General features: G+C 37.8%; 1 protein-coding gene across 1 annotated transcript; it reads left to right on the plus strand.

Moving 5' to 3' along the window:
* The first annotated feature begins 45888 nt into the window (after window positions 1–45888).
* Window positions 45889–56762, plus strand: LOC104098310 (1-aminocyclopropane-1-carboxylate oxidase homolog 11-like). The gene is made up of 3 exons (XM_009605007.3): window positions 45889–46495; window positions 46706–47075; window positions 56278–56762. The coding sequence occupies exons 1-3, from the start codon at window positions 46032–46034 to the stop codon at window positions 56536–56538; spliced, it is 1095 nt and encodes a 364-aa protein (XP_009603302.1). The 5' UTR covers window positions 45889–46031; the 3' UTR covers window positions 56539–56762.
* Window positions 56763–72089: the final 15327 nt, after the last annotated feature.

Here is a 72089-nt window from a genome sequence, read left to right on the forward strand (position 1 = left end):
GCGGTGCCCAGTAAGTATCAAGACTAACCTCGGTGGAGTAGTGTTACAACCCAAAATCCTAACCTATCGTGATGGCGCCTATCTCAGTACTAGGCAAGCCGACAACATCAATAACCCACGATTTTCCTTAAATAAAAAGAACGTAACGTTTAATACAATAATAAAAATCTAGCAATTTCTGATACAACACTCCCAAAACCTGGTGTCATTGTGTACATGAGCATCTAATATGAGTACAAGTCTGGAAAATACTGTCTATAATAGTCTGAGACCAAATACAGTAAACAAGGATATAGAGATAGAGAGACAAGGTCTGCGAAACACGACAACTACCTCAAAATCTCATGAACATCAACTGTGCGAAATGATCAACACCCGCTATGTTCAGGAACACCTAGATTTGCACACAAAGTGCAGGGTGTAGTATGAGTACAACCAACTCAGCAAGTAACAATAATAACTAAGGAACTGAAGATAATGACGAGCTACACAGTCATAGTTCACTTTTAGTAGTTCCAGCAAAGAATAGACATGCTTTCAAATTCGGCAGTATAAGTCAAATCAATTTTATACAGTTCAATTTCAAGTAATCCGGATATAAATTCTTTTAGAGATTTTACAACAATGATAAATAGCAACCAAGTGCAACAACAAATGCAAAGCAAGTACAGCCTCTCAGGCAATAGTCACTCAACTTATCACAACAGCTCAACCACTCGGCTCTCAGCCCTCAGCACTCACACTCAATGGGTACCCGCGCTCACTGGGAGTGTGTACAGACTCCGAAGAGGCTCCTACAGCCCAAGCGCCATAATCTGCACGGACAACTCACGTGCTATAATATCCTACACGGACAACTCACGTGCCATAATATCCTTACTTCACCGACAGGCCCTCGGCCTTACTCAATCCTCAACCTCTCAAGTCTCTCGGGCTCTCAGAATTCACAAAGATCAGCCCAAACAAAGATAACATAGTATATCAACAAATATCCAGAAAGATTGAGGTATAATACGCAAGAAAAATCATGACTGAGTACAAGACAACAATTAGCAAATAATTCAATAAGTACGCGACCTCTACAGGTCTCAACAGTACTATAACATAGCCTAAGCATGATTTCTAACATGATTTATAGTCAAATTTCTTCAACACATAGAGATCATATATCTAACAATAAATTATTCAACTTTATAGTTTCTCGGGACGGACCAAGTCACAATCCCCTCGGTGCACGCACACACGCCCGTCACCTAGCATGTGCGTCACCTCCAAAATAATCACATGATACCAAAATTCGGGGTTTCATACCCTCAGGACCAGATTTATAATTGTTATTTACCTCAACCCGTGTAATTATTTATTTCGCTATGCCCTTGCCACGAGAATTGGTCTCATAAAGCCTCGTATCCATCCATAATTAATTCGATTCAGTCAATACAAATTATTGTAATTAATTCCATAAGAAAATACTAATTTTTCCAATAAAATCCGAAATTAACTCAAAAATTGCCCGTAGTGCCCACGTCTCGGAACCAGACAAAGGTTATAGAATATAAACGCCCATCCAACCATGAGTCCAACCATATAAATTTTACCAAAATCCGACATCAACTCGACCCTCAAATCTTCAATTAAAGTCTATGAAGATTTCTACCATTTTCAACCCAATCCTTACCCATTTGAACTTAACAATTCTTCCACAACCTTATTGGTATATATACATAATACTCTTACACCCAAGAATCATACTATTAATCACCCATCTTTACTCCAATCCCGAAATTGAAGTATTAGGGAAATAAATTCTTACCTCTTTGAAGCCCTAGCAAGATCCTTGTGAAATCTTCAAACCTTGAACAAGAATTGATAGATAAATGACTAAGTATTCACTTTCTCTTTCTAAAATGCTCTCACCTCTCTCTAAAATATCAAATTTTGGCTCAAAAAGGAGCTTCAACGACTATAAATCAAAGTTGGGTCGGGTCAAAAATTAGAAAGAATGGAAGCTCCGACGCAGTTATGCGATCGCATAATAGGTATGCGGTCCGCATACCGGCCGCATAATTTGGCCTCCAAAGCTGGGCATTGCTGACCCGGTCTGCGGTTATTATGCGGTCTGCATACTTGTTCTGCGGTCGCATAATGCACCGCAAAATAGGTCTGCGGTCGCATAGTGCACCGCAGATTTTTTTCAAATCTTGCCCCTCTCCTGATCCACTTTACGACCATTATGCGGTCCGCAGAGTGATTCTGCGACCGCATAGTGGTTGCATAAATGACCTTTTTTTTTCCATCAAAACTTTCCTTTACACATCGGTGCATTGTTCAACCCAAAAAGTCCGAACCGCGGTGAGCTTGCGAGCCGCGAGAAATTTCTATAATCTTTGTACTAATTGATCTACCTCGGCACCACCAAACCTTAATTTCCTTAGCAAAATTTCTCCAGGGTCGTTACACATAAGTCAACATCCGGTCAACCTTTTTAACTTAAATTCTAAACCTTGGAACTAAGTGCTCCAAATCATTTCAAAACCTCACCGGACCCAAACCAATTACCCCGGCAAGCCCAATAACAACTGTAATTCACAATTTGAGCAGTAAATGGGGAAACGGGGCTATAATACTCAAAACGATCGGTCGGGTCATTACATTCTCCCCCTCTTAAACAAACGTTCGTCCTCGAACGGGTTTAGAATAATACCTGGAGTCTCAAATAAGTGTGGGTATTTACTCTGCATCTCCTGCTCAATCTCCCAAGTAGCTTCTCCGACTGGCTGGCCTCTCCACTGCACCTTCACTGATACTATGTTCTTGGACCTCAATTTTCGAACCTGCCGGTCTAAAATAGTTACCGGCTCCACATCATAAGTCAATTTACTGTCCAGCTGCACTGTACTGAAATTCAGAGTATGAGACGGATCCCCGACGTACTTCCGGAGCATGGATACATGGAACACTGGATGAACACCTGATATACTAGGTGGCAAGGCAAGTTCATGAGCCACATCTCTAATTTTCTTAAGTACCTCAAAAGGCCCAATATACCGAGGGCTCAACTTTCCCTTCTTCCCGAACCTCAACACACCCTTCATTGGTGAAATTTTGAGCAGAACCTTCTCCCCAACCATGTAAGCAACATCACAAACCTTCCTATTGGCATAACTCTTCTGTCTAGACTGCGCCGTACGAAGCCGCTCCTGAATCACTTTAACCTTCTCCAAAGCATCCTGAACCAAGTCAGTACCCAATAGCCTAGCCTCACCCGGCTCAAACCAACCAACCGGAGATCGACACCATCTCCCATATAATGCCTCATACGGAGCCATCTGTATACTCGATTGCTAGCTGTTATTGTAAGAAAACTCCGCAAGTGGCAGAAATTTATCCCAAGAACCTCCAAAATCAATGACACAAGTACGTAGCATATCCTCCAATATTTGAATAGTGCGCTCGGACTGCCCGTCTGTCTGAGGGTGAAATGTTGTACTCAACTGAACTTGTGTGCCTAATTCTCGCTGCACTGCTCTCCAAAACTGTGAAATAAATTGCATGCCCCGATCTGAAATGATGGACACTGGTACACCGTGAAGGCGAATAATCTCGCTGATATAAATCTCAGCCAACTACTCCGAAGGATAATTAGTACCAACTGGAATAAAATGTGCGGATTTGGTCAACCAATCTACAATCACCCAAACCGTATCAAACTTCCTCAATGTCCGTGGAAGCCCAACTACGAAGTCCATGGTAATACGCCCCCATTTCCACTCCGAAATTTCAAGTCTTTGAAGTAATCCTCCCGGTCTCTGATGCTCGTACTTTACCTGTTGAATATTTAAACACCGAGCTACAAACCCAACTATATCTTTCTTCATTCGTCTCCACCAATAGTGTTGCCTCAAATCCTGATACATTTTCACGGCGCCTGGATGAATAGAGTACCGCGAACCGTGAGCTTCCTGGAGAATCAGCTCGCGCAAACCATCTACATTAGGCATACATAGCCTGCCCTACATCAATAATACACCGTCATCTGCAATAGTGACTTCCTTGGCATCACCGTGCTGAACCGTGTCCTTAAGGACAAGCAGATAGGGATCATCATACTGGCGCTCTCTGATGCGATCATATAAAGAAGACCGAGAAACTACACAGGCCAAAACTCGATTCGGCTCGGAAACATCCAATATAACAAACTGATTAGCCAAGGCCTGAACATCCAAGGTTAAAGGCCTCTCTGTTACCGGTAAGTATGCTAAGCTGCCCAAACTCTCCGCCTTACGACTCAAGGCATCGGCCACCACATTGGCCTGTCCGGGATGATAGAGAATGGTGATATCATAATCCTTAAGCAACTCTAACCATCTTCACTGCCGCAAATTAAGATCCTTTTGTTTAAACAAATGTTATAGACTCCGATGATCTGTATATGCCTCACACTGGACACCGTACAAATAATGCCGCCAGATTTTTAAGGCATGAACAATAGCTGCTAACTCAAGATCGTGGACTGGATAATTCTTCTCATGTACCTTTAACTGTCTGGACGCATAGGCAATCACCCTACCGTCTTGCATAAGTACTGCGCCGAGACCAATACGCGACACGTCACAATATACAATATACGACCCTGAACCTGGAGGCAACACTAATACTGGAGCTGTAATCAAAGCTGTCTTGAGCTTCTGAAAGCTCTCTTCACATTCATCCGACCACCTGAACGGAGCACCTTTCTGGGTTAATTTAGTCATAGGCGATGCAATAGACGAGAAACCCTCCACGAAACGACGATAATAACCGGCCAAGCCAAGAAAACTCCGAATCTCAGTAACTGAAAATGGTCTGGGTCAATTCTGAACTGCCTCTATTTTCTTCGGATCCACCTTAATTCCTTCACTGGACACTATATGTCCCAAGAATGCCACCGAACTAAGCCAGAACTCACACTTAGAGAATTTGGCATAAAGCTTCTCCTCTCGCAACCTCTGCAATACAATACCCAAGTGCTGTGCATGCTCCTCATGGCTACGTGAGTATACCAGGATATCATCAATAAATACCACGACAAATGAGTCAAGATACGACTGGAATACACTATTCATCAAATGCATAAATGTTGTTGGGGCATTGGTTAGCCCAAAAGACATCACAAGAAATTCATAGTGGCCATAACGAGTTCTGAATGCCGTCTTCAGAATATCTGAATCCCGAATCTTCAACTGGTGATACCCAGACCTCAAATCAATTTTGGAGAACACCCTCGCTCCCTGAAGCTGGTCAAATAAATTATCAATACGTGGCAATGGATATTTATTTTTGATTGTAACTTTGTTCAACTGCCTATAATCGATGCACATCCGCATAGTACCATCTTTCTTTTTCACAAACAGAACCGGTGTACCCCAAGGTGACACACTAGGCCTAATAAAACCCTTTTCAAAGAGTTCCTGAAGTTGCTCTTTCAATTCTTTTAACTCAGCTGGTTCCATACGATACAGAGGATTAGAAATGGGCCGAGTGTCGTGCACCAAGTCAATACCGAAATCAATATCCCTATCGGGTGGCATAACCGGCAGGTCTACAGGAAATATATCTGGAAAATCTCGCACGACCGGTACTGAATCAATAATAGGAGTATCTGCATCAACATCTCTCACAAAGTCCAAATATGACAAACATCAATTTCCAACCATACGTTAGGCCTTCAAATAAGAAATTACCCTGCTAGGAACAAACTCTAGAGAACCCCTCCACTCAACCTTTGGCAACCCCGGCATCGTCAATGTCACGGTTTTTACGTGATAGTCCAGAATGGCATGACATGGAGACAACCAATCCATACCCAGGATTACATTGAAATCAACCATACCGAGTAATAAAAGATCAACCCTAGTCTCCAGTTCCCTAATAGGTACCACGCATGACCGATACATATGTTCCATAGTAATAATATCACCCACCGGTGTAGATACACTAACATGTGAAACTAAGGACTCACAGGGAATATCCAGATAATGAGCAAAATACGATGATACATATGAATAAGTAGAACCAGGGTAAAATAATATAGAAGCCTCCCTATGGCACACTGAAACAATACCTGTGATCACTGCATCTGAAGCAACAACATCTGGCCTGACAAGAAAAGCATAGAATCGGGCCTGACCACCACCTGATCGGCCTCCCCCTCTTGGGCAACCCCTAGCTGCCTGACCCCCACCCCGAGCTGGTTGGGCGGGTGGTGTAACTGCTGGTGCTGGTGCCGTTGGTCGAGAACTCTGCTGTGGAGCCCTACTCAACAGCCTAAGACAATCTCTCTTGAAATGACCCAATTCTCCGCACTCAAAACAACCCCTCCTCTGACGGAACTGCTGCTCCTGATAACCCGAAGAATTACCTGTAGAAGCCTGAGCGGACGAGGCCTGATGAAAACTCTGCGCTGGTAGTGCATTGAATGAAGACTGGACTGAGTGAGCATTGTAAAACCCGTGGCTAGCTGATGCACCAAGATGAACTAGACGACCCGCCTGAGCGTTTCTGTAAGAACGGCCCCTACCACGGTAAAACTGACCCCCTGAAGGAACACCGCTGAAATCACCAGAACCATGAGGCCTCTTAGCCTCTCTTTCAACCCGCTCCTGGCTGCGAACCATCTCAATCTGACAAGCAATGTCAACAACCTCGTCGAAAGTAGCACCAGACACTCTCTCTCTAGTTATGAGTAATCGCAGCTGAAAAGTGAGGCCATCTATGAACCTCCTGATCCTTTCCTTATCTGTGGGAATCAACCAGATAGCATGATGGGCCAATTCTGAAAATCTCATCTCATACTGCGTCATAGACATATCACCCTGACGAAGCTGCTCAAACTGCCTGCGCAGCTCCTCTCTGCAGGACTGAGGTACGAACTTCTCCAGGAATAGACCGGAGAACTGCTGCCAGGTAAGGGGTGCTGCACCGACCGACCTACACCTCTCGTAAGACTCTCACAATCTGAAGGCAGCCCCAGAAAACTGAAAAGTAGTAAACGAGACCCCACTAATCTCCAAAATACCCGATGTCCGAAGTATCTGCTGACACTAGGCCGATGTCCGATGCAGCCAATACTCTGCACCTGCGGTCCTTCCCCTGACTGCCCAACCCCGCATCTGTGACTCCTAGGCCGCTTCTGCGGCTCCGCACCTGCGGCCAAAACCTCGCAGGTGCGGTTGCACCAGATATTAGCTCCCTCAATTCTTCCTCAAATTCCATTTTCGATCCGTTAACCACCCGAAATCCACTCGAGGCCCCCGGGACCTCTACCTATCATACCAACCAATCCCATAACATATTACGAACTTGCTCGAGGCCTCAAATCGCATCGAACGGCATCGAAATCACGAATCGTATCCCAATTCAAGCTTAAAGAACTTTAGAACATCAAACTTCTACATTCAATGCCGGAACCTATCAAATAACGTCCGATTGACCTCAAATTTTGCACACAAGTCACATTCAACATTACGGAGCTACTTCAACTTCCGGAATAAGAATCCGACTCCGATATCAAAAAGTCCACTCCCGGTTAAATTTCTTAAGAACCTTCAAATTTCTAACTTTCACCAAATGACCCCAAAATGACCTACAAACCTTCAAATCCACATCCGGACGTGCTTCCAATACCTGAATCACCATACAGAGCTATTCCCAGTCTCGGAATCCCAAACGGACATTGATAAAATTGAAATGCACTTCAACTCAAATGTAAGAAATCCTTTTTAAAATGCCAACTTCCATAATAGGTGCCGAAATATTCTCGGGTAATCCAAAATTCGACTCGGACATACGTTCAAGTCCAAAATCATCATATGAACCTGTTGGAACCTTCAAATCCCGATTCCGAGGTCATTTACTCAAAACTCCAACCTTCAATTCTTCCTAACTTAAAGCTTCCGAAATGAGAATTCTCTTTCCAAATCAACTCTGAACTTCCGAAATTTCAATTCCGACCACGCGTACAAGTCATAATACCTGAAGTGAAGCTACTCGTGGCCTCAAACTGTTGAACGACATGCTAGGGCTCAAAACGACCGATCGAGTCGTTACATTATAGGTTATTTTGGTAAAACATGATAGAAATAGAGTTCCAGTTAAATATTACCTCTAGATTTGAGTGCCTAAAGATCCGCTAACTAATTATCTACTTCTCTTGATTTGCGTGCCCAAAGATGCGCCAACTAATTACTCTCTCCGGTCTATTTTAATTGATATTTTTGGTGGTTTCACACTTATTAAAAAATTTATCTTTTAGCATTAATTAACAATAAAAAAGACTATATTAACCTTAATTTGTTTATTGAAAATATAACAAAAACTATTTACTTCAAGGGCAACTTTGAAAAAAGAAATTAATTTCAAGGACCAAAAACTCAATTAAAACGGAGTGGAGGGAGTATCTACTTGATTTGGAAAAGCACATTAACTATCAGAATTTTTAATTAGTTCTATTTTGTCTTTAGATTGTGTCAGATTTTTTAGTGAGTTAGTTTGGATTATATATTTTGTTGTTCTTCTTTTTTGTGTAAGGAACTGTTTATTCAACTCCATACATATTTACTAACTATTTCTTATATATATATATATATATAGTTATATAGTTAATAAGTAGTTTTAAAATATTACGCAATTTAAAATTTATTACTTTGTACATATTTTTTCAAATTTGACACAAGTTATGTCCTGTCTCGCACGAATATAGAGACTAGTAATTCAAAATATATAAAAAGACAGTGAAAAAGTGCATCATTGTATTTCGATCTTCTCAGTTCTCATGGTAAGATATATATGTCGTGTTAATATTTAAATTTCTAGGAGCCTATAGGTTTGCAATTGCTTTTACATCCTCTTCTGTTTTCTTCCTTATTAAATGTTCAGGTGATTTAGTTGAAAGATCAAATCTCCAGAACTTGAAGCGAAATAGCGAAATTGGACACTGTTCGAGGTTGGAGTTTAAATCCAGTTATCCAGCATAAATGGCAAAAGGAAGATGGCGAAGGAGATATAGAGGAGAAACAAGCAAGCCATCAGTACGTGTACCAATACTTTTGCATTTTCAAATTAATTTTGCTGGCAATCTGTATGTCACGACCCAAAAATCTCATCACAGGCGTCGTGATGACACTTAATCTCTAAGACTAAGCGAGCTGATCATAATAACAATTCAAGCCATTTTTTTAAAATAGATAATCGAAACCAACAACGGAGATATTCCAATAACCTCCCAAGACTGGTAATACTGAGTCACGAACTCTAACTGAATATATGAAATTATTTTGAGGGTCGAATATACAATACTGTTCGAATAAGAAATTAACAGTACAATAGAATGGAAAGACTTTAAGGGACTGCGACGACCAAGCAGTCCTACTTTGAATTCTTGCGATCATACTCAAATATCTGTCCGAATCTGGTATCTCCAATACCTGGCTCTGCATAAAAATGTACAGAAGTGTAGTATGAGTACACCATATTCGGTACCCAGTAAGTATCAAGACTAACCTCGGTGGAGTAGTGACGAGGTACAGTCAAGACACTCACTAGTCAAATAACCTGTGCAATATAGCATACAAAATAATAGAAAACAATGATAGCAACAATAATCAACTTGTGACATAAACAACAAAGCAACAGGAACACCATAAATATTGCTCAAATGAATAATAAACACAGGTACAACCAATTAATCAAGTCCTTCAAAATGTACATCTTTTATCTATAAGTTTTTCAATAAAAGTCTCTAGAATATAATCATTTCCAATAAATATATTTCGAATATACTTCCTTCAAATAAATATCTTTCCATTATAATTCTTTCAAATAAATATCTTTCGAATATAATTCTTTCAAATAAATATCTTATGAAGTAAATATCTTTCAAGTAAATATCTTTCGAATATAATTCTTTCAAATAAAAGTCACCATGTGACACCTCATTTAACTGTCCTGGTGTGAGAAATATATTCAACATATCACATCAAATGGCACGACAATACCTTCGTGTACTTGTCTCATTCTCACCCAATATATATATATATATATATATATATATATATATATATAGAGAGAGAGAGAGAGAGAGAGAGAGATAGATCAAATCAATTGGCACAGCAACACCCTTCGCGCATTTATCTCTTTCTCACCGTGCATACATATAACAGTACCAACTAGGTAGGAGAAATGCCAATAACAATAAAAGAAATAAAGTGAGAGGTACACATGAAGTAACAACGACTACAAGTCACATAGAAAACATACACAATAACATCTCAAGATAAGGGCATGAATGTTTACACAACGAAAAGATATCACAATATAATGTATGTCTCGTGTCCTCACCTGCACGAAAATACCCTTCGTACCATGAACATATGATAATATAAAAATAATGGCACAGCATCACCCTTCGTGCTTTTACTCTCATCCCCACATGATAATATAATTGAAATGGCACGGCATTACCCTTCGTGCTTTACACTCTCAAATGGTAAGGCATCACCCTTCGTGATTTACACTCTCAAATGGCACGACATCACCCTTCGTGCTTTACACTCTCCCTCACATAATAATATATATGAAATGGCACGGTATCACCCTTCGTGCTTTACACTCTTCCTTACCAAGCACATGTATATCATCATCAAGCAAGGTAGGAATCATAAATAACATCAAAAGGAGTGCTTAAATGACAACACAATTCAACAATTCATATCACAATTTGCCCACTGACCACAACCAAATTCCAAAGATGTAGCCAAATCAATAAATTTTTCAACAAATAGCCCAAGGCTCCACACAACGTATATAAAATCTCAAAAATAATAACAGAGATGGAAAAGTAACTCAGCATAGGATAACACCTTCTTTAATCTAACTTTTTTGATAAATATATTAACGCCTCAGTTTAAACTTATTTAATTAATTATAGATGGAAAGTCCATAATGTGATTATTTTCAAGAAATATCAAATCAAAAAACACACGAAATTCACATAAAAATTCAAGTGGCAATCATACCAAATTATCATATAACATACAGACCCGACAGACAAGGAATGAGGCATGACAAATCAAGGATTTACTAAGTTCCAACAATTTTCTAATTTAATACATAAGTGTATCTACGAATTTCAACCGATATAATTTACACATATAAACCAAGTAGGTACTCGTCACCTCGCGTACAAGGTTTTCAATTACAAAATTTTCACTTAAGACTCAATGCCTAAGAGAAAATTTTCCCACACAAGGTTAGGTAAGTTACGTACCTTTTTGAAGTTATGCTGATATTCCAAAATCACCTTCTTGCTTGAATTGACCTCCGTATATCTCAAATCTATCCAAATTAATTGTATAACTTCATTAAAATTTATCAAAAATAATTTCGGATAATAAAACGTTGACTTAAAATTTTATTCTAAGAAGTCAACCAAAGTCAACGCGGGACCCGCCTCTTGGAACCCGACATAATTTTTACGAAATCCAAACACCCATTCCGATACGAGTTCAACCATACCAATTTTATCGAAGTCCAATAACAAATCGTCATCTATATCTTGAATTTCCGTTTTTGAAAGGTTTTTACAAAAATCCCAATTTCCTCCATTAAACTTGACTAAAATGATGAATATAACTATAGATTCATGAAATATAATCACTTTCGGATATAGAACACTTACCCCAGTCGAACTCATGAAAAAGTCCTTAAAATCGCCCAAGAACCGAGCTACATAAATTTTAATCAAAAATAAAGAAATGACTGATTTTCAATCCTTAAGTTTTTGTCTGATTTCCGCTTCTGCGGACAAGTTATTGCATCTGCGGACTCGCTTTTGTGACCGCAAGTGCGCACCTGTGAAATGCACTGCCCAGTCGACCCTCGCATCTGCGGAAGAATTTCTGCTTCTGTGAGAATCGCAGGGGCGAGGCCAATGTCCGCTTCTGCGCAAAGAGCTGCTTCTGCGACCATTGCGTCGCTTCTGCAAAGCCACAGAAGCGTGGAGTTTTCCGCTTCTGCAATGCCTCTCCATCCCTTCCCAAGTCCTTTTCAGGTCGCTTCTGCGAGGAGTTTCTCGCTTCTGCGATGAAGCTTCCGCATAAGCGATCACGCTAGCAGTCAAATTTCCAGCAGCTTCAACATTCCAAATTCGATCTGAATCTCGTCCGAAACTCATCCGAGCTACCCGGGACCTTGTTCGAATTTACCAATAAGTCCCGTAACATAACTAGGACCTACTCGGGGTTTCAAATTACATCAAACAATACCGAAATTATAAATCGCACCTCAAATCAAATTATGAGTTTACAAATCTTCCAACTTCTATAATTTGCGCCCAAACATATCAAATAAATCCGGAATGACTTCAAATTTTGCACGCGAGTCATAAATAAAGTAATGGAGCTATTTCAATTTCCAAAATCAAAATCCGTCCTCGTTATAAAAAATTCAACCTTCGGTCGAACTTTCCAAAAATCTTCTATTTCCAATTTTCGCCAAAATGCGTCGAATTGTCCTACGAACTTTCAAATCCAAATCCGGACACATGCCTAAGTCCGAAATCACCATACGAAGCTATTGACATCATCAAAATTCTATTCCGGAGCTGTTTGCTCAAAAGTCAACTCTCTGGTCAACTCTTTCCATTTAAGCTTTAAAAATGAGAATTGTTCTTTAAATTAAATTCCGTTCTTCCGAGAACCAAACTCAACCACTCACGCGAGTCATAATACATATTACGAAGCTGCTCGAGACCTTAAGTCGTTGAACGAGGTGTTAATTCTTAAAATGACAAGTCGGGTCGTTACACTGTACCCCTCAGTTTCAATTTTGTTTCGTGCATAGTTTGACTCGACACTATGTTTAAGAAGCAAATGAAAAATTCTAAAACTTGCGATAATCTATAATATTTTGAAACTTGCGATTTTAAATAGTATGTCAAAACTTTTTTTTTGTGTAACTATAAAAAGGTTATCTCATTAATGAGTTATAATAATATTCAATTTGAAATAATTAATAAGGAACTAGTATCAAACAAAATGGAACAGAGGAATACTAATTTTACATAATATTTTAATTTGAGACATTACTGGTGTCATGTGTAAATGGTTGTAATTAGGGGTGCTTATCGGGCGGATCAGGCGAATAATTACGCTTAACGGTTTGGCTTATCGGTTATCGAATTATAAATATAATTATCCGCTAGCCATCCAATAAGACAACGGGCGGATTGGTATTGGATTAACGATTATCGGGCGGTTATCAAGTAGTTTATCGATTAAACCAAATTGATTTTTTTTGAAAAATTATTCAATCAATACCAAACAGTTTCAAATTAATACCAAATTTTTAATACCATCTAAGATCTAACAATATTTGTGAATTGAAGAGTCTTCTTCCAAGTTCCAATCTAGTTCATATTCAATACTACTCATACACTTATGAATCAATCAAACTTTTCGTAACATTCGTTCTTCACAAGAAATCCATATTGTAAAACCAAAAATTCAGAAAATTAGGCTTTAATTTGTTAGATGCATGCAAAAAAAGATAGGGGTAAATTCTTAACGGGTTAACGGTTTACCCGATAAAAAAATTGAGTAATCCGCCCCCAAATCGTTAAGCCATTTATTATAAAATCTCAATCTGTTCACCATCCATTACCCCGATAATCTGATACCAATAAGCCAATAAGTCATCGGTTCGGTTAATGGTTTCGGTTCGATTTTGAACAGCCCTAGTTGTAATGGACTAGAAACAAAAATGCAGAACAATTGTTGAAATGTGGATTTTTATTGATTAATTGGGAAGAGAAATGAATTTTTCTATCAATACTCAAGCGACTATGATGAGCGCAAAACACAGCACAAAATTAATATTCGCTAGTCAAAGATAGTATCGTAAAATATCGTCTCCACGGATTTAAACAATGCTCAAGTAAGTTCTGACTTATTTGCTATCCAGATTGATCAACACTTGATTTGAAGTGATTACTACTACAATCAATTATAAATTAAGATTACTAATAAGTAGACTTGATCACAGAGAACGAGAGTTGAACTAAAATAGTTTGTAAACTATATGAGAAATAAGGGTTGCGACATGATAGGGGTTGGATAGCTATTCGGGATCTAACTCTGGTTGAGTTCACTTCTAAGGTTCTAATGATTCTCACGAATTCACTCGATAATTAGCTTAAACGTAATGTCATGACTCCTCTTTCGATTAAAGCTTAACTCTACAGAATAAACCAATATAAAGCACTATGAAGATATGCAAGAACATGTTAATGGACTAGTCTTAGGAAAATGTCTCTCGAATATTCTCTTAAATTGATTTAATCAATAATTTAGAAAGCTCTCTTGATTACTTAGACGAATCACCAAATTAAACCAACCCAAATAATGCAAAGATAACCATCAAAATATTCTTCTTCCGATTAAATAAACCGGTGAATAAAGTTAAAACATTTCAAAGCTCCAAACGACACCAAATTTTGCAGACAAGTTCTAAATGCCATAACGGATCTATTCCAAATCCCAAAATCAAATTCCGAGCTCGATAGCTAAAAGTCAACCTACGGTCAAACTTTTCAACTTAAAATTGCCAAATTTCGGTAAATCAACAAAAATCAACCTACAGACTTCCAAAATCAACTTCGGGCATACGCCCAAGTTTGAAATCACGATACGAAGCTATCAGAGTCATAAAAATACAATTCCGGGGTCGTTTTCACAAAAGTCAAAGTTTGGTGAACATTTTCAAATTTAAACTTCTAAGTCAAGAATCAAGGGCCCAAATCAACCCGAAAGCTTCCCAGAACGGAACTAATCAATCTCGCAAGTCATAAAGGCGTGTGAAGCAATAAAAGGGGTAACGGGGCGCAATTAAACAAAATGACCGATCGGGTCATTACAAGTTCACTTCTAAAGTTCTAATGATTCTCATAAATTCACTCAAAAATTAGCTTAAACGTAAGGTCAAGATTCCTCTTTCGATTAAATTTGAACTCTACAGAATAAATCGATATAAAGCAATGTGAAGATATGCAAGAACATGTTAATGGATTAGTGTTAGGAAAATATCTCTCAAATATTCTCCTAAATTGGTTTAATCAACAATTCAGAAAGCTCTCTCGATTACATAGACGGATCACCAAATTAAAATAACCCAAATAATGCAAAGATAACCACCAAAATATTTCTCTTTCGATTAAATAAACCAGTGAATAAAGTTGCAACAATTCAAAGCTCCATCAAATCCTATAGTAAACTACTCCATAACAATGAAAAAGTCATCTTAGATAGGTTTACAGACATAGGCAATATCAACGTTAATAATTCGATACAAACTCTTGTATTGCACCTATTGTTGGTTGAAATCTTGTGTCTTCTTGCCTTAGTCGCTCCTCAAATTTTTAGTAGGTCAAAACCCCTCTCAAAATTGTAATGTTGGTGTATTTATACCATGTAGAAGCGGGTACGGACGAAACTACCCTTTTCAAGTCGAAGTGAAAAATACTCCAGCGAAATTGTACAAGCGTGGCGCAACATGCGTTGCACCAGTGGAGAAGTTCAGAGAGCAGATTTTTGTCAGGCATGCTTCATTGCAATGATGCCCTGCGCCTCACGACGTCCTATGCGGCGCGGTAGTGCAAAATTCTCATAGTGAAATTTTCTTCACACTTTGTGATATCCAGACTTGGTCCTCCACCGTCAAACGCGATCCCGGTTTAATTTCTTGGACTTTTACTCAGACCTGAAAACTCCAAATTATTCAATTTAGCTCCAGAATATCTTCTCAAAACACGTAATAAGTGCAAATTATCATCATTTAAACTCAAACACGAATAAAGTACAGTAATTAGAGTACAAAATACAACTAAAATACGGGTTTCTAACTTATCATCAGACTACTTAAGTAAGCATTCACTTCAATGTAGTTTGAGCCTGGGTCAGATTCTCCTTTAGTAACTGCATCATATAGTATGTCGTTGTCGAATCATCTCTTCAAGTTCTGGTAATGCTTGCAGATATTTGTGGGTTCAGCAGAAAGTTGGAGAAGAGTATAATCAATCATACAGGGCTCGAAAAGGAGTACATTGTAGAGAAGTATGATGGTTGGTATTATACCACCACTCGCCAAGGGCAGCTACTTTGCGCAATTCTTAGGTCTCTAGAAAGGTCATAGCTCTCATATATGTTTCAAAACATCTATTCAGCCTTTTAGGTTGACTATCTATTCGTGGATGGTAAGATGTATTAGGGTTTAGTGTGGTTCCCAACCCTTTGAACAAGGACTTGCCATAAAATACTTGTAATCATAATGTCTCTGTCAGTCATTATTGATTGGCAACCCATGCAACTCGTATATTTCTTTCAAGAAATATATCAACTATACTCACTGCAATACAAGGGTGAGAGACAACAATGGAATAGCCATATTAATTAGTGAATCTATCCACCATAACTCATATACAATCCGCAGGTTGTGACGTGGGCAATCCTTCTATGAAACTCATAGCAATAACTTGCCAAGCTTGAGAAGCTATCTGTAAGAGCTGTTGTAAATCAGGATAAGGAATTGCTTCACTCTTAGTCTTCTAACAAACTTCACATTCTGACACACCCTTGCATATGACCCTCATTTTGGGACAATAGAATGACGGTTGGACCATTCTATCACAAACAACCTTGGTAAAATCAGCTAAAGCTAGCACAGGTACTCTTCTCATGGCCTCCTTGAGCTTAATGAGACCTATGTAGCATCCTCACTCCAGTGGAAAACCCCTTCCTTTACTAATTCAGTGAGTAATTTCCTTATCAATCCCTAATAGTTGGTAAACCTTATGTAGTAACCAGTGAGTCTCAAGAAATTCTTAAGATCTTATATTTTTCAGGAACAGGCCATGAAACCTTTGCTCCAATTGTTGGTCCATCAGTAGCTACGCCTGCACCAGAAATTAAATGATCTAGGCAACCCATTTCCTTTGACAGAAAGAGTACTTGGACCTTTTGGCATGCAACCCTTCCTTCATAAATAGTTCCAATACTACCTCTATATGATGCAAGTTCTGCCCCAATAGAAGGCTTATACATCAAAATGTCATCAAAGAAAACTAGCACAAATTTATTCGACTGATTTTTGAAAACATGTTCATTAGTCTTTGAAATGTAGCTTGAGCATTAGTTAATCCAAAGGCACCTTGAAGCCATAATGTCCTTAGTCGTCCTGAAGCTGGTCTTATAGTTGCCTTCTCTCATATTGATTTGATGATAACTAGCTCTAAGGTCCAGCTTAGAATATATAGAAGACCCTGATACTATTGTATGGGATACTTGTCTTTCACAATTATCTTGTTCAATTCTCTATAGTTAATATAGAACCTCCATTTTCTATCTTTTTTCGTTGCTAGAATTACGAGGGATGCGTAAGGAGAATGACTGGCTTGAATAATCCCGTAATGCAAACTGTTGGTGATACAACAGCAAACAAACATGTTGGTGAGATAGTGAGATTATCCTTGTGTACTTTAATCTAAGCCACGGTGGGATTATTTGGTAGGACTGGAATTTTGTAATCCTTTTCCACAGCTTCCTAGAGATCCAAAGCATCCAAATACGTATCCAATTATACTTCCCATATTTCATAGTTATCTCCATCAAAGATCGGCGAAGCAATTAGTGAGAAACTCACTCCAGCATCCATAACATCTCCAACTTGATCACAAATTGCGTAAGAAGAAAGCTTTGATACCAATTATAAGTTTAAACGCGTAAATGATAGCACAACACAATGAAGACAAGGTTTTTACTTTATGACACAAAAGAGCCAGGGGAATAGGAAGAACTAAATTGAGAAGATGACTTAAAGAAAATATGCAGAGAGTTCTATTAATTCTGAAGAAAGGTCGATACTTAAAAATATTATGAAAATAATTGAAATAAATCATGGTACTACTTTCAAGTCATGGAACTGACCATGGTAACTACCTCCTAATAAATTTGAAAATACAAACTACATGAAAGTACATAATGATATTGAGTCCTAAAGCAATGAACTAACACTCATCCTTATAATAGGAGCTATAAATTCCAAGTCGTCGCCTTAGGAACTCGAACTTGCTGACAGGAAGGGATTTTGTAAATACATCTGCTAGTTGGTCTTTCAGATTTGCAGTTAACAAGAATCACTTCTCCTTATTTTTTTTTGCATATCACTTAAGAAAAAGAGCTTAATTTTAAAAGTGTTTAGTCTTCCCGTGGAACACCGGATTATGCAAAATAGCTATTGCAGCTTGATTATCAACATGAATCTCAGTATTAACTTTTTGATCCTTATGAATATCACAAAACGAAAAAATTTCAGTCGGCTTTTACTACAGTTGTTGTTGCAATGAGCTCATCCTCTGCATTGGATTGTGCCACAGTATACTGCTTCTTAAAACACCAAGAAAAAATCTCTGATACTAGCTGAAGCAGTATTTGGATGTACTCTTCATATTGTCAACGAATCCATCCCAATCATTGTATGAGATTCCATAAAACTTGAGATTCTAACACTTCTTAAATTTGACTCTATAATGGACAATACCTTTAATGTATCTTGTAATTCTTTTTTATGCTTTCACATTCATTTTTGTAACACAATGCATAAATCAAGACGAAAGACTTACAACAAATAAAATATTCGGCCTTGTAGCAGTGAGATACATCAAGTATCTAACCAAGCTTCTAAAATATCCTTCATCAACTTTATCAGTTCAATTCTCTTTGCTTAATATTTTCTTCGGATTAATAGGTTTACTTGTTGCCTTGCAATTCTTCATGTGGAATTTTTAAGTATCTCCCTTGCAAACTTCTTCTGACAAATAAAAATTTCATCAAATCCTAGCTTGATTTCTTCTAAGCAGACATACGTTTTCTTCTTATCCTTGCTCAATGAAACCATCCACCTGCTCTATATAAATGTCTTCCTGCAGCATACCATTTAAAAATATTGATTTAACAACAAGTTGAAACACCTTCCAGCTTTTTTGTGTTGCTATTGCTAAAAACGGTCTAATGGTACCCCCAATAGGGCTATTGGAGCAAAGGTATCTGAGTAACCAAACACAAAAAATATGGGCATATCCCTTCACAACAAGCCTAGCCTTGTGTTTGTTGATAGAACTATCAAAATTAAGCTTGGTACATTGAACTACATAGTTTACATGGTTCTCAACACGTTCCTTCTATATCACACATATGAATCAAGCTTAAATTATTTTGTAAGTCACATTCTATCACACAATCTTATATCATTTGTTGGTCATCGAAACTTACAAAACTCATAACTCAACAATCTTGTTAATAGGAACATGTCTAATAGAATCTTTAAGGCAGGAGATTAGGTCTACCTGAAATTGCAACCGTCTAGGCAATTTTTCGTTGTTGTGATACCCTTTTACAAGCTTACAACAACTATGCGTCAATCCCAAACAAGTTAGGGTCGGCTATATAAATCCTCAATTTCCATTTAAGTTCAACTCATATTATCACCATACTAAATAAAATAAAATAAAAGTATATATATATATATATATATAGAGAGAGAGAGAGAGAGAGAGAGAGAATAGTAATAACAATTATTCTAAAAGCACTCTAACAAATCTAAAATATATTCTCAACTAGTAGATATCATATATATGGATCTTTTTCTTCCGATGTATCCTATATTTAGCTAAGTCTGCATTTATTCATGGATTTGTAAGTCATTCAAGACAACTTTCTTCCATGTGATTTTAGGTTCATCTATTTTTTTTTAATACTTTCACTCATCGTAGTTTTGATCATGTCCAATCATACTTTCGAAATGAAAGTAGTACGGTCGACTGCAATAATAAATCCAACAAAGGTTGGGGTCGATACAAGCAGGAGTGTGGTGTGTGCTAGAATGTCAAAAAGTGTATAAATTCAATGAACTTAAAGTAATATCCAGATAAAAAGTTTAAGTAATTACTTATAAAATTATGACTGCGGAATCTAATCAAACACTTAGAATGAGAAAATAACTAGAAAATAGTAATCAATAAGAGAAAGCACTAGGGTTGTTCCTCCTTCATGTATGTTATGCTATGCTCGATTCCAATCAATCAAACATGTGTTATGGCAACAATTCAATAATACAAACTTAGTACTTTCTAACACTAAGAGGTTTCTGCTCACAAATTCATTTCCAAACTATTTAGAATTCTATGCAATACAATTGTTAATGTCCAAGTAAGAATCTCTGTATTCCTAATTTGATTTTAGTAATTGAGATAAGATTAATTCCTTAATCCATCCAATTTCTTGTAATTGCTTTATATCTAAACTCGATTCCATATTTTCAAGTTAGAACTAAGTATGTAATAGGCATTAATATAGTATTTGCAACCACAAATTATACAAAAAATTATGGAGTGATTAGATAACATAATATGTAAACAATAATAAATTTATATTAATAACCCATAGTCATAACAACGCTCCAGATTCACAACCCTAACTAATGAGTTTAGCTAGACATGACAATAAAATAAATAATCGAAATATGTCTGAATTCTGTCATTAATGCTAATGGAGAAGAAGAAGATTGAGAAAACACTATGATGTCACCGCCCACCCTAAAGAAAACCCAGTGTCATCTTCTCATCTGCCTAAAGCTACTTAAAAAGACCTAAAACTTCTATTTATACTAAGTCCCGCAAGTGGAAAAATTTGCTCTCATGATCATCTGCGTAGCTACGCATGAAGTGGTGCGCAGCTACGCATAACAACTGTGTAGGTTAGTAGCGTAGCTACGCAGGCTTGCATATCTATTTCCAGTATGCCTCTCAATCTTCACTTCCCAAGCGCTCAAGTCGTGTAGGCCTTACATAGCTGCACAGAGTCTCCAGCTACAACCTTTAGTTTTTCAACACTTTAAGTATCATTTGTAATTCTCATGCATGTTTATGGAGGCTTTTCTTCCCTCTAGGCTCTTCCATCACTTCATATCTGAAACTACACCATTCAAACCATAATTAATCAACGTCTTCTAATAAATGAGGCACAATATGTCAGGCCCCAAACTAGGGTGGGACGTGATGGTGATCAACCTACCTTATCCGTCGAGCAAGCTTTGTTCTAACTAACTGAAAGGTACTATTGCATAGGTTGCGCTTATTAAAGTCTAAATATTCTTAAATTATATAAATCTGAAAATAGTTTAATACATTTGAGGAATAGGAATTTAAAGATCTAAACCTATTACGACAACCATAAGCCTCTATCTGAAGAATATCAGTATATAAGTCTTCGGAGAATTCCCCTGGAATAACATAAATGTCTACTAAAAGTTAAAGGTGCGAAAAAGGACATTGACACTGCTAGAAAGAATCAACGGCTCACCACTTAGTCTACCGAATTCGTCTCTATCCACGTGCTTCGTTACCTATAAACTCAACGCCTTCCACACGACGTGGTAGGCCCAAACGTGCTAAGTATTACCAAAGGATCCAAAAAGTCTCATTGAGAACCCCTAAGCAGATGACAAGACTAGCATGGACTAAATATATAAGCATAATAAAATACAACAAATAGAGCAAGCAATTCATATGACAAATACTAATTAATCTGAAAGCTAAAATTGATTCTGAACATTTAATTAGAACTTATAGCTAATAGTTAAAACTAAAAATTGGGTCTGTATGTGATAACTTAGATTAAAACTTAAAGCTAAGTCAAATTCATATATATAACTGAAAAACTAAGTTTTTTTTTAAACTAAAAAACTAAGTTAAATTTAAAGAAATAACTTTTTTGATTGCTCCTGTCATCTTTTCTTTTGCATTCATGGATTTAGTTTTTTAAATACCTTGTATAATTATTATTTGCTATCAGTGCTTCTTCAATCTTTTCTTAGCCGAGGTTTTATCGGAAACAGTCTCTCTGCCCTTCCAGGGTAGGGGTAAGGCTTATGTACATCCTACCCTCCTCAAACCCTACTTGTGAGATTATACTGGGCTGTTATTGTTACGACATATTATGACTATAAACTGTATGAATTGATGAAGTTTAAGGGTAAAAGTAACCATAATCCCTAAATAACTAAGTGAGACTTTGATGGAGGAATTGGATTGAATGGATAGTTTGGAGTAACATGTTTACCCGTTTAAATTGTAAATTTCGAGGAGTTGACTATGCAAGGATGTTGAGGGAAGACTCAAACCATTGTTTCAAGGTGAGTTGAGGTTTCTTCCCTAGTGAAGGGATAGATTAGCGTGCACATACTATATATTTCTTGTTTGCTTTCTTTACTTCTTATAATGAATTATATATATACAAGTTAAAACCATTAAGACAAAGAAAGATTAAATAGTATGACTTGTTGCAACTATTTTTTTATGTGCAATTGTTTGAATATGTAAAGTTACATGTATTGCTTAGACCTTCAGTTCAGATTTAGAACAAAAAAATACTAGATTCTTGATGTGTTGTGATTGCTTATTTATGTGCACTTGCTTGTACTGCTCAGACTTTCAATTCAGATTCAAAAAAAGGAAAATTGGTCTAGTGACACTTTATCCATTAGGGCATAGTGTGCGTGAGTTGGTCTAGTGGACACTTTATCCACGAGGACCTAATGTATTCATATTTAGAAAGGGAGAAGTAGTCAACCTCCCCGGGTGTGAGTGCCACGGTGGTCATGGCTAGCTACCCCACACTTGCAGGTGCTAATGTGTTCAGATTCAAATTCAGAAAGGGGAAAGTAGCCAACCTCCCCGAGTGTGAGTGCCGCCAAAGTCTAGGATAGGACATCTATCCCACATTTGCAGGTACCATTATTTTTGGGGAGATAGGTCGATACTCCCCCGTGCGTATTCCAATATGCTCACATATGCAGGGCCGCTATGTGCAAAATTAAGTTTTATAGAGCGGTGGTTAGACCGACCATGTTGTATGGTACAAAGTGATGGCCGGTTAAGAACTCTCATATCCACAAGATGAAAGTAGCAAAAATAATGATGTTGAGGTGGATGTGTGGGCACACTAGGATGGATAAGATTAGGAATACAGATATTCGGGATAAGGTGGGCGTGACTCCGATGGATGATAAGATTCGAGAAGCGAGACTTAGATAGTTCGGGCACGTGCGGAGGAAAAGCCCTTATGTTCTGGTGAGGAGGTGTGAACAGTTGGCTTTGACGGGTACGAGAAGAGGTAGAGGGCGGCCTAAAAATTATTGGAAAGAGGTTATCTGGCAGGACTATCACGACCCAAAACCCACTATAGGTCGTGATGGCACCCAGTGTCGCCGTTAGGCAAGCCAACACTGATCTACCAGCTTAAGTATTTATTTTATTAATTTTGAAATCACGAATCTTGTTAGATAGAGACATACAATGCGTCAACATTTGTAAATACGTAAAATTTAAATAAATATAAAGTAAAATGTGTCAATGTAAAACAAACCATAAACAAATTCTAGAACACCTCCCAAAATCTGATGTCATCAGTACATGAGCATTTACTAGGAAGTACGATAACAATACAACATCTGTCTAGAATACAAGATAGACAGGATACAGTAAATAAATAAGGTGGAGACTCTGCAGGCTGCGACACGTAGCAAGAAGTGCAGCTCCCCATAAAGTCTCCTCAATAGTTGCGCCTATGCGCCGTGATGACAATCAAATGAATCTGTCAGACCCTGCACATTTAGTGCAGAAGTGTAGCATGAGTACGTAAATCAACGCATACCCAGTAAGTAACTAGCCTAACCCCAAAGAGGTAGTGACGAGGGGTCGACACCGACACTTACTAGTGGTCCAGTAAATCAAATATAATAAAGTAGACAAGTATGAAACATAGTACGTGAACAATGAGTATAGATATATGCAAATAATACAGTCTACAACTTGATTATCGGATACTTTCTCAAATGGAATACGTAATGGTCAATACCAAATCAACAGTCACATCTCAAGTCAGGAAATTCATAAGTACGTGGACTCCTTATCAAGTATTTCGTACGATTATACCGAGGCGAGCGGCCCGATCCTATAAGAGTGTTTCATATAAATGCCAAGGCGAATGACCCGATCCCATGCGAGTGTTTCATAGAAATGCCGAGGCGAACAGAACGATCCCATAAAAGTGTTTACATGAAATAACGAGGCGAACGACCTGATCCCATAAGAGTAAGATACATGATACTGCGTAGACGAACGACCCGATTCCATAAAAATGTGTTACAATATCCTATCGAGGTGAATAGCCCGATCCAATAAGAGTGTGTAACAATATCCTGACGAGGAGAACAACCCGATCCCATAAGAGTATGTTACAATATCCTGCCGAGGTGAACGACACGATCCCATAAGAGTGTGATACATAATCCTGCCTAGGCGAATGACCCGATCCCATTAGAATAAGAAGCTTTAACAGGTCCTTGACCCCACTCATGAATATACACGTGAGTTATGAAATTTAAGAAAACTTTTCGATGAAAACGCACAACGCGGGAGAAATTCGTAAGGGAAGCATAATTTTTTGTGGCTAAACCAGTAGCTCGTCGAATATCTAAAATAGAGAGTCTATTAGTCTACGCGAGTCTAGTCTCACGCCATAATGCATATTAAAGTAATTAAACAAGCAAGGATAACTCAAATAGTTCAATTAAAACATGGCGTGAATCTAAGTTTACCCGGACATAATCAGGAATTCTAACATATGCACGGACAAACGTCACCTTATACGTACGTAGCTCCCATAATATGTAGTATATAACAAGAATAACACCTAAGGGGTAAATTCCCCCTCACAAGGTTAGACATGAGACTTACCTTGCCCCAAAGTTTCATAATCGGCTCCAACGCCTCTCTAACACCTCAAACCAATGGCCATCGATCCAAAACTAGTCAAAATTTCCTTTACACGTTCGCAACCACTGGGCCGTATTCGTGAAGCTTTTAGATCCTACTGCTTCGCGTTTGCAGTGTAAGTATCGCATTCTTGAAGGCTTAACGGCTCCAGGACCCAACTTCCCTTCTTTCTTCACATTCACGACCTCTAAGTCACGTTTGCGTAGGCTACCTCGGCCTCTTCTCTGCGTTCAGGACCCCTGTGTCGCGTTCACGATGAGCAAATCCCAGCAACCCAAAAATCCTTCTTCACGAATGCGTGAAACCCTTCACGTTCGGGAAGAACAAAGCTAGACACCAACACCGGCATTTGCAAAACACAAAAAAGGGTCTGAAACCACTCCGAATCGGGAGCCTGTCCAATTACGCCAACTAGTCCCAAACCATAACATGAACCTGCTCGAGGCCTCAAATAACACCCAACAATATCCAAACGGCGAATCGACGATCAAGATCCTTCTTTTAACTTTCAACAATTCAAATTTCGATAAACGCGCCCAAACTTTACGCATAAGTCATAAATCATGATACGAGCCTATCCCAAGGCTCGGAATCCTAAACGGACATTGATAACACCAAAGTCCTCTTCAAACTAAACTTAGAAAATTATAAAAACCTTTAAATTGTAAACTTTTCACAATAAGCGCCGAAATGCTCCCGGACCACCTGATACTCAAGCCGAACATACGCCCAAGTCCGAAATCATTATACGAACCTATTGGAACCTTCAAATTTTGATTCCGAGGTCGTTTACTCAAGAGTCAAATTTTCCAATTTGAAGCTTCTGAAATGAGAATTTTCCTTCTGAATCAACTCTGAACTTCCTGAAATTCAATTCCGACCACACGTGCAAGTCATAATATATGAAGTTAGGCTACTCAAGGCCCAAAACCGCCGAACGACATGCTAGATCTCAAAAAGACCGATCGGGTCGTTACATTCTCCCCCACTTAAACATATGTTAGTCCTCGAACGTGCCAAAAACCATTCCGGAGTTGACCAAAATCGTTGTTTAACACCTCGTGCACCTACCCGTACCACCACAACCCACCTGAGCACATTAGCTCGATCCAAACTGAAGATGCTCCCTTTTACCTTGGAGCCTTAGGACCATATTCCAACATCCGAAATTCTCCACGAGACCTGATTCCAACATACGAACACCATAACAATCTTATCCCACTCTTCCAAATATGATCATGCACCTTTGTTGAGATCACACAATGCCCCACACAATTCGTATGTCCATAATAATATCCTCCGACTACAATAACTGCTAATTCATGAACCGGATGCCCGTAGTATACCTCATAACACATATAAGCCTGGTCTCAACCCTCACAATAATGCAACGATAAAAGAGATGTGAAGGAATTCATAACCACCCTTCAGATCAGTAACTCATGAAAACCTCCGCTTGACAGGAGACATTACCTAATTTTGAAATAGATAGTGACATTTTCTCTTTAATATACCTTACATAAATTCGATCGTACTAATTTCAGGTCCAATAGCCTCGTCTCACCGAGTACAAGCTGCTTAAGCAATAAGCCACGTCAAACACTGACTAAAATCTCATATGACGCCATTAATGCGCCAACAAGCTATAACTCGAATATGACACATAAGGAAGAACAAATTTTGGCAAAGAACTACCCAGCCCGCGTAATAAATAACACGGCCGAACAGATACTATGAACCTTTATTAGAGAATGAGAAACAAAACACACAAAAATAATTATAGGGAATTTTACCCAACATCTCACTATTGCGGCGTGAAACCCGATCCACACATGATACTGTTGCAGCGTGCAACTCGATCCAAGCATCATACCCATGGCGGCATTCCACCCGATCTATACATAATAGTCAACAAGGAAGTACCTACCGAGCCAAACTTCTCAAATCCACGAAATGCCTGAATATCGACCACGACCACGTCAAGTGCAAAAATACAACCCTGGGAAGACGGATAGCGCCATGTGCTACAAAACTCGAGCTCGACTAAGGTGTAATAAACAAAAAGCTATGCATGACCACAACACACGTGCGAATAATCAAGTCGTCTCACAACCCACATGGCATAATAGAGTATTACCGAGAATAGCTGATGATAGGAATAACATCCAACATCCGTAAACTCCTCCATAAGCAATGCTATGTTGAATGAACACATCCGACCTGGTGTAGAGCACATATTCGCATTAGACCCACCAACGGACCTTAAGCCGATTTCGATCATCCTATATTGGGCCAATTAACCTTTCAAGGATCCACGATGACCTTATTTATGACACATACGAGCAGTAATCCAATCTGGAACAAACTCCCACAATCCACAACCAAAGGAATAGAGTGCCTCACAGTCATGACCTCTCTCATTGGCAATAGTACCACGATCTCCATATCTGCTTTCAATCTCCAACAATCAAATGACTAACCCATCACACTTATACGATCTCCATGTGGGATATACTCCCACAAGCTTCCACACCCGATAGTAAAAACATGGACATCAACCTTCCATATTTCAATACCCAACACTTCTTCCACAGCACAAACCATCCTTAGGTTGTCCGAAAATAATGCCAGCATACTCTGAACATTTGAAATCCTCCCCCGCTCCTTCGAGATCGGGGCATTCTCATCAACATCGAACTGTAACCTTGATCCTCAAATTTAAATTTCCATACTGCTGACTGCACCTATCATGCCGCTACACGAGAGTACAAGAATTGCATTATACCCCTGAACCGCCAATAGAATAAACACTTCATCGGCTAGAGCACATTTCACTCAACTCATTTCGGAAGAACAATCGCAACATGCAACCGAATTTCCATAACCACGGAAGATGCAGACCCCAAGTCGTATCCTAAACTGCCATAACTCCCCCGGGATCTATTTACACATAACAGAACCATAAGAATCAAATACCTCCAAATCAATCAAATCACGGAGGCTATCAAGCCCTCAGGAACAACCACAAGTCACTTGTGTAGTTTTACCACACCGAAGGAACCAACCTTCCCTTAACCATGCCGATTCAAACCACTACTAACTGACACAAATTTTTTCAATTCACTCTTGACTTGCCTTTGAAATAATAATTCCATTCAAACACACGATTCGCAAACAACACTCATCCCGAGTGGCACAAATCATGAGACTATGTCGTTTCAATACCTATAAGCCATTTTATATCCTCCGCATGCAGTCTATAGTAACTCCAACTAATATAGCTGCGCTGATTAGATCTACTACGAATCTGAAGTTGTTTCTCCTATTGATAACATAGAAATGTTCCAAGTATTATTCACACCCTACTACAAAACTCAGTCCTCAACCATGTCAAAATCCTTAAATACCTCACTTTAAGTTTTGAACCTACTAGAACCATTATTGAGAGTCTCACACTCTCACCTGGTTCCAAATATATAACCAAACTCTAGTGCTCTTCTATCACAAGAACACTTCCAAAGAAGAAACCGGACAAATTCTTTTCCTTACACATCACATCCACATGAAGCATAAATTCTGAGTCATCCCTAACATCTGTACAAGAATCGATAAGATGAAATGTACTACTAATACGTCAAACTCCTTTCCCAAAATACCTTTATTTCCTCTTCCTCAGTCATAACTAATCCTCCGACGTACCGCTAGCCAGAAATTGCAAAGGCACATAACCACGTGACCCAATCATAGACGGTAGGCTCCCCCCACTTAGATTTATGCTAAAACCACATAGAACCAGACCCCACAACGGCCTCTTCTTCCTAGTTACCATGATCCCACACCGTTGCTCAACCAAATTCCTTATAAGTTCTTGTTGCACTAATCCTAACACATCCTGAATTATCAACCACAATCGCACACTCGACCTCCTGACAGTCGTACCATCTTCTTCAAGTGACACAAGCTGACATCGCAAAACATGTATCCCATGTTGGATAGAAGTAGAACTTTTCATAGGAACCTCCTTAAAACCACGCAACCGCTAACCTTCCCACAAGAGATAGCCCACATGTGTAAACTCAAATCGACCTCCTCCAACGTCATTGCTATAGTTACATCCATCATGAACTCAACTAATTTCCCTGGGTCCACACTCATCCGCCAACTGTAAGAATCCCTTTATTCAACATCGCCCGAAGGTCCAATAACGTGTTTGAAACTCGAAGTCGTATTGCTTCCAAGACAATGATCGAATACTTCACTTTTTCCTACATTCCAATCGAGCCTTTTTTGTCACATTCAAAATTCCTAAGCATAGAAACCACCTCAAAGATCATCTCCCCCGAACCATCAATATAGGAAACGTCGATTCGATCCTGAAGTCGCAACACACAACCATCTCTAATAACTTCCTCTTAGCTTCCATCTCACAACATCATGCCTAGAGGCAAACAAATGAAGACCAACATGCCGATGCACCTAAATGCATTCAATCAAGGATGGTGACACCACAATATTTACAAGAATTCTACCAAATTCAAAAAATATCAAATTGCGACCGTATGCAACACTAACACCGGGCCAAAATGACAGAATGCCCCTCCACAAGGCGAGGATAATAGCCCACTCGAATACGCATGGAGAAATATCCTGCACAATATCTACAGTACCATTACAACTCCTCGATGCCCAAATGATAACAAGCGCTCAACACCGTATAAGAATGGGTAGGAAGGAAATTAAGGCATAAGCTTAAAAATGGAATAAAATCGCACGACGAGGAATAAAGAAAGGAAGTGCTCCTAACAGCCCTGAAGCCTCTCGGAGATAAGTACAACCGTCTCTGTACCGATCCGCAAGACTCTACTAGACTCGCTCATGACTCATGAAACCCAAGTGAACTTAGAGCTCTGACACCGAGTTGTCACGACCCAAAACCCACTATAGGTCGTGATGGCACCCCAACATCGTCGTTAGGCAAGCCAACAGTGATCTACTAATTATTAAGTATTTATGTTATTAATTTTGAAATCATGAATCTTATTAGATATAGACATACAATGCCTCAACATTTTAAAATACGTACAATTTAAATAAATATAAAGTAAAAGTGTGTCAATGTAAAACAAACCATAAACAAATTCTAGAACACCTCCCAAAATCTGATGTCACGAGTACATGAGCATCTACTAGGAAATACGATAACAATACAACAGCTGTCTAGAATACAAGATAGACAGGATACAGTAAATAAATAAGATGGAAACTCTGCGGGTTGCGAGCTTGCGACGCATAGCATGAAGTGCAGTTCCCCATAAAGTCTCCTCAATAGGTGCGCCTATGTGCCATGATAACCATCAAATGAACCTGTCAGACCCTACACATTTAGTGCAAAAGTGTAACATGAGTACGTAAATCAACGCGTACTCAGTAAATGTCCAATCTAACCCTGAAGAGATAGTGACAAGGGGTCGACACTAATACTTACTGTGGTCCAGTAAATCAAATATAATAAAGTAGACAAGTATGAAACATGGTAAGTGAACAATGTGTATAGATATATGCAAATAATACGATCTACCGCTGAATAATGAACATAAATCCTCGGTTATTGGATACTTCCTCAAATGGAATACGTAATGGTCAATACCAAATCAACAGTCACATCTCAAGTCAGGAAATTCATGAGTACGCGAACTCCTTATCAAGTATTTCGCACGATTCTGCCGAGGCAAGCGACCCGATCCCATAAGAGTGTTTCATAGATATGCTGAGGCGAACGGCCCGATCCCATAAGAGTGTTTCATAGAAATGTTGAGGCGAATAGACCGATCCTATAAGAGTGTTTACATGAAATACCGAGGCGAACGACCCAATCCCATAAGAATAAGATACATGATATTGCTGAGGTGAACGCCCCGATCCAATAAGAGTGTGTACCAATATCCTGTCGAGGCAAACGACTGATCCCATAAGAGTGTGTTACAATATCTTGCCGAGGCGAATGAAACGATCCCATAAGAGTGTGATACATAATCATGCCCATGCGAACGGCCCGATCTCATTAGAGTAAGAAGCTTTAACGGGTCCTTGACCCCACTCATGAATATACGTGTGAGTTATGAAATTTAAGGAAGCTTTTCGATGAAAACGCACAACGCGGGAGAAATTCGTAAGGGAAGCATAATTTTCTGTGGCTAAACCAGTAGCTCGTCGAATATCTAAAATAACGAGTCTATTAGTCTACACGAGTCTAGTCTCAGGTCATAATGTGAATTAAAGTAATTAAATAGGCAAGGATAACTCAAATAGTATAATTAAAGCATTGCATGAATCTAAGTCTACCCGGACATAATAAGGAATTCTAACAGACACATAGACACTCGTCACCTCATACGTGTGTAGCTCTCACAACATGTATGTCACGAGCCAAACCGCAGGGCCACGATGGGCACCCGGTGCCTTACACAACCAAGTACTAACGTAACATATCTTTCTTATCATACCGTCATGGGTAAGTCGCCCAAAAGGGCCATCATGAGATAACGGGAATAAAACATAAGGGAATACTAGACATATGACAACCCAAAATGATATAAAAACTCATACATGTGACATACGGGCCTATAAGGCCGACATGATCATTTGTATACTCAAAACATAGGCCGATAAGGCCATACATGTATCCAAATACGTGACATTTGTCTACAAGCCTCTAAGAGTACATAAACATCGGGACAGGGCCTCGCCATACCAATCAATAAATATTCAAGTTATACTGACAATAGGCAACTCTAGAACAAGTGGAGTGCATAAACACTTTTCGCTGAGCTGATATCCTACTAAGAGAACTCTCAACCTGTCTATCGGAACCTGCGGGCATGAAACGCAGCGTCCCCAGGCAAAAGGGACGTCGGTACAAATAAAGTACCGAGTATGTAAGGCATGAAAGAAATATAGAGTAAGGAACTCAACATGTAAGTCTGAATAACTCTGTGAATCATGAAAAATTTTTAATAACATGCATAGGTATATGCGTACATAACATCATCAAACCTCTGAGGGCATCCCATCATATCATCTCAGCCATTGTGGGTGAAATCATCAGCGTATACCAGCTGATCAGGTAGTGGTGTGTATATAACTACATAACCTTTCCCCAAAACCCATATACATATAATATACGCGTATATAATGCCATCTAGTCATGGGTCAATGTACATGTATAAATGGATGTAATGCATAATAAAGCAAGCCAATAAGATCTCTCGGAATATCATAAGACCCATGAACAGATGATATGATAGTAGGACATATGGGGAATCAAGAACATATGTAACCCTAGTACTTCTAGGAATAGAATTATTAGTAAAAGTGGCGTGCTTGTTCGTTTCGTTGTATCATATGGATCATGACAAAAGGAAAGAAAAGATAGCCTTAACATACCTTATCGCAATCTTTCCAATCACCAAGTTGAACTCGCCTCTTCGAACCTTAATCTACAACAACAATAATAATACTATCATTAAGTTACGAAAGGTACAACTATCGCACAACGAACGACAAGCTTATTTTATATTAAAACGGGCATCATCTCCCATATAATCCTTACTTCCTTCAAAATCAAGATAACACCAAACACAATAATATCAACATGTATACATTATTTTCCAACCTTATATACACCAAAAAATACTACAAAATAGCCCAATACACCCCAATCAATTCATACACAAAATGACCATGTACTAGTGTCAAACAACCCGAAAATATTACGACGAACGACCAGCCTACCACCTGCATAAATGTGGTGTTTCTACAAAACCTTAATCCTCCAAAACTCCACAAAATAGTAGTAAAACACGCATCCTAACAGCAAAACAGTCCACTACAAGTGAATAACTCGAACTCATGGCTTACGATCACCAACCCGTGAGTTCTAACTATTAGAAAACAAATTTATCAACCTTTTTGATATTTAAACACTTAAATACAGAAATTACACGTTTTATTAACTATGAAGTACCTTCCAAAATTCAAACTACAAAGAAAAAGAGAGGCGATACAGTGATACTTACGTCGTAAGGATCGTTTTTAAGTTATCGTTTCTTGATTTCGTGCCCGGGATGATAATCTTGTTTGAAGTTCTTGCAGAGAGATTAAAAGTAAAGTTAGGGGTCTTATTTGGTTGTGTGTTCTGGAAAATTGAATAAAGAAATGAGATAAGGATATAAATATCAATTTTGTTTGAAAAGTCAAAAGGTGCTACTTGGCACCCTAGCATTGGTCCTTCTTCCAAAGCTTATAACTTTTTATTCGGGTGTCGTATGAATGAACGGTTAAGAGAGTTGGAAACTACATTCCAAAACCTTAAATTTGGTATATAATATGTCCCCAAAAGACCTCATATAACATACGAAATTTATTTCTCAAAAAGTTCTATTACAAGGCAAATCCTTAGTCGATTTTTCCGCAACTTTAATCCGATTTTTCCTAAACTTCATATTTTCTATCCGAACATAATATATAGACATATTATGACTTTAAAATAATTTAAATCATGATTAACAAGTCTCATATATGTCACCTTGGGTCACACATGGTGTAACAATCTTCCCCCTTATAAACATTCGTCCTCGAATGTTAAACTCCCAGAAATCTATAAAAATTTTGCCCAAGTCTCCTCTGTAATAGTACTACTACCAACCTGTCACAGAGAAAACCCAACAATACTAAGCCACACAGGGGCACATTCATCAATAAGACCAATGGCCTCACACGACTAATAACAATAACTAATATAAGAATCAAGTACCATATACATACCTAAAGGTTGTGATATCTCAGTCTAATCCTCTTACAGAAGTGGAAACAAGTGAGGATACCTAATGTTCATTTCTTATTCAGCTTCCCAAGTCATATCCTCCACATAATTGTTAATCCAAAGTACTTTAACTGAAGCTACATCCTTAGTTCTTAATCTCCGAACTTGTCTATCTTTTCTTATATAGCAATGGGAGCTTCCTCATATGATAGCTGCTCTGTAACCTGAACATCATCAACTGGAATGACTTTAGAGGGATCTCCAATACACCTACAGAGCAAAGACACATGAAATACAGGATGTACAGACTCCATTTTGAAAGGCAAGTCTAACTCATATGCTACTTGGCCTACTCTATGTATAATCTTATAAGGTCCAATGTACAGAGGGCTAAGCTTTCCTTTCTTACCGAATTATAAGCTTAATCTTCTCAATTGCATGTTGTACCAACTCTGGTCCTACTAACTTAGTTTCCCTAATCTCGAACCATCTTATAGGAGACCTACACTTCCGTCCGTAAAGAGCTTCGTATGGAACCATCTGAATGCTGGAATGATAACTATTATTATATGCGAACTCAATAAGTGGAAGATGATCATACCATCTACCCCTGAAGTCCATCACACAAGCCCGTAGCATATCTTCCAGTGTCTGAATAGTACGTTCAGCCTGACCATCTGTCTGGAGATGAAATGATGTACTAAGACTTACCTGAGTCCCCAATCCTTTTTGGAAGGACCTCTAGAAATTAGCTGTAAAATGAGCACCAATATATGAGATAATAGATATAGGGACACCATGAAATCGTACTATCTCCCTAATGTAAAGCCTTGCATAATCCTCTGCTGAATAAGTAGTCCTGACAGGTAGAAAATGGGTTGATTTTGTAAGTCTATAGATAATAACCCATATAAAATCGAACTTATGTTGGGTATGAGGTAACCCTATGATGAAATCCATATTAATCACTTCCCATTTTCAAGTCGGAATCTCTATAGCCTGTAATAATCCACCGGGTTTCTGATGCTCAATCTTAACCTGCTGACAATTAGGGCACTGAGCAACAAACTCTACTATATCCTTCTTCATTCTGTCCCACCAGTATATTCCTTTGATATCATGATACTTCTTCGTCGCTCCTGGATGAATAGAATAACGAGAATAATGAGCTTCTCCCATAACCTACTGGAGAAACCCTGCCATATTAGGAACACATAATCGACCTCGATATATGAGGACTCCATCTCCTGTAATCTCAAATGGTGTATTATCCTTTTGAGGGGATATATCTCTGTAATGAGCTAGCACATGTTCCTCATACTGGTGTTCCTTCACTTCAGTTACTAAAGAGGATGTTGTCGTGTCCTGAATAGTAACTCCTGTATCACATGAGTCCAATAATCGAACTCCAAGACTAGCTAGATGATGAATCCCATGGGCTATCCCATACTTCTCTGTCTGTAAATGTGATAGACTACCCATAGATCTACGGCTGGGGGCGTCGGCTACTACATTCGCCTTCCCTAGATGGTATAAAATATCAACGCCATAGTCTTTCAGTAGCTCCAACCATCTCCTTTGGCGTAAATTCAATTCCTTTTGATTAAATATATATTGAAGGCTATTATGATCCGTATAAATATCAACATGAATGCCATACAAATAGTGCCTCCACATCTTTAGTGCATGAATCACCGCAACTAACTCTAAATCGTAGGTCAGATAATTCTTCTCGTGCTTTCTTAGTTGTCTTTAAACATAAGCAATTACTTTTCATGGTCATTCAGCCACTTGTTGCATGAATACATGGTTGATCTCATTGCCCACAAATACTAGAATTTTATGTAACTCATATAATCTCAAATATCATCTTTTGATTTCCCGTTCATTAGCCATGATAGGTGCCACTTTTTTATGGAGTGCATACAATGTTGTTGTGAGACTGTTGTTACAAGACCATTTCTTCCTCATGTCACTATACTTAAGTTGAAGCCTTCTTCCTTATTCCCCTACCTAGTCTTTCTTTGTAGTACTTAAGAGAGACCCTTTGACTCATGTAAAGCTGCGAGCTTAATACATCGTATACCCGAAAGAATTTTTGACGTTCTTACCCACCTATAATTATCCTTAATTAGTTACCTCCGCGCCCTTGTGCTCTTAAGGTTGATTCTGAATTGAAATTTTTGATTGTCTTCTCAGTGGCACCATTTTTTTTATTTTCGTAACACTTATACGGTACCTTTAACAATCACAACTCATATCTGAATATTTCTCAAGGATTACGATGCCATCATATTTTCGAGACTGAATTCCCTATGTTGGGTTTCACTATGTTTATCTTGCACAACCTGCTGATTTGTCTGTATCCTCTTGTTTATCCATGGCTAGTCTCTTACTGAATCAACTACTAACTACACGCTAGTCCATTCTCAAATCTATATTTTGTGTAATCTCTCTTGGGTTATATATTTTGTCTTAACTTACCCCGCACACTGGCTCCTTATGTATCCAGTGTTCATTTGCACTTATTTATCAATAACATCTAGTGATGGAACCCTTACTGCCTCTCCCTGTCGTCATGCTTACATAATGTTCTAGAGTCGTATCATATCCGTAGGATCTAAATAAATGCAATCTCATTCCTTTCACCTTTCTACCACATTCTTCCTTTACTATTCCATAGTTACCTTAACCACATAACTCCAACTTAATACCATATCACATCATCTTCCCCTTTTAGGGGAGTACTAACATTTATTGCTATGAAGATTTACCTATAAATGTCTCACCTCTTCATATTTGGCGTCTTTTCACATCTTCACGGGCTCTTACTTGCCTTGCGGTAATCCTTCTGTACCAGGGATAATTTAATTTCTTACCCACAAAGGTGACACCTAGTGTAACTGGTACACTTAGTCCTTTAAGCTTAACTCTATTCACAATGCTTGTTTTAGGGAAATGTCTTCCTGAATGACCTTTAAAGATTATTCTTCTGTTGTCCATTCAATTATCGCCGGAACGTGATCTCTGAAATTCTCACGATGTCAACTATTATCAAATCCTTTGGTCCCGAATTCATGTTCAGTTTATCTTATTCACTAGCCCATACTAATTTCTATTACTCTGGGGGTCTAACTTTTCCTTCTGTTAATCACGTATGAGTCACCAACTCATTTCTCGAAATGGGGACATGACTTTATGGCTTATAATCTTTTATTGTCTCAAGGCCTGTAACTTCTTGTCTTTTCCTTCACTTGACTATAGAATCTGTAGTTCTGTCATATTTTGATTTACCGTTATCATCCATTTATCACATCTTACTCGTAATGCTTCATTTACTTTCTTCTTATTCTCCTGCTAATATTTCTGTCTATCACCTTATTATGAAAACTTCTTCAAAACATTCTTTCTCTTTTAGCCCCCCTTGATTCAACTCACTGGCTCGTTGGGTCGCCTAACACTCTCTTTTTACTAGGGACGGGAGCCATACAAAGGTAAATATTTATCCCTTCTAGGACTCCAATGCCAATCTTCTGAAATTTCTGAACATTCTAGTATTCATATCTGATTGTACTATTCTAGAGTGCACCATCTGGGTATATCACAAGGAGAACCATTAGCACGTTTTCAATATCCCTCGGAAATGTGAGCTAATGATAACAATCCATCCATAATTTTGGGTTACTCTATCCCCAGCTGGATGCTGATATCCCATCCTTCTCTTAACTTATATTTGTTAGCTCCCATATGGCATAACTGAAATGGGTGTTGTCAAGTGAATGTATCTTTGTTATTGTTGAAAGTAACTCAGAATGCTCATATTTCTATGCGTGAATTGTAAATACAAATAATCTTCACTAACTGGGTGCCTCATAACCTTCTTCACCTAGCTTCTTTTACTTGTTGAAACTTGTATCTACCTTCTGACTCTCTCGTTGCTTTTTACCATAGGGGTAGATAGATATTCATGCCTTAGGGCTCCTTATCAAGAAGCTCACACGTCGTAGTACACACATATCTACTGAAGGCCTTACATTTACTCATCATAAGCATGGCGCAAAATCGAGTTCCTCTGACTCAACTCTTCCACAGCCACATTCAATATCTTACCAACTATCTTTCTGAATGTAGATGTCATTGTATAACAAATAAAATAGAATTTAGGAATTTGAATTTCTTACAACTGAGCTCTACCACATGATCTAGAGTAAGAAGAAAGAGTGACAGTCCCAAATGCCCTGTAGCCTCCTGCTTATAAGTGTGGTGCACAACACACCCTTAAACAAGACTTTACTAGACACGACTTGTAGACTTCTTAGGACGGAACTGCTCTGATACCACTTCTATCACGACCCAAACCGCATGGCCGTGATGGGCAACCCGGTGCCTTACATAACCAAGTACCAACGTAACATATCTTTCTTATCATACCGTCATGGGTAAGTGGCCCAGAAGGGTCGTCATGGGTAAGTGTCCCAGAAGGGTCGTCATGAGATAGCGGGAATAAAACATAAGGGAATAATAGACATAGGATGACCCAACATGATATAAAAACTCATACATGTGACACACGGGCCTATAAGGCCGACATGATTATTTTTATACTCAAAACATAGGTCAATAAGGCCATACAAGTATCTGTATACGTGACATTTGTCTACAAGCCTCTAAGAGTACATAAATGTCAGGACAGGGCCCCGCCATACCAATCAATACATATTCAAATTATACTGACCAAATAGGCAACTATGGAACAAGTGGAGTGCACAAACACCTTTCGCTGAGCTGATAGCCTATTAGGAGAACTCTCAACCTGTCTATCAGGACCTGCGGGCATGAAAAGCAGCGTCCCCAGGAAAAAGGGACGTAAGTACAAATAAAGTACTAAGTGTGTAAGGCATGAAAGAAATATGGAGTAAGGAACTCAACATGTAAGTCTGAATAGCTCTGTCAATCATGAAAAATTTATAATGCCATGCATGTGCGTATAAATGTCATATCATGCATAGGTATATGCGTACATAATATTATCAAGCCTCTAAGGGCATCCCATCATATCATCTCAACCACTGTGGGCGAAATCATCAACGTATACCAACTGATCAGGTGGTGGTGCGTATATAACGCCATAACCTTTCCACATACCCCATATACATATAATATACGGGTATATAATACTATCTGGTCATGGGTCAATGTACATGTATAAATGGATGCAATGTATAATAAAGTTAGTCAATAAGATCTCTCGGAATATCATAAGACCCATGAACAGACGATATGATAGTAGGACATATGGGGAATCAAGAACATAGGTAACCCTAGTACTTCTAGGAATAGAATCATTCGTAAAGTGGCGTGCTTGTTCGTTTCGTTGTATCATATGGATCATACCAAAAGGAAAGAAGGGATAGCCTTAACATAACTTATCACAATCTTTCCAATCACCAAGTTGAACTCGCCTCTTCGTACCTTAATATACAACAACAATAATAGTACTATCATTAAGTTATGAAAGGTACAACTATCGCACAACGAACGACAAACTTATTTATTTATTAAAACGGGCAGCATCTCCCCTATAATCCTTACTTCCTTCAAAATCAAGATAACACCAAACACAATAATATCAACATGTATACATTATTTTCCAACCTTATATACACCAAAAAATACTACAAAACAGCCCAACACACCCCAATCAATTCATACACAAAACGACCATGTACTAGTGTCAAACAACCCGAAAATGTTACGACGAACGACCAGCCCACCACCTGCATTTATGTGGTGTTTCTGCACAACCTTACTCCTCCAAAACTCCACAAAACATTAGTAAAACACGCATCCCAACAGCAACACAAAACAATCCACAAAACAGTCCACTACAAGTGAATAACTCGAACTCACGGCTTACGATCACCGTCCCATGAGTTCTAACTATTAGGAAACAAATTTATCAACCTTTTTGATATTTAAACACTTAAATACAGAAATTACACGTTTTCTTAACTATGAAGTACCTTCCAAAATTCAAACTACAAAGAAAAAGAGAGGCGATACAACGATACTTACGTCGTAAGGATCGTTTTTAAGTTATCGTTTCTTGATTTCGTGCCAGGGATGATAATCTTGTTTGAAGTTCTTGCAGAGATATTAAGAGAAAAGTTAGGGGTCTTATTTGGTTGTGTGTTCTGTAAAATTGAAGAAAGAAACGATATAAGGATATAAATATCAATTTTGTTTGAAAAGTCAAAAGGTGCTACTTGGCACCCTAGCATTGGTCCTTCTTCCAAAGCTTATAACTTTTTATCCGGGTGTCGTATGAACGAACGGTTAAGAGAGTTGGAAACTACATTCCAAAACCTTCAATTTGGTATATGATATGTCCCAAAAAGACCTCATATAACATACAAAATTTATTTCTCAAAAAGTTCTATTACAGGTAAATCCTTAGTCGGTTTTTCCGCAACTTTAATCCGATTTTTCCCAAACTTCATATTTTCTATCCGAACATAATATATAGCCATATTATGACTTTAAAATAATTTAAATCATGATTAACAAGTTTCATATTCATTACGTCACCTTGGGACGCACAATGTATAACAATGTAGCATATAACAAGAATAACACCAACAGAGTAAATTTCCCATCACAAGGTTAAACATAAGACTTGCCTCGCCCCGAAGTTCCATAACCGGCTCTAACGCCTCTCTAGCACCTCAAAACAATGCCCATCGATCCGAAACTAGTCAAAAAATCATGAAAACCAATAAAAATATACTCCAACATCATAATTAATCAATTTATAACAATTCTCAACTCCGCTCGAAGGGTCAACAAGGTCAACCCTCGGGCCCACATGCCTGGATTTCAAAACTTTTCGAAGATAAACATTACCCATAACATCACGAACTCAAATATATAATTTATTCTCAATTCCATGTCCAATTTCATGGTCAAAATTCAAAAATATCAAATTCTAGGTTTCTTTCAAAATCTCACAATTCCTACCCAATTTCCATGTTTAAATCCTTGTAGAATCCATGTAATTAACTAAAATTATGTGAAAATTACTTACTTTACCGAAGATGATGAAAATCTCCCCTTGAAGAGCTTTAAAAATCACCCCAACCAAGTAAAAATGAAAGAAAATGAGCCAAATCTCGTATAAAAATCAAGTCTGCCCAGGTCCTTCCTCTTTGCAATCGCGGAAGAACCATCGCGATCGCGAAGAACAAAATCACTGCCTCCAAAATTTCCTCTACGCGTTCACGACCACCGCGTCATGTTTGCAAAGCCTTTAGATCCTACCGCTTCACATTTGCGGTGTAAGCATCACATTCGCGAAGCCTTAACAGCTCCAGGCCCCAGGCCCCAGGTCCCCTTCCTTCTTCGCGCTCGCGCCCTCCAAGTCGCATTCGCATAGGCTATCTCAGCCTCTTCTCCGTGTTCACGACCCTAGTGTCGCGTTCGCGATGAGAAAATACCAGCAGCCAAAAAATCCTTCTTCGCAAACATGTGAGACCCTTCATCTTCGCGAAGATCAAAACCAAACACCAGCACCAGCAGTTGTAAAACAAGGAAAAGGGATCTGAAACCATGATGAATCACACCCGAGGCCCTCGGGACCCCGTCCAATCACGACAACCAGTCCCAAACCATAACACCAACCTTCTCGAGGTCTCAAATCACACCCAACAACATCCAAACGACGAATCAATGATCAAGGTCCTTCTTTTAACTTTCAACCATTCAAACTTTGAATCACACTAAACATCCCAGAACGACGCCAAACTTTACAAACAAGTCATAAATCATGATACGAGTCTATTCCAAGGCTCGAAATCCCAAATAGACATTGATAACACCAAAGTCCTCTTCAAACCAAACATAGAAAATTCTAAAAACCCAAACGGTTAGATAATCTTTTGCTCTATAGCAAAATTCCCACCGGGAAGCTAAGTTTGCTATCGAGCAAAGGTTACCCGACCGTTCATAAGTATAAACCACTAGAGGGTTGTTAGATAGTCCTTCGCTCGATAGCATGAATTTCTGAGGGGAAGTAAAGTGTATTACCGAGGTAAGGATTATCTATAAATTCATTAGTGGGATCTTCGAAGGTACTAGCGCATTCTTCGCATTTGAACACGGGGCGGGGGGGGGGGGGGGGGACGATATGAGGATACGACAACAATGACTATCACGTCGACTGGGAAGAAAAAATCAGAAACATAGTTGTATCATCGGGACCTGGGACTGCGCGCCCAGCCCCGTAGAAACAAGTTGTACAAGTTAGCCACAAGTAATTGCAATTTCATTTTTCAGCATAACGAATGCTTATGTGCTTTTTGAAAATAGAAGGAATAAAATGAAGTCATTTTGTTTTTACCTTGTTTCTTGTATGAATGATGAATTAACTTTGTTATTTGAAAGTTAAACAAGTACTTCAAATGCTAGTGCTGTAATGAACAAGAGACATCCTCTTCAAGAGCACTGTAAACATAAGAGGGCCCCCTCTTATAAAAACCCTCACGTTAAAGGGTTGATTTCGGAAGAATTCATGCCCGGAATCAAAATGCTTTCGGGAAAAATACACCTAAGGCTTCACATAATAAGACGCAAACAGTAAAACTTGCGCAAAACTCTTAAGTAAAAAGAAGAGAATGCAAAGATTAAAGCTTGCATAAATATTCAAACGAAGGAAAGACTCAAACAACACTTGAGCAAAAAGATGTTTTTATTTACAATAACATGTCAAAATGGCACAGATACAAGGATTGGAAAAGAAAAGAAAAGCTAAACTGCAGCATCTCTGGAACCCGTAGTAAAAGAAGTGTCCACGCACCCAGAGAAAGTGGATAGATCCGCCGATGGCTCAACATTTTGGCCTTCGCTAGTTTGGCCTTCAAAATCTTCGTCTTTAGCTTCCTCTTCAATTTTCGAAGTTTTGGAATCGGAACCGGAAGAATCGGAAGCAGCAGGCTCTGCCGGGAGACCATTTTTAGCAGTCAACTCAAGCTCATGGGCCTTAGCAATTTTAGCATCAAAGTCAATGATACCAACTTTGACCTCTTCCAAATTTTTTCTCCTCATGTTGTACATAACGTAAGTTTTCTCAACGAAAAGGGAAGCTGATCGACACTTAAGTTCTTATTTGAGTTGGGTTACCTCGATAGAAAATATTTCCCGGGCGAATCTAACGGATCTGAGGCTAACATCAAGGTCGCGGATAGTTGAACCAAAGAGCCTATTATGCTCGATGGTTTTCCTATACTTCTCCTCCAGCTGGGTATGTTTCGCCCCCGCAGTAGCAAGTTCTTCAGTTTTGGAGTTCAAAGCTGCCTCTAAGTTAGTCAATCTTTCAGCGGAAACAACCTCACGATCGGATGCATCAAGAACGACGTTATGAACTTCAATCCATTTGGACTTAGCCTCTTCAAATTGAACCCTCATTTGGGAAATCTCTTGGCCATGGGTTTCCACTTCTTTCTCGTTTTGCTGCAAACGAGCCTCCAATACAACGACCTCAGTGGCTTTGGCTTTAAATTCTAAGATGTGAGCGACACTTTGCTCCCGCTCTGCCAAAAGCTGATCCCGTGCGGAGGTAATTTCTTCCTTCTCACAAATCAAGGCGGAAGCAAGAAAGTTGGCCTACAAAGCAAGAAAGGCAACACTTAGGATATGTTCAGGCAAAAACAGAAGAAATAACAAATGAAGAAAGAAATGTACCACTGCGGCGTTGTGCATGGTGTTGTTCAACAAACACTCTCCCGAGTGCTTGAATCTTTTCCCAATCTTTCTCTGAAGCCAAAGACTTCAGATAATTAGCAAGCTCCACCGACCGAGATAGCAAGTTGCATCCAGTAGAGACCGAAAGAATAATATTCCTCCTCCTTTGTGGATCTTCAGAAGGGGCAGCATAATTTTGCCTCAAATTTCCATGAACTGGGGACTAGGGACGGGGGGGAAAAGGAACACCTTCTTCGTGGTCAGGTGCGACCGGTGGAAATGATGTAGCAGTTGTTGGTCGAAGAGTGGATGAAGGTGGAAATGATGTACAGTTGATGGTAGAAGAGTGGATGAAGGTGGATATGTAGCAGTTGCTGGTGTTGGTGAAGATGAAGATGAAGCTGATGGAGTTGAAGAGTGAGAAGCAGCTGCAGAAAACGCAGTGCTGGCTGTTGGTTGCTCATCATCCTAGGACGGAAGGGACCCGGTACTCAGCCCCAAAATACAGGGCACTATGTCTAGGACACGGAAGCAGGAGTTGGCATTTTCCACCATATCATATTCCCCTAGAGCGCTGAGACATCATCCTCGGATGGTGTAACTAACTCGACAGGTTGAGCATTTTGTTGAGTTGATGAGGATCGTCGCCTTCTATGTAGAGAAGCTCCCCCATCACTAGCTTCTCCATCATCGTCGATCATCATAGTGTCTATGACCAACCCGGTAGAGGGCTAGTCACCACAACTACCGGAGACAACTCGGGGGCAACAGTCTTTGCCCTCTTATTCTTTTCCCCTACCGAGGAGGAGCGTTCCATCCACCCACGGTCGTTGTCATCATCCATGCTAGATAACAAAGTATGATGGCCACGTTTACTGAAGTTTATCAACCCCCCGGAAGATTTTGGGAGAATAAAGATTCATTACATGAGCTAAAGATAGCTCATCTCCCATCTCTTGGCACAAGCGCCGAAGACAAGCAACCGTCCTCCACACAGAAGGACTTATTTGTGCCAAACATACCTGATAGCGGAGGCAGAACTCCGCAATAACAGAGTCAAGCTCTCCACTCAAAGAGAACACACCCAAAGTAAACGGATACGTGTAAAAATATGTAAAACCCTCATTGGGAATGGTCACTCGCTCCGATAGATCAGGAACAACAATATCCAAATCATGGCAGCGACAATCTTCATTCACAATTGTAATACTAGAAGAACGGATGGAAGAAGGATATCTGCCAACAACCCATGTGCGAGGGAGAGCCGAAGGGAATTTCTCTTCGAAGTCTTTTGTTGTAACAAGACTTCTAGGAATGATGGAATCCACCGTTGGAGGAGCAGCATCCTCGGCTTTGTTCTTGCCCTTTGAAGAGCTAACATTCTTTGAAGAATAAGCCATTTGGATGAAAGAAAAGCTTTTCTGTTTGAAGAGAGTTAAAGAAAGGTTTTAGAAAACTTGGAAAATTATGGAGTATAAAGGGAGAAAGTTGATGTGTATAAGTAAAAGTTTTGACGGCTAAATTTATGGCCATGATTATCTCGATAATCGGCAAAAATTTTGCTGAATCGTGGGATGATGCGTGTTCGGGATATTAAATGCGGAGAGACGTGCGTCTAATCAACCGTCGGAAACCTTCAGAGGGATCATAATAATTCCTGCCAAAAGAGTATTTCTACCAACCTTCCGATGACACAAAGTTATGTCACCGGAAAGCAGGAGGACTATCTGTATAGGATAAAATATGCTATGCTACGTGGCCGCCCAAAAGAGGGACACGCGGAACCTAAGACAGAGGATAGCCAAAATCGAAGGCAACAACCCCGTCTGTTACCGGAAAGAATAACGCTCATAAAGATGCAATAAATACTCTTCGCCCGATAGCATTTAATGGAGAATATTCCACACCATTAAGTACGTAGCTCGTTACAAGGAATTTGACATTTATGCTCACCGTTACATTTTCATCAATGTCCCTCATAATTGATATTAATGAATGGCACGATCCTAGGACCTTCTTTCCGAGACATAACTATAAATAGTGAGATCTGTTATCATTTTAAGGACACGAATTTTCTGGAAAACTAATACTACCATCTACTAAAAGCTCTAATCAATTTTACCTTTTTATTTTCTGTTCTTATTCTTAATACTATTGAGCCCGACCAAAGTATTTATTTATGTCATTTCGTCTTTCTATCAAAGTTAAGTATTATGTATTTTTTTAATTATCTTATTATTTGAGGATCAAATTAATTAATGTATATATTCTAACTATACCGTTTTACGTTTTAAATTTAAACAATTATTCCTGATTTTACTGTCACACACGTATCTATGTTTGTATTCGATGCCGATCTGTTGCTTCCCTTTGAATTGAATAAATAACTCCATAGTCAAACTTCCATTTTAAGTATGATGTCGTCATTCCAATCCGTCTTCTTCTCACCAACAATTTCTTCCCCTATCTCTTTCCCTCTCCGCTCTCCCCTTTCACTATTCTTCAATCCCAACCCCAAAACTCCATTTCTGCAACAAAAAACTTGTCGCAAAAATGTCAAACCCGACCCTGAACCCGAACCCAAACTCTGATCGTTTAAAAGAACTGAAAGAATTCGATGAGTCAAAAATCGGAGTCAAAGGCCTGGTAGATAAGGGCCTTACTACTATACCCGGTTTCTTCATCCACCCATCAGAACCACCAACCCCGGAACCCAAAACCCGACACGGTTACAAACACTCCATTCCCGTCGTTGACTTCTCTACCCCTCGGTCAACCCTTGTTGACCAAATTCACCAAGCTTCGACGACACTCGGATTCTTCCAGATTATCAATCACTCAGTCCCCGTAGAAGCCATAAACAGAATTGTGGGGTCCATAAAAACATTCAACGAACAGCCTGATGAAGTAAAAATGAAGTATTACAGTAGGGACATGTCACGTGGAGTAGGGTACTCCACGAACTTCGATTTGTACAACTCCAGAGATGCCAGCTGGAGGGACACGTTGCAGATGAGGTTGGAATAAGAAATCTATATTGTTTATTATCATTTTTGTATTTTCTAGTTTCTTTTTAGTTATTGTCTAAATGGATTTTATAATAGTCAAAATTTATATGGAAAAAGTTTTCTAGTTTTTAGCCAGAGTAAGTTTTGCACTATTACAAATAGGGGTTTTCTTGTAATGAGATTATGAATGAATTATTTTTTGGGTTATCATTGCTTCAGGTTGGGTCCCACACCACCGGATTGGGAGCATGTGCCGGAGGTGTGTAGGGATGCGGCAATTCAGTGGGATAAAGAAGTGGTGAAAATAGGGGAAGAGTTGATGGGTTTGTTGTGTGAAGGGTTAGGTGTGAAGGAGGATAGATTGAAGGAGTTGTCTTGTTTGGATGCGAGAATTATGGCTGCACATTATTATCCGTACTGTCCGCAGCCGGAGTTGACGAAGGGGTTGACGCCCCATACGGATCCTGGCGTGTTGACGGTGTTGGTGCAAAATGAGGTTGCTGGCTTGCAAGTTAAGTTTGGAGATGATTGGGTGGATTTGGAGCCCATACCCGGGGCTATTATTATTAATATTGGTGATATTCTTCAGGTATGCTCTCCGCTAGCTCGTAACTAGACTTGTGTAATTTGCATGCTTGGAGGCCTCTTATGGGTTAATGCAGTATGATTTTAGCCTTAATATAATATATTTCTGTTTTATAACCGAGAAATTAGTTGCTTCAAAACTCGATGGATAGTGGTCTTGCCCCTCTACCATTCTTCGTATAAGTACCAGACTTGGTTCCCACCCGATTCAAACTATCATGTCCTGTGGCTACCACACATTTCTTGTTGTACTATCATTACCATTGAACCACAGCCTTGGAATGAGTTAAATACGATCTACTGAACCATGTTTTATGTTTAGTGTAATAGTTGAGAGATGAAATCTTATATCTGAACTTATAAGACGTCATTAGTGATTGGAGATACATTGATGGAAAAAATGCAAACTTGTAGGACTTTACCTACAGGACATTTACGCTAAAAGCTCCTACTAGGTGGTTAGTGAAATATTTGAGGGATGAAATTAGTCAAGGCTGTGAACAATTTTTTGAAAAGGATAAGGCTGTGAACATATGGGATGAGTTTGATCATTTTCTCATGTAGTCACGTTAATGTCAAAAACGCCTATTGTTGGACTAGGATTGATCCAAAACCCCAAACTTGGAGACTTATATAAGTTCAGAGTGAAAAAGTTTGGACAAAGTTAAGACCAATTCCTAAATTTAAGAGACCATTTAAGTTAGAAATGCGTCCAAGGTCTATGCTGTTTACTTTATCATATAGGTACTTATCCAAAGAGAAAAAAAGAAGGATTGTTCAATTCAATTATGTTTATGCATGATTGATACTTATCTTTCTGTTGGTGGTTGGTTTCCATATAAACTATATGGATGCATGAAAAGAGGTTAGAGGGTGAAGTGGTGACCAATGAATGTTTTGGATAGTTGATGAACTCTTTTATGTAGCTAGTTGCCTATGAGAAGTCCAACTCTTTTGGATAGCTTTTGCTTTTTCTAACATAAGCATTTGGTTACAAAGGAAAAGAGAAGCTTGTACAAAGGGGATGAATGTCCTGATCTTATATGTCACTTATTTTTAAACATTAAATGTTTGAACTTGGAATATTTCACACCGCTTAAGTGTTACTTGTAAGGTGGAATGATTCTCTAACTGCTCCAACTGTTATTAGTTGTTAGCTTCAGTGGATGCATTTGCACGTTGCTCCTGGAAGTAACAAATTTCAACTTTTGGACGTTAAAGTATTAAACTTGTTTTAGCATTAGAAACTACGAGGAGTTTACAATTATTCATTTTATGGCTCAAATTTTTATGTTAAGGCACCAATATGTGGTTTTGAGAGCATCCTTGTGCCTTTTGCTATATGGTAGTGACGAACTGATCTTATATTTTACTAGTTCAAGGAGATGTTAAAATGCCTATACAAAGGTGTCATACTAGACCAATACAAATCATTTGCATTTGTTTCTTGACTGTTATTTTGCTAAGGAACTATAACATGGATGCTTTAGTATCTTTGAGGAACACTTATATATCCCCATAAACTGATTGGCTTTAGTCATGCCCCTAACGTAAAGATATTATTTTAACAGCTGTGCCAAGAATAGTTGAATCTGTAGCTGAAATATGGTGCATTAGGTACTTAATCATTGTAGTGGCAAATGATTCCAAGGCCGATACTCTGTGAGATGAGTTTAGCATGGAGTACTTCTTCTCATCGAGAAAATTTCGTTTCTTATAGAAGAAAGCTTATCATCTTTCGTTTTTTTAATTCTGACTCTTGTGGAAAAGCACGCCCTCATGTCTCCAAGTTTGATATCCAAGATTAGCATGCTTGTAGGGTTCATGAGAGTAAAGATTTCAAACTCCATTGCTATTGATCCAGAATTTTAATTTCAATTCCTGAATGTTGACTTGCAATGTGGCTGGATAGGAAGTTCATTTTTACTGATAAAAATAGGAAATTCATTCGCTAGTGAGCTGGCTCTATTTTGAATGTTTTGGTATGATATTCACGATTGCTTTGCAATTTTATTGGTCAACCGTTATTTGCCTCGTGGTTGGGGGACGTGTTCAATATCTAGGAAACTTTTTTTTGATGAAGATCAATATCTAGGAAACTTATTTCCATGATTTGCATTCTCATTTTAGCCTTCCTCTAAAAGACAAGCTATTTTTATTACGTGTGTACATTCTGATGCACCTTTTATCTTGCTGGCATACCCACACTAACTCGCCACATGATATCATTCTGTAAATCATGATTTTCAGCAAGAAGATTGGAAGGATGGTGCTGTTGCATATTTGTTTCTGATGAAGCTCAAAGACTTTGATTCTCTATAGACCTTTATATTCTCCCTTGAGCTCCATCTCCTATGTACCCTTTCGTTGTTGCCTCCAAAAAAAACAGCCTTCTCGTTTTTTCCATCTATTCCACCTAAAATACCTCTTCAATACTTCTTTTATCTCTACAATGTTAAGAGCTATTCTTGGTTCTTTTGCGTAAACAAAATTTTCAGACTTTCATAGTTATTCCATTTAAGATTTGCTTACTTATCAAAACCTAAACATGTAATTGTTTTGGATACAACCATCACATCGAAAATCAATAGTAGATCGAGATTCATTGCTTTGGATACAACCTCCACAACTTCAATGGATAGTTCTTCTACAGATCTGTTCCTATTCTATCAAAAATATAGCTAAAATATTAACAATAAAAAAAATATAGCTCACATGTTAAGATCTTCTTTTGCTACTTCCGTTCATCCATGGATTTTGCGTACGAATTTTTCCCTATCTCGCATGGCTTCTCTGCATATTGCTCACACAAAAAGGAAAACGAAACATATTTTAGATTTCTAAAATTCTTCAATTGACATTTCTAGTAGCAGAATACAAAAATTTACTATCGTACTACTCCCTCCATTCCAATTTATGTGAACATGTTTGACTGGGCACGTAATTTAAGAAAAAATGAAGACTTTTGGAATTTATGGTTCCAAACAAGTCAAAAAGGGGCCCAGAGTATTTGTGTAGTTATAAAAGCTTCTCATTAAAGGTAGAATTGTAAGTTTAAGCTAATAAATTGTTACCAAATTTAGAAAGGGGTCATTCTTTTTGGAACGGACCAAAAAGGAAATAGGTTCACATAAATTGGAACAGAGGGAGTATATTTTAACTTTTAAATTACAGATACGATTTCATAGATGTAATATCTGCAGTAAAATTAGTAGATTAACTGATTAAGAATACCCCTATAAGAAGAATATAAAAACATATCTAAAGAGATTCACAGGCATTAGAAAGTCCGATTGTGCTTCAAATGATTTCTCTTCACAATTGGTATCAACATTTGCTTGGGTATTGTTTGAGCCTTGGTTTTAATTGCAACCTCCTGCCTGCAAGCTGGAGTCTTGAATTAAAAATTGGGTGAAATTATTGTTTGAATCTCCCTATAATTGCATGTTTGAATTCAAAAGGTAAATATAGAATAAGATTAATAGATGATTTAAAAGTACAAAGGGCAGCAACAAAAAGTAAATAACTTGACATATAAATATAAATAGAATAGTTAGGGTTTTTGTGGGGTATCTTGGTCTGAAAAAGGTCCTACACTTAATAGCATTGAATACTCCATTTCTTTGGAGCTTTTTGAAGAGATTACTTCACTTTTCTTCCTTGTAAGCTTTTAATGTCTTCTTTAATGCTTTGTTTTTGTCTTCTAGTTGTAGTGAATAGTTAATTTTAATACTAAGGTACATTAACTCATACCATTTTATCTTCACTTGGTAGAGTGAGCTAGGGTTTGGTACAAATGATTAGTTAGAACTCAAGGTTTTAGACCTTGTTTAATAGAATCACTTAGGAATAAGAAGATGCCATTTGGCATAAATTGGTCATTTTTATTTGCAACTCTTTTTACCTTTCGAAAAATCATAAAGAGGAAATTCTACCTAACTATTGAAAAATATTGGGTGGTCACTTAAGGACCAGTTGCATATCAAAGTACTTCCCATTAAAAATATATCATATTAACACCTATAGCATTGCATTCCATTAAAGGAGACACATCCTTGGTTTCTTAATCCAAATAGTTAGATCTTTTAACAAAATAACGTTTCTAGATTACCAATATCAAGCTCTTTCCAAATTAACGGGATAGAATTACGACCATAGTCTAGTGTCACACTAGTTAAGTAATGTTTTCACGCCTATTTTCGACTGTAACCTAGTTGGGTTATTATATTTGGCACCGACCATTTTACGCCATTTATATAGGTGTAATTTGAGCATACCAAATTTTAGCGCCATTATCGGGGACTACCGTTTTGAAATTACTAATTAATGGTTACTTTACTTTTAAGTCACTTTCTATTCCATCACACTTTATTTGCTTTGTCTTGTGAAATCGTGAATCATGGGTGAACCTGAAGATGTGAATGTGTTTGCGGATATTGATGAAATTATTGATGATGCAAATACCATTGTCCCTCTGAGATTTGATGCGACTACTTTCAAGATGGATCACAATTTTTATGTGATGCTAAAGGCTGAAGGATTCTTCTGGAGTTGAACCGATGATGACCTATATCAACATCTCAAAAATTTTGTGGGTATTTGTGCATTGCACAAGCAAAACCATGTGTTGGATGATGCATTGAGGTTGAGGGTTTTCAAATGCTCTCTAGCTAGAGAGACTAAAATCTAAGTTGCTTAGACACGGGTGTGGGCGTCCGACACGGGTGCGGATCTAGAGGTCGGATCCTTCGAGATGTAAATTCTAAGATTTGAGGATACGGATTGTAGTACGGATACGAGAGCGGGGATCCGACTAAACATAACTCAAAATAATAAAAAAATAAAAAAATCTCTAAATTATGAGAAATTTTGTGAAATACTTATGTATAGCTTATAAAGCGTGGATTTCTTTTTTATTCTCAAGTTGTAGATAAATAAAGGATTGATTTCCTAGATAAGATATGCTATTTTCTTCAAATTTATTCTAGTTTTTGTTCTGATTTTGGGAATCAAATTGTATCTGGTCTCAATTTTTTTCGCCCGTCGTGGTCAAAGTACCCAAAATCTTTTGACCAAATCCGGTACGGATCCCATACTCACACCCACACCCACACCAATACTAGTGTCGTGTCGACACGAGTGCGGCACCTAATTTGCTGTGTCGGAGCAACTTAGACTAAAATATTGCTAAACAAACTACCTCCAAACACCATCCATACTTGGACCGAGCTAGTGCATATTTCCCTGGCGAAGTGATTTCCACCAAGCAAAAAGTCCGTACTCCGAGATCAAAATATTTTCTTTAAGCAACATTCGGGGGAACAACATCATGAAGCTTCGATGAGATTTAAGCAATACTTGGTAAGATTGCCGAATCAATTTCTTGAGAACATCTTGTTGGAGAAATTTTTATTTGGGTTTTGATTCCTTGAACCAATCCGTAGCTAACAATGCGTCTAATGGGTTTTTCATGGACAAGATATTTGAAAGAAACACTTAAATTCTTGCCAAGGTCGGGGAATATAATTAAGCATGTTATTTGGGCGACACAGGTGGTGGTATTTCATATGGGTCTTTTTCTTTGACCACTCGTGTGCCACCAATGTGGATGTTTTAACAAAGATGATAAAGGAAAGCCAAACGAAGAAGATGAATGTGGTAGAGAAAATGCAACCGATATCGAATAATCAAGGAGGATATCCGAACTATGAGGAATATGAGTAAGTGAACTATGTCAATAATTCTCTAGGAGCCCAAAGGCAAAATTACCAAGTGTCGTGGTAACAAATTCAATGGAGACCTAGCCGCAAGGGCAAAGTAACCAGCAACGGAGAAATGACCAAGGTAATTCGAATCAAGAAAATTTGAACAACTTTGGGAATCGAAGCTCAAATCCATATGTTCCACCTAGAGGCCAATATTCCAACTCTCAACATTGGCGGGAGAATTCTTCAAATGACGAAGGTAGTTCCAAATTGGAGAATATGCTTGAAAAGCTTTTGCAAAATCAAGAGAAGTGCGACACTTCAATGAAGAACATGGCCGAGCTTGTAGGTTCTCACATCGCTTCTATTCAAAAATTGGAGATGGAAATGAGAGATCTTTCAATAGAGCAAACTCCTGAGCAAAAAGGCATTTCTGAGTGATACAATTGTGAACCCAAAGGATAGTGGGGGTGGCCAAACTTCTCATTGCATGGCTATCACAACTCGAAGTGGGAAATTACTTCAAAGTGAGAGTGAGAAAGTGGTTGATGTGGAAGATGTTGGAAAAGAAGTTAAGGCACAAATAAAGGTACTTATTGTTGTTGAAGTTGAAAAAGTCCCGCAAAATGCTAATGCTCAAGATTGGGCAATGAAAAAGGCGAGGAAAAGGTAGTAGAGGCACCAAAACCTCTAGCACCGATTCCTAGGCCTCCTCCTCCAGTAGAGGAAAAGACCCATTGGCCGCATTGTTAGCTACAGATTGGTTCAAGAGATCCAAACCCATATAGAATTTCTCCAACAAGATGTTCTCCGAAGCCCATGATTCGACAATCTTACCAAGTATTGCTTGAATCTCACCAAGCTTCATGAAATTGGTCCCCTTAGAAGTTGCTTAAAGAAGAAAATTTGATCTCGGAGTTCGGACTTCTTGCTTGGTGGAAACCACTTCGCCGGAAAAATATGCATTAGCTCGGTCTAAGTGTGTATGGTGTTTGGAGATAGTTTGGTCAACCATATTTTAGCCTCTCCGGTTAGAGAGTATTTGAAAACCATCAACCTCAATGCATCATTCGACATATGGTTTTGCTTGTGCAATACACAATCACCCATAAAATTTTGAGATGTAGATATGGGTCATCATCGGCTGAATTCCGGAAGAATCCTTCAGCCTTTAGCATCACATAAAGACTGCGATCCACCTTGAAAGTAGCCACAACAACCCTCGGAGGGACATTGGCATTTGCATCATCAATATTTGCAAACACATTCATATCCTCAAGTTCTCCCATGATTCCTGATTTCACAAGTCAAAGGAAACAAAGCGTGATGGGATAGAAAAAGACTTAAAGTGAAGTACACACTAGTTAATAATTTCAAAATCATAGTCCCCGGCAGCGGCGCTAAAATTTGGTACACTCAAATTACACCTATATAAATGACATAAAGTGGTCGATGTCAAATATTCTATGCCAACTAGGTTGGGGTCGAATCTTACAGGAAACAGACCAAGGTTATCCCCCCTTTAATGGAATTTAATGCTATAGATGTTAATATGATATATCTCTAATCAGAAGTTCTTTGATATGAAATGGTCCCTAAGTGACTACCCAATATTTTCCAATACTTAGGTAGAATTTTCTCTTTATGATTTTTCAAAATGCAAAAGAGTTAAAATAAAAATAACCAATTATGCCAAGTAGAATTTTCTTATTCCAAAGTGATTCTAACCAATTATGCCAAGTTTAAAGCCTTGAGTTCTAACTATTTATTTCTACCAAACCCTAGCTCATCGTTCCAAGTAAAAATGACATGAGTTAATGTTTGCAACCAATAACCATAAATGAAACAAGAGAGAATGAATAGAAATCAACAACTTATTATATATATTCAATGGTAAACATTTATTAACATGACACCCATCATCAGGTCTACAACCTTAGTATTAAAGTTAGCTACTCATTACAACTAGAAGACAAAAATAAAGCATTAAAAGTTTATAAGAAAGAAAAGTGAAGGAATCTATTCAAAAAGCTCTAAAGAAATGGAGTATTCAATGTTATTAAGCGTAAGACCTTTCTCAGACCAAGATTCTAACTATTCTATTTATAATGCCAAAAAATGCGGACAAAACTGTGACAAAATGCCCTTCATGTGCCACTCTGCGATCGCGGACGTGATCCGCGGTCCGCACATTTGGCATGTGGCCGCAGAATTGATCTTCACCTTTTCAAAATGGTCATCACACATCTGGTATGCAACCCGCATATCGATTCTGCGGTCCGCATAATGGATCGCAAATTTGTCGGCTCTAATAACTGTAAATCCTTGTTGCATTATGCGATGGATCTGCCGCCTGCACATCAGTTATGCAATCCATGTAATGGACCGCATATTTGACTCTTGAACTTCAAACATTAAAGTTGTTTTAGATGGAAGAAACCAAAAGGCCTTTTACATTAATGCATTAAAGGCAAGAAGTGCAAGAATGTTTTAGGTGTAAGAAACGAGAATGCTTTTTAGTGCATTCAAGTGATTTTCGTTTTCTTCAAGCCATTTTCATTTCAGATTGTAGGCTTAACGTATGGGATCCACATTCCACTAACTTTTCTTTCATTATTTTGTTCATTTAATCGTTTCAACTGGCTCACGTTCCACTACAAACTCATTTTTCTTCTTTGTTTATTTAAACTAACTTCAAAAGCTGAAGGTGCTCTCACACACCTTTTGTTGGTTGTGAGTTGTGACTTGCCCAAAATAAAACTTCTCTTCCTTGTTGCCTCCCAACAGAGGAAAATGTTGTCTTAATTTTCTGATAAACTTGAGGTATATAGTTTTGCATCAGTGGTAGAAAGGTATCTATCTTCCAATGGGAAAGGTACTGAGTAGCTTTGTCTTTTTTTTTTTTTTTATTAGTTAGCTTCGGCTTTTGTTATACTTGTTTCTTTGTGATCGTTAATGATTTTTTTTTTATTTTTTTTTTCTTTTCTAATGATCGTTAATGATGACCAACAAGGTTGGAGCAACGTGCCAAATTGTCGGGCTAGGAAGTTAGGAACCTGGTTTATTAGTACAATTAGGGGACGTTTGGTTTGAAGACAAGTTATGTTGAGATTAGTTATACAAAATTACTATGTTGGGGTTAGTTATTCTGGTATTATTTCTTATTGACCATTTGGTATGTTGTATTAATCTTGGGATTATCAATTTTACTGCTTTAGCCTGGGATAACTTACCCCGGGATTATTATCCCACCCTCTGGTACTGAGATAACTGATCCAGGATTAGTAACCAAACAAGGGATAATGCAGTATTAAATTTTTATCTCAGGATTATTTTTGCTTATGCATCATACCAAACGACCCCCCTTATGGTTTACTTCTCCGGGTAGTAATGGTAAACTCAACTTAGACGAAAATGATCTGTCAAGAACAACAATGTGTATGTTTATTTTTGCTTTTGCTAATGCTGTTTCCTTGGTCTGAAGTCGATCCCCTATTGCAGATAATATCGAATGACGAATACAAAAGTGTGGAGCATAGAGTTTTGGCCAACCCTTTTCAAGAACCACGTGTATCAGTTGCTGTCTTCTTTAACCCAAGCCAAAGAGAGAACTCATTTGGACCTCTACCTGAACTAATATCAGATGAAAAACCAGCAGTTTATCGGGAATTCATTTTCATGGACTATATGAGAAGATTCTTTTCAAAGGAGTTGGATGGGAAGACTTTGACAAATTACTACAGGGTTTCTAATCAAATATAAGAACAAATTTGGAAAGGCAGCATTTTTTTGTATCAAAATTTGTAGCTTGTGTAAATGATACTGTTCTTGTACATGTGTTATGGAGTAAGATTACTGTCAACTACAATATTTCATCAACATAAGCCTGTAACTGTTCTGCCGATTTGTGCATAATTTTATTCAATATAGTAGGGAAATGCATATATGTACAAAGAGCTGAATACAAAATGAATTTACTTGTTTCACTTTTGATGTATCTCTAGAGCCATTTTGGCATTTTACAGCTATGCCTGGATTTTATTGGATGATACACAGAGATATTATCAAATATTCAGAGACTGATAAGTTCAGAAATAGAAGTGAAGGCTCTGTTACAATGCTTGCTGCGCTTGTTTAAAGTTGACATAATTCATTTTTATTCTGGTTTAGGAAAGTGCTTGGCTTAAGAGGAAAGGTATTAAGCTTATTAACGCAGATTGATGAGATATTAAGATATATTGATGCATTTGTTTCGGCTAATTAAAAATGGAAAGAGAAATAATTCATAGTCTTTAACATAAATAAAACTCAAACATGTTCCCATATAGGACTTGTCTTGAAGAGGGAAAAAAAAGAGTGAAGGACTTCTCGACGATATTGAAGGGAAAAAATAAAAAATAGCCATATTTACAACTAGTAATTGAAAATAATCATAGTTTTAAAAGTAATTGAAATGTAGTCACTTTTTCATGTAAAGAAAAAAGTTTGAACAAAAAACACCCTTAAAAATCCGGAAATATTTCAGCATAATATGCTGGAATTCGAATTTTTTACATATGAGCTTTCAACATAATGTGCTTGAGTTCCAACATAATATGCTGGAAGTTTATACTCAGGAACTCCATAATCCCCGCATATTATGCTGGAACTTTCCGTGTTTTAGCAAAACAATGATAATTTTTCAATGACTTTACAAACGATGGCTATTTTTCGATTACCAGTCCGAAAACTGGCTAGCACGTGCTATTTTTACTCTATTGAAGGTAGGATTGTGCATGGATCAGATCGGATCAGATTTAGCACATTTCGGATTCGGATTTCGAATTCTACAAAATGCAATCCGAATCCGATTCGAATAAATATCGGGTCGGATCGGATTTTAAAATTTGGATCGGATCGGATTTTCATATTTCGAATTTCGGATCGGATTATTATGCCTCAAAGTTGCAAACTCATATGTATATTTTCTTTGTAAAAGAGGCAATACAGTAAGAAAAATTCACATTTCTGCAATTATGAGAGTACTGTAGTACCAATATAGTTAAATCCAGCAATTGTAAAGGTAATAACTTGGAGGAAGATGTAAAGGAAGTACTGACTATCCGAAATTAAAGTTTAATATTTATAAATGCCCTAATAATTTCGGATTTCGGATCGGATCGGATCGGATTACAATTATACCAATTCGAATATTCAAAATTTTAATAAACACAATTTGAAATCCGATCCAAATATCCGAAATCCGAAATTGAGCGAATCGGTTCGAATTTCGGATATCCGATCCAAATGAACAACCCTAATTGAAGGGTAGCTTAAAAGTGAATTTTTTTGCTAGATATCTTTTGGGACAATTGTTTAGTAAATGATCCTCCTTTTATTTATATTGCCATTTATGGATTTTTTAGACTACGGTTTAATGTTGTCTATAAAGTTGAGAAATACATGAGCAAATATTAGAATCGAATCTAATATTGTCCGGAAGAATAATTTTTCAAGGGCAATATTTGCACAACTATTAAAAATGGGTACATGGTTTAAATAGTAATCTAAAAAGGAACATTCGTGTAAATCAGCCGCTTAAAAGTTCAATGTTTAAGCTTGGCAGACACCAATCCACCACAATAAAAGGTTTAGTTTTCTTCTATAGAGATAAGAGTTGGATTTGTGATCTAATTTACTAAATAGTTTTTAGAATGTTCAAATATAAATTCCCATTTCGTGTTTAACTAGACATAAAATTTGAGATGTTAAATCTAATATAATAAGGGGTCGTTTGGTATGAGGTATAAGAAGGTATAGTGCCGGTATAAAATTTTAATATCATCTTAATACTTTGTCTGGTTAGCAAACCTGGTATAAGTTATCCCAAGATTATAATTAGTACCGGGATAACTTATACCTTTTAGAGGGTGGGGTAATTAGTGTCGGGATAACTTATACCTTCTTCTTAGAAATGATGCAATTGTTATTTTTAATACAACATACCAAACAGTGGATAAAAAATAATCCCAGAATAACTAATCTCAGCATAACTTATCTCAGCATAACTTATCCCTCAGCATAACTTATCCCGGCATAAGCCGTATTCAAACCAAACGACCCCTAATAGAAGTAAAAACATATTTAAGTAATGGTTAAATAGCTAGTTTGAATCATAGAAAATGTAAAATTTGAGCATTTAGATGAATTTGAATTCTCTAAAGTTGTAAAAGTTATAAAGTACTAGCCGCTTTCAATTTATTTGTTAAGCGTTTCACTTTGAGATATACAGAATGTCTGAATTATTATGTTTTTATACTACTTTCATACTTTTTAAGAATTTAGATTCTTCAAAATACCTGAGTTCAAATTTGACATGATGTTTTCTGTCAAATTAACTTTTCAGCATAAGTTCCCTATTTTTTCATTATGATTTATATGATATGTAAGTCAAATAAACATCTTAACGTTCATACTCAGTCAAATATTATCGCATAATAATTTTATTTATAGAATGACTTTTTGGGACGTCCTAAAATAGAAAAAATATCTTAGGTATGGAATGATTAATTAAAAAAAACATGACATGTGTCAATTTTCGTATTTAGGAAAGCATAAAACAATGCTGCCTTGAGTTTGACGTACTATCAATCACTTAACACCAAAAATGAAAAGAAAGAAAAAAAGTATTACAAAAGAGAAAACAACAAATGTAATTGCAGCTTCTCTATTTCTAATTGTTGGAGCGTCAACATCATAATATTTTTTTAAAATGTAAATGACAAAAACTTGAATTGCAAATCTACCAACCAATTTTCCAATCATAGCTTCTTTTCTTTTACTTGCTTATTAAAACTGTTTTCAATTAAATTAATTTCCATTATAATAAAAGTAATATGAACGTGCCATTTTCCCCTTGTCATTGCACCTTTCTTGATTATGACTAATTGATTGACGTATTTTGGCTGATACTTTTTATTTGAAGCATTTCATACTCTTTATTCGTGCATCAAGTTAAATTATACACGGAAATTAATGAAAAGCATTTTACATACTTAAAAAGGAAAAAAGAAGAAAAGACAGGGAAAAAATTAATCAATTTATCATTTCCTAACAAAGGATTTAAACCCTATCTGTAGCGTAGAATTCCTTTTCCCCTACACCCCTTCCCCTCCCCCGATATTATTAAAAAAAATTATATTTGTAAGTTGGTCCGGACATTACAATTATTAAAAAATAAATATCTTATACAAGATAAAAATCGTAATGAAGTCTCGTATTTGTTACTCCGTCTAGTGCTCCAACTGGATTAAAGACTCTTTTTCTATTCTACTTTTCTCACTGTAATATTTACAAAGCTTGTCTTCCACAAATTATTTTACAAAAATGAAAAGACAAGAAGAACTCCATTATGATAAATGTAGTATGTAATATGCCCAATGAAGAACACTGAAATTGCAGTCCTAAGAAGCTAAGGAAGAGAATAACTTCTGAACAAAGATGCAATTATGAACTTCTAATGGAGAGAATTTGAGATAGAAAGAAAAGTATTATTCAATATCGATACCCCCTTACAATCGATTCCCCCCTTTTATTATTTCCTAACTAACTTCCCTCTACAGTACTAACGACCACTCTAGCTAACAGGTTAACGACCCCAACTGACAGCTAACAACTTGCAACTAACTTCCTTTAACATTGACTCTTAAGCCCCCATTATTTACAAGTAAAGACTAATACACCCCTCTTCTATGTATTAACATATAACAAAATACCCCTCTCTCAAAAGTCCTTGTCCTCAAGGAAAATAATGTGGAAACCGCTGCTGAAGATTATGCAAGTCCAGCCAGGTGCTATCCTCAGGGAGGCAATTAAAGCATTTAAGCAGTACTTGAGTTATCTGCCTATTATTTTTAGAAATCACTCTTTTATCCAATATTGCCTCTGGTTCGAGTATCACATGGCCATGGAATGATAAGGTAACATGCAAGTCAGGCACTGCTGGTGCCTCCCCAATTCTTTTCTTCAGTTGGGATACATGAAATGTGGAATGTATCTTAGCTTGAGGTGGAAGCTCCAACTGATAGGCAACTGTCCCAATCCTCTTCAAAACTTTAAAAGGTCCAAAATACTTGGGGTTGAGCTTATGATAAGCCTGACCCCTCATTAATACCTGATTATAAGGCTGCAACCTGACATACATTAGTCCACACACTGCAGATTCTCTAAAAGATCTCTTCTTGCCAGCTTCTTGTTTCATCCTCGACTGTAGCAATTGCAAATGATGGTTTAGTTGCCTGATGGTGCTCTCCCTCGCTTGTAAACTTCTATCCACTTCCTCTACCATAGAGTTGTGAGTAATGTAAGGCAAGTGTAGATGAGGTTTCTGTCCATATAGCACTTCGAATGAGGTCAATTTGATAGAGGAATGGTAAGTTATATTGCACCACCATTCTGCCAAAGGTAGGTAGTGTATCCAATCTTTTGGCCTATCATTGCACATACATCTCAAGTAAGTTTCTACACATTTATTGACTGCTTCTGTCTGACCATCTGACTGGGGATGGTAGGCTTTGGAATGAAGGATACTCACTCCTTGAGCACAGAAAAGAGCTTGCCAAAACTTACTGAGGAAGACCACATCCCTATCACTGACTATGGTCTAAGGAAGACCATGTAACATGTAGATGTTGTCCATGAAAGCTTGAGCTACTATAGAAGCTATGTAAGGATGTGTCAGGCTGATGAAATGGGCATATTTACTTAGCCTGTCCACCACTACTAAGATCACTGATTTGGAGTTGGATTTAGGTAGTCCCTTAATAAAATCCATGCTTATGTCCTACCACACTTTGTCAGGAATGGGTAATGTTGCAACAATCCAGGTGACTTCTCATTTTCTCCTTTGCATTTTTGGTAGAGCTCACAGCTTCTGATGTGCTCATATATGTCAGCTTTCATTTTCTTCCAATAGTAAACCATGCTGATTTTTTGAAATGTGGCCCCCATTCCTAAGTGTCTCCCCACTGCACTGTCATGCAAGAATTGTAAGATCTATTGCTTCAGTGCTTTATTAGGATTAACTACTATCTTCCCATTTCTATATAGGACACCATCCTTCAGCATATACAAAGCATTGGCTAGAGGGTTGTCTTGGAGCTGAGTGATGAGTGTTTGTAATTTGGTATCCCCTACATAGGAGGCTCGAACCTGCTCAAGGAATGCAAAATTTACAGTGGATAGCATATGTAATTGGCCTGTGGTTTGAGGGCACCTCGAAAGTGTATCAACCACTATATTTTCTTTCCGTTTCTTGTACATTATGCTGTAATCATAGCCCATCAACTTAGCTAGCCAATTCTACTGACTAGGAGTTGAGATTCTCTGCTCCATGATATATTTCAGGCTTCGATGGTTAGTCTTGATAATAAAGTGTCTTCCAATTAGGTAGGGTCTCCATTTTTGAACAGCAGTCCCTACAGCCAATATCTCCTTTTCATAGACTGACATACTTTGGTACTTGTAACTCAAGGCTTTGCTCATGTAAGATAGTGGATGGTCTTCTTGCATTAACACAGCTCTTATCCCTACTCCACAAGTATCAGTTTCTATAATGAACTCCACATTGAAGTTTGGAAGAGCCAACACAAGGGCTGCAGTCATAACTTGCTTTAATTCTTCAAAAGTTGTTGTAGCCTAAGGGGTCCATATGAGCTTATCTTTCTTCAACAATTCAATTAGTGGCCTAGCCATAATCCCATATCTTTTAATAAACCTTCTATAATAACCAGTCAATCCTAAGAAACCCATCACTTCTTTGACTGTTTTAGGTATAGGCCACTCAACCATAGCCTTAACCTTATTAGAATCTGCACTCACACCTTGTTGTGATATGACACGGCCTAAGCCTTCAATTTCAACCTGACCAAACTGACATTTGCTTAACTTGACAAACAAACAATTGTTCACCAGTAGCTGAAAAGCTTCTTTTAGATGCACCAAATGAGCAGACCAAGTAGGACTGTAAACCAGAATGTCATCGAAAAAAACAAGTATGAAATTCCTCAAATAAGGCTGAAAAATCTTGTTCATCAGACTTTGGAAGGTGGATGGTGCATTGGTCAATCCGAAAGGCATTACAACAAATTCATAGTGCCTATTGTGAGACATAAAAGCTGTCTTCTCAATGTCTTTTTCATCCATTCTAATCTGGTGGTAACCAGACCTCAAATCTAATTTAGAGAAGTATTTTGATCCTCCTAGTTCATCTAAAAGCTCCTCTATGACTGGAATAGGAAATTTATCTTTAAAAATATGATGATTTGATTGTTTATAATCAATGCATAGACTCCAAGTGACGTCCTTTTTATTTACCATAACTATAGGAGATGAATAAGGACTTACACTGGGCCTAATCACACCTGCAGTCAACATCTCCTATATCATCCTCTCTATCTCATCCTTTTGTGTAGCCGGATATCTATATGGTCTCACATTGACTGGTGAAACCCCTTCTTTTAGGATAATTTTGTTATCATGTTCTCTATGAGGAGGTAATTCAGTAGGGACTTCAAACAGAGAAAAATACTGATCCATCAGTTCCTTTAAGTCCTGAGGTATGTTATGCTGTTGAGTTGTACTCTCCATCTACTGCACCTGTGCCACCACCATCATGCTCAGCTGCTCAGTTTTTCTCAGTAGTTTTCCCATCTTTCGAATATCAATTAGCTTGGAACTCCCAGGTTGACTACCTCTCAGAGACACCTTCTTGCCTCCTATTTGAAACTCCATCTTCAACTGCCTGAAATTCCATTTTATATCGGCCAAAGTAATAAGCCACTGGATTCCTAAGACCACATCAGCACCCCCTAAAGGCATGGGCAACATGTCAGCCTTGAACTCCACTCCTTGCATTCTCCAAGCAACCCCTTTGATCTTGAAAGAGCGTTGTATTCTGCTCTCATTAGCCACAGCTACAGAGCAAGGGGGAATGGTCTTCAGTCTGCATCCCATCTTCTTCGCAATGTTCATATCCATAAAATTACGAGTCGATCCTGAGTCTATCAATACATGGACTACCTTTCCCTTAGTTCCCCCTTTAACCCTCATTGTTCTATAATCAAAGGTTACATCCAAAGCATGGACATATACTTGAGCATTCAATGTTGATTCCTCGAGGGTCTCTTCTTCTGCTGCATAGTCATCTACTTCCATTTCCTCAATATCTCCCTCTACTTCTAAAATGAACATGTAACGACCCGACTTGTCGTTTTAAGAATTAACGCCCCGTTCAGTAACTTAAGGTCCCGAGAAGCTTCGTAATATGTATTATGACCCGCGTGTGTGGTCGATTTTGATTTTCGAAAGATTCGAAATTAAACCGAGAGAACAATTCTCATTTTTGAAACTTAAACGAAAAGAGTTGACCGGAGTTTGACTTTTGAGCAAACGACTCCAGAATGGAATTTCGATGATTCCAATAGATTCGTATGGTGATTTTAGACTTAGGAGTGTGTCCAAAAAATTATTTGGAAGCCCGTAGTTAAATTAGGCTTGAAATGGCGAAAATATGAAGTTTAAGTTGGAAGTTTGACCGGGGAGTTGACTTTTTGATATCGGGGCTGGAATCAAGTTCAGAAAATTTTCATAGGTCCGTTATGTCATTTATGACTTGAGTGCAAAATTTGAGGTCAATCGGACTTGATTTGATAGGTTTCGGCGTCGAATGTAGAAGTTGGAATTTCTTAGCTTCATTAAGCTTGAATTGGGGCATGATTCGTGGTTTTAGCGTTGTTTGATGTGATTTGAGGTTTCGACTAAGTTCGTCTGATGTTCTAGGACTTGTTGGTATATTTGGTTGAGGTTCCGAGGGACTCGGGTGAGTTTCGGGGTGGTTTCGGTCCATTTTTAGGCCATTTTAAATTGTTGGTTTTTGTCCACAGAGGTGTGCATCGCGATCGCGAACATTAGGTCGCGTTCGCGAAGAGTAAACAGCAATTTGGGGCCTTGTGAATCGCGATTGCGGAAGCTATTTCGCGATCGCGTAGAACAAACCTCTGCTGCACTGACCCGACTTTGAAAGCTTATATCTCGCAATCTATAAGGAATTTGGAGATGATCCAAAAATGAAAGTTGTATCCCTTTGTGTCTAATTTTCAGAAAATCAAACGATTTGGCATTTGTAGTTGTGTACAAAAAGTTATGGTTGATATACTACAGGCTGTCTGGGAAGAGTTTGGAAATTGCTAAGAAGAAATTTGTGTTGCATAGGACTAATTTTGGCAACTTATATCTCACAATCTATAAGAAACCAGGTGATGATCAAAACATGAAAGTTATAGCCCTTGGTGTCTAGTTTTCATAAAGTTAAACCATTTGCAATTTGGAGTTTTGTACAAAAAGTTATGACCATTATACTAGAGGCTGTCTGGAAAGCTGGGCACTATTTTGGGCTGAGAAAAGTTGTGATTTCCGCGATCGCGAAGAGGAAATACCTGCGCAGTAGCTATATTTCGAGATTTAAGCCATTTTTAACATATTAGGAGCTATGAAGCTCAGATTAAAGCGATTTTTGAGGCGATTTTCACCATATGGATTGGGGTAAGTGTTCTATATCCGAAAGTGATTATACTTCATGATTCTATGGTTATATTCACATTTATTTCGGATTTAAATGGAAGAAATCAAGATTTTTGCAAAACTTTTCAAGAACAAAATTTTTGGATTTGGAGGTCGAGTTGTTATCGGAATTTGATAAAATTGATATGAGTGGACTCGTAATTGAATGGGTTGTTGGATTTTGTGAGTTTCGTCGGATTCCGAGACGTGGGCCCCACATGCGATTTTTGAGTTAAATTTCGGATTTTGTTGGAAAATTAATATTTTCATATGAAATTAATTCCTATAATTAGTATTGACTGAATTGAATTAATTTGAATAGATTTGAGATGTCCGGAGGATTTATTCAAGCAAGACGGCTATTTTGGAATATCGGCATAACTTCAAAAAGGTAAGTATTTTGCCTAACCTTGAGTGAGGAAAATTACCCCTTAGGCATTGAGTCTTATGTGGAAATTGTGTAATTGAAACCATGTACGTGAGGTGACGAGTACGTACTTGGTTTATATGTGCAAATTATATTGGTTGAAATTCGTAGACGCCCTTATGTATTAAATTGAAAAATTGTTGGAACATAGTAAATCCTTTATTTGTCATGCATAAATCCTTGTTTGTTGAATTTGTTTTTATATGATGATTTGATGTGATTGTCACCTTGATTTTTATGTGAATCCCGTGTTTTTGTTGAATTGATATTTTCTGGAGATAATTTCATTCTGGATTATTCATTTGCAAATAATTTTAAAATAAGACATTAATCTATTTGCCAAAAATTTGGATTAAAGAAGGCGTTGTTCCTTGATGAATTACTTTCCAGTTCATGTTGTTGAAATTGGTATTGAGTTATAAAGGTCGTAAATCATACTGAAGCAAAGTGTTAAATTGTGAAATATTATTTTGCTGAGTTGTTTACTCCCGAATATTTTGTTATGATTTTGTGCACATTATGGTCGAGCCATGAACTTCTTATTGTGGAAAATAATGTATTGTTGATTACTGTGGCAAGTTGTAATATTTGAGCACTTGATGTGTAATTTTTGATATGTTGTAATATTTGAGCACTTGATATGCAATTTGTGATATGTTGTAATATTTGAGCACTTGATGTGCAATTTATGATATGTTGTAATATTTGAGCACTTGAGGTGCAATTTGTGATATGTTTTGATATTTGAGCACTTGATGTGCAATTTATAATATGTTGTGATATTTGAGCACTTGAGGTGCAAGTTGTGGTATGCTGCGATAATCGGGCACTTGAGGTGCGAATTGTGATATTGATACGCATGCGGTGGTATAAGGTCTAGGTGTTGAAACGCATGCGGTGAGATAAGGGGGGCTTGATATGCGTGGCTAGTAGGGGAACTACTAGAAGCCATGCGGTGTGATAAGGGTGGCTAAAACACGTGATGCTATTTCGGAAAAAATAATTTTTAAAACTAAATGTGAAGGCTCCCGCGGTGATATAAGGAAAGATTGTGAATTTATTTATGATTTGGGACTACGAGGCGGTACCTCGGGAGTGCCTTTTGTTGATATTTCTCTATGGTTGTACTTGCCTTTTGTTATTTTGTTTTTCCGTAATTTGTAAATTCTTGTGTTCTTCGTGATGTATTATTTGACTTAATATTAAGTCTTTTGTATTTCTTGTTGTATTGTGTTGGCTTTGGCTTTTTCGTACGCGACTCTCAGGATTTATATTTCTGGGTTGTACTTGTTTTCGATGATTGAGTTATTTTAAATAAAATGAAATTACTATTATGTTTTAATTTAATAAGTTTTACATCCAAATCAGTAGCTTATCTGACGCTTTATTTTAATTGAAATATCATTTTTCTTCGCTCAAACGATTTCTAAAATAAACTTATTTCTTTTAAAGATTTTTAACCTTACTTTATTGAAAATAAATTGATCCCGCGATTTTTATATATTGATATTTTGGGCACGTGAGTTGTCCGTGCAGATGTGATATAGACATGGGCACGAGGTGCCATGGGAATATGAAAGGGGGCTGAGACCCGTATTTATGATTAAGATATAAGATATTTATGTGAAAGAGTTTTATATTCGAAGGATATTTATTTGAAGAAATTTATTTGGAGGGTATTTGTTCGAAAGAATTATATGTGAATGATTTATATTCGAAGGACTTGATTAATTGGATGTACTTATGTTTATTATACATTTGAGCAATATTTATGGTGTTCCTATTACCTTGTTGTTTATGTCACAAGTTGATTATTGTTTCCATCACTGCTATTTGTTATTCTATTATTTTCGTATGTTATATTGCACAGGTTATTTGACTAGTGAGTGTCTTGACTGTATCTCGTCACTACTCCATCGAGGTTAGTCTTGATACTTACTGGGTACCGACTGTGGTGTACTCATACTACACTTCTGCATATTTTTATGCAGAGCCAGGTATGGGAAATATCGGATCCGGACAGAGATTAGAGTGTGGTCGCAAGGATTCAAGGTAGGGCTGCTTGGTCGTCGTAGTCCCCAGAATCTTTCCATTTTTATTGTATTGTCCACTCTTATTCGAACAGTATTGTATATTCGATCCTTGGGGATCACTGTATGTACTCAGTTAGAGCTCGTGACTTAGTATTACCAGTTTTGGGAATGTGTTATAATTATTTCCGTTGTTGGTTTCGATTATTAAAAAAAATGGCTTGAATTGTAATTGTAATCGACTTACCTAGTCTTAGAGACTAAGTATCATGACGAAGCATGTGGTGTGATTTTGGGTCGTGACAGAACAGTTGTTTCCTTTTCTTCGCATATGTGGTCAGGAGTGTACTTTTCATCACACCAATAACATAACCCCTTAGCACTCTTATCATCTATCCCAGCTCCTGACAGTCTCCTAGTTCCTTTAATGCAGGCCTAGTGAAAGAATTGGGTAATCTATTCTCAGTTGCTCCTCTATTATTTTCTGCATTTTGAATGGCATTGTAGTTTCTTAGAGTTCCAGGAAGGACCTGTAGTGGGAAGTAATGCTCTAGAACTCCTCACAACTGATTGGTGCTGATCCATTTGTAACTTCAATGAATGCTCAGCCAACTTAGCTAAGTTGTAGGCCTTCATTAAAGTTCTTAGACTCAACATTCGGACTTGTACCTCAATTTCTGGCTTTAATCCCTTCAAAAAGCAACTGATTGCATATTCTTCTGACAACTCCACCTGATCCAACAACTCATCAAATTGGTCCAGAAATTCCTGAACACTGCCAGATTGCTTCAACTCTAATAGTTCTGCGATAGGGTCCTCATATAAGGAATTCCCAAAATGATGATGTAGAGCTCGCACATAGTCATTCCAATTTGGGAGTCCCCTCCCTAACCTAGCTTTCATCATGGATGAGTGCCATTTTAGGGCCTCGCCTTCTAGGTTAATTGCAGCAATTTTGACCTTCGATTCTTATGGAGTGCCCTCGTAATCAAAGAACTGTTTGTACCTATATTTCCATCCATTAAGGTTTTTGCCGTTAAATTTTGGGAACTCTACCCGTGAATTCCTATTGTTGTGGTGGTATACGACACCGGAGGTAGCTTCTGCTGGTGGCGTAGCTGCCGCCGTCGGTGTATTAGCAGCCATAGTTGATAGAAGTTGTTGAATCCTATTCAAGGCATCTTCATGTCGTGCCCCTTGTTCTCGAACTTGTTCTCTGAGCTCGTCCATCTCTCGTCGCATTTCACCGCTTCTCGACGTCTCCGGCATGATTTCCGGCCAAGGATTGGATGGCTCTGATACCAATGTAATGTGCTCAATGAAGAACACTGAAATTGTAGTCCTAAGAAGCTAAGTAAGAGAATAGCTTCTGAACAGAGATGCAATTATGGACTTCCAATGGAGAGAATTTGAGATAGAAAGAGAAGTATTATTCAATATCGATACCCCTTACAATTGATTTCCCCCTTTTATTCTTTCCTAACAAACTTCCCTCTACGGTACTAACGACCACTCTAGCTAACAGACTAATGACCCCCAACCGACAGCTAACAACTTGCATCTAACATTGACGCTTAAGCCCCTACTATTTACATGTAAAGACTAATACACCCCTCTTCTATGTATTAGCAAATAACATAGTAAATCTGATGAATCTTTATGTATTTACTTATTTACTTATTTTACTTTATAGATCTGGTATTTAACGTCATTGACTTAACTAATATGAATTTGGACCGAGAAAGCTCACTAATTAATGGGAGAGGGAAAAAATCTTATACGAAGCGCTTTCTCTATTAATAGATCAAACACTACGTGAATTCGGATTGGTTATTAGAATATCAACTGAAAAACAAAATATTACTATGTTTTAATAAAATTAGTTTTTGTATTTTTTACTAAAAGAATTTTTGTATTTTTAAAATTGGAACTCAAGACGTGCGATTCTTATCATCTTACAACACCCTTTAGATTGTGTGAATCTTTATATATGGTCGACGTAATAATGAAGATCTCTAACTTTTGATTGCAATTGATTTATATGACAAATCTGACAAAGATTTTCTCCTCAATTTGAAAATGATATTTTTTTGGCAACTTGGCATATAATGATGTATGGAAACCCCAAAATGGATCTGCCAAATAGGTCAACTGCCAAATTAAAACCATACACATCTGTTGAACAACAATGCCACGTGGAGAGCACCCAGATGTTCAATTAGAAGCCGCCGGCCGCTAACAAACTTAACCGCCTCAAATGCCCTCTGAGCCACGTCATCTGTTTCCGCACAATGCCCTTTTCATTCTTTCTAATTTCTAATTTCTAACTATTAAAAAAGAAAAAATCTAAATAGGTCAAAAGAAAAAAGGAAAAAAATATTAAATATAAAGTGATATATTTCTATAATTCTATCTCAATAATTCAACGCTAAGTTCTTAGCATATTCTCGTGCTGTACGTATCGGGTCATTAATTTCTTTAATTTTTCGGCACTAGGCAGACGTTAGCCCTTATACACGGTTACGACTTTGCGAAGACTTGTAGTTTTGGTAAACAATTCGCTCGAGCTTGGTCACTCCAACCCCTTTTGTGAGGAGGCACATTATTTTCCCGAGTTTCTTAGAAAGAGTTGTCTCACACCCTTAGGTATTTTTACCTATCTACCTGTATCTATTTCGGGTACTTGTATTTATTTCGGGTACATATATCTTCTTGCTCAAAGGCGTTCAAGCTTATCTTGAGAGTATGACATGTGTTACTTCAGCGCCATAACGCTTGGTATTCAAACATTGGCTCGAGACATTTTCTCTAAAAAGTTTAAAGCATAAAAATTTAGGAAATTGGGATCCATCTGTACCGGCTGAAGCATAGGGAAAATAAAGCAAGGGCTTAAGGCCCCAAATTTTGAAGGGCCCCATTTTTCACTAATGTAGTAGGTATATTAATTAATTGTTCTTTAAAAGTGTTGAGTAATTTGAAGTAAAAAAGTTTATAACAAATTAGGGGCAAAAAATTCAAAATAGATTTGAGCTATTTAGAAATATTTTGATATTTTATTTAGTGGTAAAAAAATTGAGATTATTAGGTGATGAGAATCTAAAAAAATATATTGCCTTGACCTTAAAAGTTTCTTTAAACATAATGGTCTCTTTGATATTAATTGTTTAAGCTGATTCCAAATTAAAATGTTAATAGAAATAGTACAATCGATATACTCAATCAAATAGAAAGATGTGGTTCTTATCCAAATGCCAATATTATTTAGAATAATATTAGCTATTCATGTAACAGTTGCATCTGCGGAAATAAGTTTTTCAAAACTAACATTAATAAAATATTACCTAAGGTCAATAATGTGTCAAAGAGATTAAATGAATATATATATATATATATATATATATATATATATATATATATGTAAAACCATTAATAACTTTGCAACCTTCAAATAAAAAATATACATGGAGATTTTATAATAAAATAATTTAAGGCCTCTTATCAAGGTTTAGCTTTAGACTATTAACCATCTTATTTAAACTTCCTGCATCCATGGCTTCAGTCATCAACTCTGGTGATGCTACTGCTGCCAGCAGCAATCCCGCAGCCTCTGCTACCACTCATGTGGTACAATTTAATCTTGTTGCTCAGTTACCTATTAAACTACAAGGTAGCCTAACTTCTCAACTTGGAAAGCTCAACTTGTGATGCTATTAAATGGTCACTAACTCATGGGACTTCTTGACGGAACCATAACTGCACCTTCACCTACTATTATCCAAAATAATCTTACTGTACCAAATCCCAAGTGTCAAATCTGGTTCTCTCAGGATCAATTGATCCAACAAGCAATGATGGCATCCGTCGATCCTACTATTGCTCCAACTGTTGCCACAACTTTATCTGCTAACAAAGCATGGGAACTTCTTCACACGGCTTACGCCAGCAAGAGTCATACTCGCATCTTTAGCTTGCCTGAGATTCTGGGTACTCACTCTTTTTGTTCATTTATCTTCGCAATTGGTTAGCATTCTTGACTCTCAAATCCTTCATTGTTATTCCTTTACTTGCTTATGTGTGTACTCGATATGCCAATGTTGGTTGAACGTTTAGACAAACATGCCTTGAGTTTCTCTGTTATTTATGAACTTGCAGTATTATATTATTGTGTGCTTTTCTATAAATCTATTATCTCAATGATGTTCTGTTAGTTACATGACCTCTAGTATCGAACTTGAATGGTTTCAACATACGTTGTAGAC

The sequence above is a fragment of the Nicotiana tomentosiformis genome, chromosome 4, assembly GCF_000390325.3.
Source record: "Nicotiana tomentosiformis chromosome 4, ASM39032v3, whole genome shotgun sequence".
Classification (NCBI taxonomy): domain Eukaryota; kingdom Viridiplantae; phylum Streptophyta; class Magnoliopsida; order Solanales; family Solanaceae; genus Nicotiana; species Nicotiana tomentosiformis.

Coding starts and splice junctions, on each gene's coding strand:
- LOC104098310 (XM_009605007.3), top strand. CDS start 46,032: ATGTCAAACCCGACCCTGAACCCGAACCCAAACTCTGATCGTTTAAAA. Junction 46,496..46,705: donor AGGGACACGTTGCAGATGAG/GTTGGAATAAGA, acceptor TCATTGCTTCAG/GTTGGGTCCCACACCACCGG. Junction 47,076..56,277: donor ATATTGGTGATATTCTTCAG/GTATGCTCTCCG, acceptor CCCCTATTGCAG/ATAATATCGAATGACGAATA.